Below are 72089 nucleotides of genomic sequence, written 5' to 3' on the forward strand. Positions count from 1 at the left end.
ACTCCGAATGTCCACCTCACCAAAAATGAACATTATTTATTTCACCAAGGAACAATTCTCAAAGCAGTATCTGGGGGATGATATTTGCCCTTTGACACCTGCCGTTTGCAGCACTCAGTGTCCTAATTACAATGCAGGCACTGGTGATGATATTCATTAGTTTAGAAATTAGATAATAAGCATGGAACATCATTATAAGTTCCATGGCTTCTCTTTTTAGCCGCTATCAGCTATAGCATCCCAACTGCAGTCAATTAATGTGCCGTTTGCAAGTTACACGGTGACCTTATCCAAACTGACAAATGGCCAATTTCTTCACACCCCTCTGCATCCCAGCATGTTTTGCCTTTTCTTATTTACTGCCTATTTTCCAAATGCCACATTTGTTCCTGTTTACTCCCAGGGCGGCTTCTTTTTTTGTAGGTTGCCAGCTGGAAAGTATTGTTCATATGGATTTCACTCCTGATTACACCCCCACTAAAGGGAATGAATGGGCCTATACATCCATCTGGCTCCAGTTCAAGTGTGACTGTGATACCTACAGTGTGCCCATCTGAAGAAGCCACTAAATCTAATACTCAGACTTTGTCTTAAAACAAGTAAAAAGATCTATCTATCTATCTATCTATCTATCTATCTATCTATCTATCTATCTATCTATCTATTAACATTATCTTGATACTAGTGGAGTGAAAGAGAATCATTTAAGACACTGTCACTTGATTCAAGAACATTTGTGGAAACAATTTAATCTCTAATATCGGGAATCAAGTGAAATGATCTCATGTTGCCATATTTTGTTCATTTCCTTTTTTTTATGGAACCACACACACACACAAATTTAAGCCTCAACACTAGATCTAACGAGCTCTTAAAATTGACATTTTTTGAAGTGTGTGTCACTATACTTCCGCGCTAAAGGGAAAGTCCCACTGTGCTGGAAAACTGTACTCATCTGATCTGTATTGGCTTCACTACAGGGCAGGGACATGTGATTGAGCCCAGAAAGCAAGATGGATGAAGTCTGTCTCGGGGGACCACGCACTGTCAAAATCCCTTGCAATGGAATTCACTTTACATGTGATTGATTGTGTGCCATTGTCCCATAGCCCAGTGGTTCTCAAACTGGGGGTCGGGACCCCCCAAGGGGTCACAAGATAATTTTGGGGGGTCACGAGATGAATTATGGGACAGGAAAAAAAACATAATTCTACAATACAAATGTATTATCATGTGTATTTTTTCAGATGTTTCTCCAATTTTTGTTTCCTTGCAAAATATTTAATCGTTCTCAGTAGGCCTCCTCTGATAATCAAATAACAACATGAAAAGGGAAAATACTGTTTTTGGGTGAACTATATAGCATATGCAGGCAGTTATGAGGGTTGCAAGTAGGCATCAGTTCGTTTTAAGGGGTCACAAGCCAAAAAGTTCGAGAACCACTGCTATAGCCTAGATTGTCAAGCCCAATTGTTAACTGTTATTATCATGATAGGGAAAGCGCATTTACTTTGTAAATTATGTGGAACTACAGCTGGCTGTTCATTGCAACACCCATACTCTGTACTGACAATATTCTTTCCTGGATATTTGGCCAATCTGTTAACTAAGTGATGACAATTTTTTTTGCGGCCTCATAAGCTTGGTTCACGTCTGAAGATTTCTTTAATTGTGACTTATGTTAATTTTTTGTTGAAACTGTGTTGCTGCTATTCTTGGCCAGGTCTCCCTTGTAAAAGAGATCCTTGATCTCAGTGGGACAAACCTGGTTAAATAAAGGCTAAATAAATAAAAAAATAAAAAAAATAAATAAATAAGCCGTTCATACTTTAAGTCACAGGGGCTCTGTTAAAAATTCCATTATATGACACAAAATGGGGCCGTATCCCTTGCCTCAGCCCCAACAAAACCTATAGAGGAGATGGAAAATAACGTTTGTCTCAAGGCGACGAGACTTTAGTTATTGTTTATTTTGGAGCGCTCACTAGCTTGAATATCTTTGACTGACGTTACTGATAAAAACGCTCCCTCTGGCTTTCTTGGTCCTGCTGCATACTTCTTCATTTACTTTGGAGAGGAGATATAAACCACAATATAGGCTCCTTACTGCCCAGGGTTCCAATTTCAAGTGTAACCAGTAAGTCACTACCTTTGACATTCATCAAGATGGTCTGCCTCTATGATCTGAGTCAGAAAGCAGAAGGTGTATTATTTCTTTTTTCTCTTATTTTAGCTTTTATTTACCCAAGTTTGTCCCTTGGAATACAAAGTTATTTGGAAGACAGACCTGCAGGTATTCAAGGGGATAGAGGGGATTTTGTGGGCTTTTGTGTGCTAACAGTCACTGTTCATCCATTATCACATTCATTCAACACAATAGGGCTTCAAGACAAAGGCAAACAAACAGAGACGAAGGTGTTCAGCAGTATTTTGGCAGCTGGGTCAAACAGTTTTTACGCATAGCCTGACAATAGTGGATGTCCATTTATATACCTGGGAAACTGATGCGGCTGCTGCTCTCCATTTCTGCTGACAACAAGACAAAATACATTGTCTGTCTCTAAAGAACAAGGGACCACATGCATAAGATGTTTGAGATTTGCTCTCAAGTGGCCAAATTCTAAGAAAATCTCAGTATAGTGGATGTTTCACTGAAAATTCAGCCTACGGAGTGAAAACATTTCGATTGTGGTATATTTAGGAGAAGCAAGGATAACGATTTGGACATTTTGAGGAAACTGTCATTAAAAATGCACAGACTTTCCTTTTAAAATGAAGTTGTTGTTAATGTAAACAGATATTGCCGTACAGTTGCGCTGCAATTTTGCAAGAGATGAACGTCAAAAGATTTCCTCCATGAGTTCAAGATGAGTTCATTACCCACCAAAACATTCCAATTAGGGTTTAGATTATACATCTGATTAAATATACATGGGAAATGTCTCTTCAACATAAACATAATATCTGTAAATACAGACTAACTAAATGTAGTTCAGGATGAGTGCACTATATGATTTTTATGGTAGAGTAAACCATAATCACCTGTACCAACAACTGATAATAGCCTCGGCCTGGCAGTGTTCGTATTCCATCTCCTAAGGGTAATGACCCCCTCAGAGCTGCTGAACTTGCTGTGTGTGCTTATGCTACACCGCTTGTAGTTTTACCGCCCGTCCGGCCCACACGGCGGGTCAGGTTCACCTTCAGTCAGGCGTTAAAATGAAGTCCACTCCCTCACCGAGCCCCATCACTCTCGGCCATTCCGACTCCCAATTGAACACATAAAATGTAGGCTTATGAGCTACCTGCGTCGTATATTTCCCTGTAAGTGGCCGAGGACTAACTGCCGTCTCAACAAAAAGAGGATCCACAATGCAAAATAGGGTGCTTGAAGAGAGAGGTTACATATTATACACCTCCTTTGGTAAGGATGCAATAGTACAACGTACCACTATTGTCTCGGTTTACCCAGGGTAGGTTTTTTTTTGGACAGAAGGGTAGCTTAGTGGTTAGAGAGATCGCTCTTTAGCTGGAAGGTCACACGTTTGATCCCTGCAATTGCCAATTTGTCCATCTTTATCAGAGTGTCCTTGAGCACAGTGCTGAACCCCTGATCCAGAGGTACTACTTCTCTCTGACCTTGTGCTCTGGTGAAAAGCGAACATGTCTCTGAATGTCAGAGGGATATGCAAAGACACCAATTCCTGATGTGTATAATATAGTGACTGAGTGCTCAAAAATCCTAAAAAAAGAAAAAAAACAATGAAAAATTAAATACACGTCCCTTTTCAGCAAGACACGCACAGTGACACACATTCTCACCTAGGAGCTGTCCAGTACAACCACTGTCTTCTTGTTGGCTACTGAGCAGCTCCACTGGAGCAAAGGCCCTTAAAGTCGAGATGAAATGAAAAATGCATTTTTAACCCTTTTAGATCACATCCCCGGTCATATTGTGCACCTATTTAACAATATATGCCAAAAAAAATACAAAAAATCAATTTCTTTGTATTCTTATATCAAAATCCAATCATGTTTTCTTCCTGTAAAACAAAATATGCCGTGTGCTGACGTAAGCATGCCCATAACCAATTTCAACCAATAATATCATGACACAACAGGTGAGGGAGGTGTGTGTGGAGCCAACAGTACTCTGTAGCTCCATTTCTCTCTGTAGCTCCGTATCGCGCTAAACTCTAAGCCCCGCCCACTGTTTAGCGGTCCAATCAAATGCGAAGGATTTGATTTAAATCCCTCTTGTAACTGTACACCGCTCAAATATTCCGTTTCACTGGGAAATACGTCACAGTACAGAAACTGAAGACGCTCTAACTTCCGTTTCAGTGGGACTTTAAGTGCCTTCTCCCACCTTGTTTTGTGTGTGTGTGTGTGTGTGTGTGTGTGATTTTTGGACAGAGCCCACCAAATATGGAAGCCTGAATGTTGATGGTCCAGTACTCCTGGTGAGGAAACTGCCTTCCTCTCAATCACCTTGTTCCAAGTGCTGTAAGCTTGTTAGGTACAGTATTGCTCCTATCACTCTAATTTCCTCCATCACACAGGCTTGTTTGTTTCATTTCCTAAGGTTGCCCCATTGGCCAGTTGCCTATCAGTATTTTCAGCCAGCCAATGTTTTATTCACCAACACTGGGCCTCATTACACAACAGTTGGAGCATGAATCTCTCTCCTGCAGGTGGAACTCTAAAAGGCAGCTGAAGCCACCGTCATGTCTGATATAATTCTTATAGACTCCCATTCAGAGCTACAATGTCAATGTTTTTCAAGGTGTTGTCATTGTAGAAGATTACTTATTGTGCTGTCAGCAATATAATGCCTAACTGTATATGCAGACCAAGCATGGCTACCTCACTTTGCGTTGCTTCACTCTATCAAAAGCTCTATCGTTGCTTGTGTCGATTGATGGGTGTAAGGTATTAGAACAAATTCTCGGTTTGTTTAACATTATTGGTTTATGTCAACATATTTTGTGTTTCATAATTTTCCTCATTTCATTTTGCCCAAATATATATGTCTGGAAAAGGTAATCTTGAAATGATGCTAGCGAGCTAGCTAGCTAAATGGCTACATCTACTTGGATGTGATGGGATAGGTAGGCTAACTAGCTAAGCTACATGTTGTAATCCAACAAATAACAACATTGAATAGGATATTGTCTATTAAATGACAAAGTGGACCTACGAACAAATAATAATGCATAATATTACACAATGTAAGGAAATGTCTAACAAGCCAGCTGTCCTACCTTACTCCACTATTCATAGTATTCTGTTCCATCACCGCACGGCCATCTTGGTAGGAAAATAACAGGTGATTGTAATAAATTAACAGGTAATTACAATCAAATGACACACACAGCCAATGAGTGGTTTGTATTGTAAAGCACCACATTGGAAGGAAATGCATGTGACATCATGGGAATACTATTAACACAGAGCCCATAGCTTGCACTACCCTTACTGTTGTGTATTCTCTCCTCCTTTTGACCATAAAAATATATAGCCAGTACCTTTTCAATTTGACATTGTGTTCCCTTCTAGCCCTAACCCTACCGGCATGGTATACTAGTGAATATAAAGTAATCCAGTTTCTGACATCGCCGATAGCCAGTACCCTTGCCATTTAAACATGTATTCCCTCCTCTTCTTGGACTTCCCAGTATATAGCCAGTACCCTTGCCATTTAAGCCAACACCCTTGCCATTTAAACATGTATTCCCTCCTCACCTTATCCACATCAGTAGCAAGTACCCTTGCCATTTGAACTTGTATCACCTTCTCTCCGTAACCCTATCTGTACATAGCCAGAACCCTTACTATTGATCTGTATCCCCACTCCTTTTCAACTGTGTTGTGCTAAGATATTCCATGAAATATTTATTTACCCTGCATTTCTCCCTCTTCAAATCCGAGCTATCCTTCCCAGTCACACCTGCTGATCCAAGCCATTTTTTGAGGTGTGGATTTAGCCTCCAGTTGGCTGCGCCTAGTGCATAATATTCAGCGGGTTAGAGCCGCATCGCTGCACATTAAAGGTTGAAGTGAAGGGAACATAAACACGGTCGTCTCTGCCATGGTCGACAGTGGTGTCATGGGTATTATTACCCCTATCCACCTTCTCAGCCCTCATCATCATCTGCTGTTGCTGATATAGTGCACTGGGATACGGTCTTGGTGGTTGTACTATATGCAGCGTGAGTGTTTGTGAAGAGAAACAGTGAGAGGGAAATGGAGAGTGAGTAACTGGTTGTGTGAGAAAAACGGAGAGAGACCGTGTGCGTGTGTGTCTGTGTGTGTGTGTATCTATGTATGTACGTATGTCTATGTGAATAAGTGCGTGTGTATTTCTGTGAGAGATAGCCGGCGTCTGCACAGTATGTGTGTGAGTGTGTGAGTGAGTGAGTGAGTACAATGAAGATAGAAAAGGAAACAGAGAGCGAGATAGCTGGCATACAGACCACATAGATTGACCCTATTACGTTTCAGCTGGCTCTGCACTCAATACTCTGCTTCTCACTTTATCTCTCTCCTTTCTTTCTCCGTCCCGAACACACAAACACTGCGCAGACCCGAAGTATGCATAGAGCTCCATATACACACAGATCACGGCATCCATAAATAATAGAGCGCATATAAATTAAACATCGAAGTCGAGTTTGTGATAGCCACTCACAGTTGGCCGGCTAAGATGCCTCATTCCCCCCCCCTCCAAGACTTAATTAGAAGCCTTGCATTTCCTGTACTGAAAACAACAAACAAACACAAGGGGAAGAAAGCCACAGGGAGTGTATCCTTTGATTTCCCACAATGCACTCTGTTATTACAGTCTGCAATAATTGTATGCTATGTGAGAGGACAAAGCTTTGAACAGGAACATCTAATAAACACCTGGTTTCTGCCCTTTTTTCCTCACCTCTGTTATCTTCAAAGGTTAGTACTCCTTACCAAATCCTTATCAACCTCCCTTCCCTTCATGTATATCAGTTTACTCTTATAGAGGCTTTGCAGTTGGATCAAAAATCTCCTAGCAACCTCGGCCATCGCCATCATGAAGGTCCAGTGGAGAATTAATGTGCACAAATAATGTCTAAATATATAAATAACAAGGCAAGAGAAAGGAGGATCCAAGAAAATGATGCTGTGGCGTGGATGGAAGTCAATTCAGTGATGTTATAAGTAAAAATGAATAGTCTGATTTGTTTTCAAATTTAGGTTACTACACAGTCAACTTTCTTGTCATTAGCCCTAGCTCATATGGTCCTAAGCCTCATTCGTAAACACTGCACACGCACAAATGTGGCTTGAAAGATGTGTACACACACAATTTATAAAAAACAAGCTTGACATGAGAATGTGCGTACCTCTACGGAAACTTTGACCCATGCGTATGAACATTTTGGACACACTGAGCAAGGGAGACTGCGATGGCAAGGCAGTCAAGTCAAGTCAAGTCAAGTTTATTTATATAGCACTTTATCACAAGCATGTCTCAGAGGACTTTACAGAGAATGTGTCTAGCTAGGTCTAACTAAACACAATCAGTGGTAAACAAAATTTTGTAGGACAATCATAATGAAAAACACAAGGTAGGTAGGAGCAGATTTAGCGAGACAAACAATCTGCCTGTTCTACATAGCCTAACCTACCCGGCACCCCAGCCTTAGACCCTAAATCCACACAAGGAAAAACTCCCAGGAAAAACCTTAGTGGGAAAACTTGGAAGAAACCTTGGGCGGGCTGAGGCAGTGAAATAAAGTAACATGATTTAATGACGCTTTCAGTCAATTCTTTATTCTCCATATCAAATTACACAGACGTCTAATAATCATATCCCAAAGGAACATCCCGGCCTTAATCATTTATTTGTTGCTTTAGTCTAAAAGTCATCTAGTTTGCCAGAAAAGGTTCTCCCAATTTGCAATGAACTTTCATTATGGGCTCGTAAGTTGTGTGTCCCAATTAATTGCTACAAATTCAAGGTGTTAAGCAATTGGACTGAATCTCACAAGGTTATAAAAGGGCTTGTAATGATGGTGCGTATAATGATGTGTTGTGGCTGCTTTCGTGGCACACGGGTCACACTGGAGACGCCGGCGCCGGGCGCACAGCCATCCTCTTCACCACCAGTCGCACCGACTGTCTGATACACCGAGTCAGAAAAGAGTCACACCAAATGTGTGAAATGTTGATTGCGTGGTTACGTTGGCTCTCTCCAAAAACACAAACGGCACATTTAGGATAGGCCACCTGCGTCACCATCTTCCTCTGATGCCGTGCCGGCGTCACCCTCTTTTCCTGGCACAATGCCACTGATTAGGTTTCCACAATTTTCGAGGTGAGGAGTCCGTTAAGGGGAGAGAGCTCCGGTGTCCCTGCACTGACACTCTGTCGATGTGCAGCAATGCGCTTCTTGCCGTTAACCTTTATATCAGACCATTTCTTTTTTCATATTTTTAAAGGGTCTGGTTCTCAGAGCTGGGAGCATTAACTATTGCTGCGACATGTTGCTACTCAACAAACTTTTTTAGGTTGGTGAAACCTGAACTAAGGCCACCAAACAATACCTCTGGCCTCACCTCAACCACTCAACAAGCACTTGAATTTCGCATGAATACGAATTTCGACATTCGCTTCAACTATGCCATTTTCTCACATAAAGAGAACGGAATGACAAGCACATTTATACGGTAGACATATCAATTTGCATTTCAAGACATCGTGCTCATTTCAAGAAATTTCATGAGACCAGGCTGTATGATAATACTTGCCATGCAGTTGCCCCAGAGAAATTACAAATGTATCTCTTTGCATATTCTTCTGAGTCTGACACATAGGCTACACTACAGATAGACATGTTGGACGTTGTGGGGATTTAACCTGTGATCTTCTTGATACGGGACGGTCTCTCCAATCAGCAGCCATTAGTAAATGTCATTCTGTTAGCTCATTCTTAATTATGGAATTAGTGATATTGAGGCTGACATTTAAGATCCCCTCACACATGTGCTTTTGTGACAAACCTGAACGAGGCCCATCTGGTCTAAGTAGGGCACCGGGGATGACAGCACGCCGGCACGTTAATACGTCCTCTTGGAGACGAGGGGGTTGCTGTGTTACAGAGACGATGATGACGATGGCGCTCCCAGTCACGTTCACTCACTTAGCAAACCTTGTCTCCTCTTGATCATTCTTGACAGTAACAAAAGGGGTGAATATTCTCTAATCACGGCCAAAAATTCTGATCACTGCTGGCGTTTCCCTAATCAGCCCATAATAGCGTTTTGAGGACAGTGTCAGTGGATAATGGAAGGTCAGGCATACCAAACAATAAGAAATGAAGAGTTTTACATGAAAATGACATATTCAGCATTTGAAAGAAGTGACCCTTGCTCTGACAAAACAATTGGTAGCAGAAATTTTAAAAACATTGGAGTACTTTCTTGAGGATAGTTTTGTTTTAATTTTGGTTGACGAAAAGACACATTTAAAGACTGGATTCTCTATGTTTCAGAGATATTTATTGATGAGACTCAGGGAATGGTATCTATTTATTTATTTATTTTACAAATTGAATGTATTTGCATATATACCTGCATTCACTATTCTGCTGTCAATATTTTGACTAGTACCTGCTTTTAGAATTGGTAAATAATACAATGCATTAAAAAACTGTTAACTTCATAAATTATATATTATGCAACGTTGCTTGAATGCACATAGTTATTGACGTTTGAATCTAGAATGCATATGTGTGAAGTGATATGTATAGTCTACATCTAACATATGTCATGCTGTCCCTTTGCACTGTTTGTGAGGTCCTGTTGTCCTTGTAGCATGATGTATCAATATGTATTGTTAAATGAATCTAATTTGTCAATATGGCTCGGCACCAATGTTATTATACATTTCTGCACACTATTTTACTAAGCGACGTTATTCTGATACGGTATACCTCAAAAAGTATTTTCTGCACTTGCAGCAGTTGTCTTTGCAGTAATATTGCAATACAGAACCACATATTACAAGTAGGTAAGCTTTTAATGTCAGACAGGACATTTTAACAGTAGTATACCGGTCACTCATTGAATCAGTCCCCACATTCAACATTGCATCCTGGTACAACTTCCTCACAGAGAAAAGCAAGACAAAACTCACAAGAATCATTAAGCATGCAACCAAAATCACCGGCACCACTCAAACCCATCTCTCAGACCTTTACAGTCGTGCAGTAAAAAGAAAGGCAGACTCCATTACTAAGGACCCTTCACACCCCCTTCACCACTCCTTTCAGCTACTCCCATCAGGCAGACGCTTCAGAGCACCTCTGGCCAAAAGGAGAACTCACAAAAACTCTTTCATTCCCACTGCAACATCCTTTTTAAACAAGGCCAAATAGACTGTCACTACTTTTTAATGCAGCTTTGCACACCTGCTCCTATTTATTTATGGAATTGTTTGTGTTTTGAATGTAATTGTATGTGAGTCTTTCATGGGTGTATGTTTTTATGTTGTTTGTGAGCCCCTAACCTAAGACAATTTTCTATCACTATGCGATAGACAATAAAGTTTTTTGAATCTTGTATCTTGATAAGCACACAGGACAGCAGACAAATACTAACTAGTGCATGGGCAAATGCCACTGAAAAATCTATCTTCATTCAGAATAGATGAACAGATTTGTAGAAACGCTCTGGAGGTGTGGGCGTTTTCTATTATACTTGTTTGAATATTGTATTATTATCCTCTGTATGCAATTTGTTTCTTTTCAAATATAAGTGGGTTTTTTTACTGCTGAGGGGAAATCTTACACACATCTTACATTTTATCAAAGCACCGCCTACCAAAATAGCATTTGAAATCCATCAATAGACCATCATCGAATGGTTACCAACAACTACGCTATTATCAATCGCCTGAATTGTTTGTGGTGTCATTTGCAAGGCAATTGCTAGACTTCAGATGATATGTTAGGAGAGGAAGGGTCGAGAGAATAATGATGATGAATCAATAAACTTGGAGATGTGAGTCTATTACAAGAATAATGAGTCATATGGGTAGAGCAGAAACAATAATGGACAATGTAGATGCTATGTGACAGATGTGAGTGTTTTCTAGTCCCATAAACAGTGTTGTATTGACACTGGAAAAATAAAAAAGTGCACTTGAGTCGTCTATTATATTGTCCACCTCAGGATGAAATACTTTTTCATCCATAATCGGTTAAATATCTCCTCAGAGAGCAACAAACATAATTTCTGACATTTCCACAGCGATCGCTATGAAATCAAAGAACTCTGGCAAATTCCTGGACAGAACACATGTTTATTTCCTCCTCTTTCTACTTCATACTGTGCAACCCCACATTATCTCCCCAGCATCCTTCACTGAATTACAGTCGTCCTAGCACTCAGAGGGAGCCTTTACCTTCAAGCTGCAGGAAAGGGGCTGCATTAAAAAAAAAAGGGAACAGAAACCTCATATTTCATGTCCATAATAAATCATAACTTCAGCTACAATGAATTGGGCACCCGTACTGGTTTATCCCTGTCTTCTATCTGCACTGAGCAGGCCTCGCTCTCCAGTCTGTGACCGTACTGCGTTTTCCCTTTGAAACAGCAGCCAGGCAGGCCACTAAGGCTCCCTCTACTGTCAGAGCCTTTTAGAGAGATTATTTTTCCCTTTATACCTGAAAGTGTGCAGCCAGATCTAGTAATATCATATCCTATAAAGGTTTAGGGAACCGTAGCCCTATTTTCATTTTGAAAAAAACCTTACTATATAAGGCGAGAACAAAGCGTTGTCCCCTATCCGCAAGTGTCAGCACCTGGAAGTCTAATCTCCCTCGATAAATCCATGTATCCATGCCTTTACTGTAATTAAAAGCTCTGTCACATTTTTTGCCTCTTTATGTGGAATGGAGTGTGACAGGTGAGAATTTTGAGGGGCACACCCCCGGGGTATTTCGAAATGCAACGTGCCTTGCCTGCTACTCAGGTACCCGACCGAGAGGAGAGGTGATGGGGAAGCGGTGCAGAAGTATAGGCCATTCCCTGCTGAGAGAGAGGAGGGAGAGGCAGCACACCTAATTGCAACAAAGCCCAGGTGGTTTCTCCACTCCGACCCTGATCTCTCTCTTTGCTGAGAAAATACAGAACATTTGGTGCAAATGACAAATACAGACATTAATGCTAGAGGTGCCTTAGGGAATGATGCAAGGATGTGGAACATTGGGAATGCTCAAGTGAAAACAACATTTAGCTAATAGCATGCAAGCATGCTGAGAAACCACCTCAGCTGATGTATAGTGCTAATTAATCCCAATCACAATCACTATTTATGTCACTGTGCCATACGGTTCTATATAAGCGTCTTTTCCTGTCTGTGGATTGTTAGTCTGGTGATTTTTTTTTCTAAATTAATACACAGCAGATTGGTATTATGATCGTCTTTGACCGTGTGACCTTGGATGCCTTGCAATTCCAACAGAAAAAAAAAAAGTTCATAACCATGTCCACCAGCTGCAAACATTTAACAGCAAATATACCGTTCAAACCCTTATTAAACCAGGCAAGTTGTCTAAAAACACATTCTTATTTATAGCAACTGCCTGAGGTGGTAGTCACAGAGGGGTGAGAGGGTTACAGACAGACCTGGGAGCTGGCCAGTACAACCTTAGTCATGGGCACCATGACTCCCCGCCTTCAAGATAATAAAAATACTACTTTTATACATTCATAGTACATTATAGTATCAGACTGATGCAAGTTACATTGAAATAGAGTTAACAACTATACAACTGTTTGTTTGTATTGGTGTTTGTTCTCCTTATAGTGATCACTGAGTGGCATTCATAGTATTTTAGCACTATGCCCCTGACTATACACAGAAAAATACAGGTGCGAACTGGAACCGAAAATCTTTGGAGTGATGCCATAGAAGAAACATTTCTGGTTCCATAAAGAAACAAAAAGAACCAAGGTTCTTTAAAGAACCTTTTATGCACTCCTTTGCTTAGACACCTGCATTGTGTTTTTGTTTATCTGCCTTTGTATAGCCTCATTTGCAATAGCACAATATATACTATGGAGAGGTTTAGTTATTTTCCACATTTATGCCATCACCCACCATCCAATAAAGAACCATATACAGTATGGTTAAAGGTTCTTTGTGGAACCAGAAATGGTTCTTCTATGGCATCACTCCAAAAACCATTTCCGATTCCAGTTCGCACATTTATTTTTCTGTGTGTACCTCAGAGCCCTAATAACCATTATCTGTTTCACACTGAACAAATTCATTTTGCTCCACGTTTTTTGTTTTCCCAATCAATCAATGATGTGTACTCTTTTCAACATGGATGAGAGAGAACCAAGAAAATGGCAATCTTGTTTTCAGGGTGATGTGAGGACAAAGCGCTATCCCACTGACAGTTCCCTAACAGCAAAAGTAGAGTCTCAATCCTCCAATAATACACAACAACACTTTATTTTCTACCATCCTCACCAATATCACATTGTTATAGGCTTTAGGCTGCCAAATACCCCGCAGAATTCCCTCTTGCCAAATAACAGCTACTGGTCATGAAAGTGTTATGCTGTGACACATATTGATTTAATGGAGGGCTTTATTACCACACATTTTGAATACATGAAGAAGAGAAGTATCGAGTAAGAAATGATTGCCCTATTTCAATGTTAGTCCAGCGATCAATATCAACTTCATTTACAGTAGCGTGCACAGTAGTCACTCAACAACAAGTACGTCATTTTGTCAGTGATTGAGTATAAGAAAGCTAAAACAAACTCCTTTGTTTTAGCTGGTGGCTTTGACTGCCACACAAATTCACCCCTCATGACGCAACCCACTGAAACCTCCACACAGTGTTTGATAAGTTAACTGCACTCCCTTGGGAAAGAGTTTTTTTTAATTGATTAGAGATGTTACAGTTTATGGGGCAATTGAATTTAACATGACTTGTATAAACAACAGCAGCAGGATGATGAGCCTGCGCATCCAGTAGTATGTGGAGTTTTGAATAGACACATCAAACTTTGTCTCAATAAAGTCTTCTCTGGAGAAACACGACGTCTTGATTTAGATGCAAAACACAATCCCATGCTCGGCTGGCTCCTCCCATGAGGGGCCAGGAGATTAAGATTTAACGGTGATACTGAGGGAACGACACTATCTGTCTGCAGCCTCCCATCTCTTCACACAACATCACCTCTGTTGCTTTTCTCTCTCTTTCTCTCTCGCGCACACAGATGCAGACACACGCGCACAAACACAGCCATGCATGCACTCAAGTTTGTGCACAGGCATGCACACACACATGCACACAGACGCAAACACACACACACACACACACACACAGACACTTGGGAGCTCAGAGAGACACATATACGTAATCTACAATCTCACGAAAGGTTGATTACTGGCAGGTGAAGTCAACTGGAGTTTGACTTGTAAATTAAAACTCTTGTCAGGATGATCTTTTGTTGCATGAATACTTGAATAGGCTTAGGAAATGATGGATCTGCGCTGAACGTGCCTAGCTGAACAAGCACGCCTGAAGGGGCTGAATTGTTCTGTGTTGTTTAACAGCATGATGCACAGTACAGACGTCATCAGTCCAGTTATAATCAGATTACATGTGACATATTAGAGTGGCGGACATTGTCCTTCATGCATTTATGCAGCATCTGTCCTCCATTAGTACTCCAAACTTATGTCTTGAATGTTGTACTGTTGAATCTAATTAGTATATTATGACGCAAAACTCTAGTTTCTCTCAACCTGCTAGTTATCAGAACATGCCTAGTGCCTTCTGATGTGGGGAAGTGTAATTTGCTGGCCTGTAGGAAAGAGTGGGTCTTCTACGATGGCTAGATCTGTAATATAGTGCTGTCATCATCCCACTGACACACTGAGTACATCACATACACACTGAGCATACGAAATATTACGACCACCCTCATAATAATAAGCTGCACTTTGCACAATCTATGTGTCAATGATATCAAGGTTTCAAAATCCATCTTTAATGTCTCCTTTTCGTCTACAGTACCGTTCCCCTTCATGTTTGAAGAGGAGTTAAGAGTTGAAAGGGATCGTAGCTTTCACCCAGATTCACCTGGTCAGGCTGTTTCATGGAAAGAGTGGGTGGGTTTCATGTTTAATGCAGTCCCAAACCCATCAGTGTACTGATATAACAGTGGCATAAGTCAGCTCTCTTGGTCTCAATATTCATACCTGATGAGTCACCGGGTCCAATGGTAAACAAAGGGGCTTGATAAATATTAAATAAAAAGCAGAAATCAAAAATGTGCGGTAAATATCATTGGGAAGTGATATAACTTACTTAGGGCACAAAAAAGTAAAATGTAAAACTCAACTATATGGTATGTTAAATAATAATCCTGTGACTGACAACTCCCAATTCTAGTCTAAAGGTCTCTCTCTGCAACTGAAAGCAATGAAAAGAAATACACAGTACTTGCTGCACTTTGCAATGCATATTCTTAAATGATTTATGAACCATATGTGCTTTGTGTAGAGGTTGTGAAGGCTTCATGGGGGCATCGTAAATTTTAGTCGATGCTCTTTGTGCTACAGACAATACAGGATAACAATGTGAACCCTTTTCTTCAGATTACACATCCTGCCATTTTGGCCTGCTATTCTTGGGCTGCATTGATATGAGGAGAGGGCGAGGCATCATTCACCAACAATGATTTGTGTGTCAGTGGTCAGAGGTTCTGCAACAAGGGAATAATGCTGAGCACAGCCAATAGCTGGTCAAATCTTCATGCTGAACTCATCCGGTGTCATACAGAGCCTAAACGCAGATCTCTAGGTAATACAGATAAAATGGGAGTAAAATGGGAGTCTTACAAAACCCTTTAAAGCAAATTCCATTAGCTTGTAAAGTGATAACATAACTATTATCAGTTTAATAAGTGTCTTTGATTAGGGAGACTCCGGCCAATTAAGTGAACGTATAATTAGGCTTTTTTTTTTTACTATGTTTTTCACTATCTGCAGTGACCACAAACGGAAAAAAACAGACGCTGCAGGAATAAAAAGCTAAAAAGGCTCACATGGTTGTGTGTGAGCCACACACACTTCGCATTAAAGTTCAAGATCGTCACAGGTAGTGAATAACAGAGTCGTGTCAGCCTGACCCAACAGAGACCACAGAGAAGGCTTTTCTCTGGTCATGTTAGCTGTCCATTTCTCCCTGCCATAAATAAACCCTCAAGGCACCAGGAGTGACGCAAAGGGAATGAAATCATCCAAAATGAACACAGCAGTGTTGAGAACAAAACAGATAAGAGACAGTAAATGTCTGCTGCTTACCACTTTGAGAAGCAATCATCCCCTCAGCCATGGCCTGTTCTTTTTTTCTCTTCTTCGTCTGTGGTTGTCCCTCTTTCTTAGCCTTTTATCTGGTTTGAGAGAAGGAGAGGAAGAGAGGAGAAATAGAGGGAGAAATCGTGGGTAAGCTTATAACCCACAATGGGAATCAATACACAAAGACCACAATTTCAAACACATCTTGAAAACACAATGCTCAGAAATTCAGACTCTTAGATGGAGAGAGGAGAGACAAGGAATCGATAAAAGCAACGGTGACAGCACATCACCAAAAAACTCAACTATATACTCAGTTTTCAAACCATATGAAACAACGGATATGGTATCCACCGCTTCTATTTTTTTACCTACAGTAAGCAAAGCCTGCAGTCTCAGTATAGTCCTGAGTCCATGGTAAAAATGGATTTCTTTATCAAAAGTTTCTGATCCTTTTCCTGTCCCTAGCAAACAGTGTGACCTCAGTAATGCACACTGGCCCCTGTCTGCTACTCTCTCTGCTATAATGAGTCCCCTCATCCAGACTGCAGGGGGAAACACAGAGGATGGTGATTATGCGAAAGGCGTGCCTGAGTTGTTAATGCGATGATGAGAGAGAGAGAGAGAGAGAGCAAGAGGGAGTGAGAGAGAGAGAGAGAGAGAGAGAGAGAGAGAGAGAGCAAGAGGGAGAGAGAGAGAGAGAGAGCGGGCAAGAGGGAGAGAGACAGAGAGAGCAAGAGGGAGAGAGAGAGTTATCTCCTCCAAGTCCAAAGGCAGAGACATTTAAAAAAAAAAAAAGTTTGATTCAGGACACTCTTGTTAAAATCACTCTTGACACCCTGCGCTATTAGTACGCCATTAAGAGTTCAAGGACAATAGCTGTCCTGTTTTTTGATCATTTATCCATTGGATCCCCTCGTTAAGCCCGAACCCAGGTTTTCCACAATGGCCTCGGAATATTGATGGGCTGTGAAAGGGTGATTTTGCTGAATTCATAATAATCCCCTTTTTTGTCTGCCCTTGCTATTACAGATGAGCCAAACGCCTGGGTCATTCCAGATTAAATAAATGAATACCTTGATGTAGTTTCCCTAATATTCCTAATATGGAAACATCAGACACCAAAGGTACACAGCAAAATGTGCTCCTTCTTTGATAATAGAGACATTATAGTCTTATGGACGTATTGCATTGTTGCACTGTATTCCCCTTGCACTGTGTGTGAGGTCTCGTTGCCCTCGTAGGTGTGCCAGTATGTTACAGTATGTAAGTGTTTCCTATGTCTCTGCTCTAATGCCACCAAGACGAATGCACATTTATTGTACAAATAAAATGATTCTGATTCTGACTGCAATACAGTACATTCTTGCATATAATGACATTCTATACCCTTTTACTGAAAATCTGTTATTTTCTGAAATCCTCAGAAAAGTGGCTCCCGACTCGCTTGTCTGCAGCTAGCTTGGCCTTGATTCGTGTGGATGCATTAGCGCACTATTTGCCACCTGGAATCAAGACGCACACCAATCAAGACAATAGTGTCTGTCCTTAATTATGTGACCATAAAGTGTCTTAATACGCAAGAGCATCTGGATGCTGTTATAGACATCAGAGCTTCATCAGCATTTGTTCCTAACTGCCACGGCCCAAACACAGATAATTGGTACTTTATTGTGTAGTGTGGAGAATGGTGGGGATGGATGGGGAAAGGAGAGGGGTGGTGGTGGGTGGGGGAATGGGGGGTGGGGGATGGGGGGGTGGGATGGTGGGTGGGATGTTTCATTCCACTGATCAAACATCAGCTAAAGCTAGAACAGATGAAAAGGTTCCTTCAGCAGCAGGATTCATCCTTGGAGAGCGAAAAATGAGCTCTTGGTTGGAAGGCTGGAAGTACAAATGAGGACAGATGATGATCTCAAAGGGTCAAGAGCGTCCTTTAAGGACCACAGTGAGACATTAATTTGAGTTTTGATACAATTATTAGCGCCTTTGTAATCTGTACTTTTCTTGGTCAATAGTACAGCTTTTTACACACACAAACCCCATTAAATTTGAAATGTGATAATGTCCCTTGATGGTAATATTCAAGAGTGAAGTCATTATCAGAATGATACTCCGTTTTTGATATTAAGAGACTGAAATCTGATTTAATCTACACAGTGAGCCACTTCCAGTAAGGTCCAAAACCCATATCTCTTAATGAACTTGACACTGTGAACGAATTGGCTTATATTATTTTTCAGACAGTTTGATATAACTATGTTTTATTGAAATATATCTATTTGGAAAGCACATAAGAATCTGAGATTTCCTGACGCTGTGTCCCCACTTCAGTGTCATACATTAAAAATTTCACCAGAGACAGGAGAAAAACTGGAAATTAGCTTCCATAGAATGAAACCATAACAACAGAAAAAAATACAGAAAACAATGATGTTTATTATTATTGCATGCTGTAAAATGGTTTGATTTCATTGTTCACCGTTTAGCCAAAAATTAGTTTAATAAAAAAAAATAAACTACATGCTAAAATAACTCTCCCCTCTAAACTGCATGCCTTTCCTTTCAACTAATGATACCCAGCTAATAAAGTAGAACCAATTACTTTGCACAGCTGGGAATCTTTTATATGTTCCTTTCGATCTTTAGCATTTGATTGCTTGTAAATACACGCCTGATTTATACTTCTTTACAGTGTAAAACTCAGCGAGCCCAATGACAAGTAACCAATTAATCACATTATTATGCCAATTAAGAAGTTGGTTTGCTCCAGTGAAGGTAGAAAAAAGCGAGGGGAATTGAGGGTGTGAAACAGAGACCCTCCAGGAAGTTAATATGAGTCATTAAATTACATCCATCACTCCCTCTCCTCCACAAAGAAAAGGTTTCACATGCTGCCACTGAAGTGCCATTTATATATGAAGATCCATAGATCTAAATCCATTGGTCTGTCTTTTCATAACCTTTCATTTGCTAATATGCAATTAAGGTGGGGCTTGGACCATACTTACTGTAATAACAGCCAGTGCCAACAGAATATTTGATAGTTATTATAATGACTTTTTGTATTAATCTCGGTTTAAATGAATAATTAGCTTGAGAGAGTACTTTTCTTCGTGGACAATAAAGAAAAGGATAGGCTATGTTGTATAGGCTCCTGTGTAAAATGTGTTAAGGAATACTTGTGAAAGAATATAATACACTTATGATGTTAAGAAACAGTTAAACATCAAACACATTATCTGTCTTAGCTGATCTGTCATCTTAATGTCATTTTTATGACAAATTCATCAGCACATCAAAGAATGCAATTATCAGAATGTTGCTGTTCATTTTCCTCCACAGAAATACAATTGCTGGTAATCACGATATTGTGCCGTGTGTGTGTGTGTGTGTGTGTGTGTGTGATTGTACGCTCCCTTTCTCTGGTATGCATGTATGTATGAGTGTTCATGTATGCACAGTTATTGGCAATTTCATTATTCATTATAGAAATGTGCCTACTTCATTTTTCTTCATAGGATTACAATTTGCTGTAATAAAAATGTTGAATGCGTGCGCACTTGTACAGGTGTGTGCGTGTCTGTGTGATATGCGATATGCACGTACACACACACGCATGCTGTATTTGCGTCTACGTGCGCTCGTTTTTGACAGTCGGCTCCTTAAGGGCCTTCTCATCAAGCGGAGCCATTTTGACTGGCCATGGCTCCGAGGGCCTCGGCGCAACTCCTGAGAGGAAGAGAGCGAGGCGAGCGGCTGCGTTTGCGGCGAAGGAAACTGCACCACCACATGCTCCCTATCTGCTCCCCTTAGCCGGCTCAGTGGCCCATACCTCGCCTTAATGAGAAGCGGCAACACACACAGACACATGTACCATGTCTACCCTAATTATATGAGAAAGCACTGCCATCTCCTGCTACCCCCTGGTGGCATCATGTAATTTACTCCAAAGCGTTTTCAAAAAGGTAAAAAAAAAAAATATAAAAAAAAAAAAATCTTAATGGGTAGGGTGAGACTGCCATGTACAATTCCAGTTATAAAAGAGAAGGTGCTATCAGCAAAAAAGCAGAGCAGAAACAGCGGTGAAGGCTCTTTTTGTGCTATAGGTTATAGTTATTAACATATATTTCAATTTCTGCTGCATAACTCTGTCTCTGTCTGTCTATTACATTTACATTTTATGCAAGTGCCTCTCATCATGAGAGACTAGCTTCAATTCCTACATCATCAACATTACAAGCGACTGAGTCGTAAGGACAAATACGTTCAAAGCCATAGTGCTCAGATATTAGATGCAACAAATATTCCAGTGTTTCTAGAATGATAATGTAAGATAGAGAAATGTTACGTAACGGAATAAGAGTCAAGGAGGAATGCTACAACTTGTCTCTTTCTCTCTGTCTCTCTGTTTGTCAAACATGGAATGAGGCACTTTCCTCCACATGCAGTTCTGAAGAGCAAGTTGCCAACATGCCATGGGGGCATGGCACTAGTCCAGAGCATGTAAAATCTAGAGAGAGACAGTATGTGTTGCACAGATAATTATGAAACATAATGCATTTGTTAGGATAATGTTTCCCCCGAGGCTTGGAATTACTGCACAATATGCATTTGCTATAATCTGAATGTACATGATATTATGATTCACTTGTTTTCCCTCCTTTGAGCTGAATAGTCGTTGTGATGCATATGCTGGGGGAAGCTCTGGCTGAGTGAAATTTTGTCAATAGTCTGTTTTTGATTGATTTTGTGCAAATTTAACATGCAACATATAGCTTCTCCTTAAAAAACAAAAGTATCTTGAAGTGGGACTGGATGGAAATAACAACAAAAAAATGCTACTTGAAATTCATCATTCATTCAAAAGTACATCCATCCTAAACAGCTTAAATATTTAGAGTTAGCATCAATTTCCTCAAATGGTGGACATTTTATATCAGAATTAAAATCTTCAAATGTTCCCCAATATATGGTGCAAAATCACTCTTAAGAGTTAGTGCTGCGCCTGTGCTGTACCATTTCACATATTAGTATTGCTGTGAAACAACACCTGTCTCTAATTCATAGCAAGCTTTATAACATCACTGCAGGTCATCACTGCAAGCTAGTCAAGTTTCTAGCACATACTGCATGTAAATGCTCAATTAGTCATCATTTTGAAAGGCAGAAATTCTCCTTAACATTCCACAGGAGCGCTCCCTTACAAAACAATGGCATCTACTGTCATTTTATAAGTACTTCAAACCTAGCTATAAATAGACTTCCAGGTACACAGCAGTCACGGCACCTCCACCCCCCTTTGGGAAGCTCTCTACATTTGTTCCACCCTCAAGCTACACTATTTCTACAGTCTTCCACTGCTGAGCAATTGTCATTATATGAGCTTCTTATTCTCTAAAGATCGCTATAGCTGTGATATGAAGCATGTCTTTTCAATGTCGATTCCTTTCCCCCACTGACTAATGCACATTTTGGCTAGAAAATGATGTAGGGCAGGAGTTGGGTGTGGGATAAATACAGGCTTTTATGAAGTACAGATCATCATCCGACACCAGCCAACTGACAGTTTGGCAGGTGTAGCCATAGTGCTCTCACTGCCTCCCCTTGAGCTATCCATAGTGGTGGCTATGAAATATGGACAGCGGCAAATTGAGATTCATCAGGCACGCCTGCCTTGCTCACTGAAATCTATATTCAATTTTGGAGCATCTGTCATGGCAGTGGCAGGCTGAGGCATGCTGGGATTGAGAATCGCTTAAGTGTTCTGAAATTGTGCGTGGTGGAAAAAAAGCTCTCTGTCTCTCTTTCTCTCTCTCTATCTCGCTGCCCAGCATCAAAGACTAGAGAGAATACTCCTCAAACGGTTTCTGGGGAAACAACAATAAACTCATCGTAAACAAATAGATAAACTCACGAAAGGCGGAAGCCATTTTGAGCTGATTTCACTGTAGGTGAAATCACCCAAAATATCTTTTTCTGCAATGTTTGTTTTTTCCTCTAAGTCTAATTGATGTCTTCTGTTCGATAATGCAAGTCAACCCGCAATTTCCCAGCTAATAGCAAAGGAATCTTTACACTTATAATTTAGTCAAATAATCCACTACAGTGCAGTCTCATGTTTTTCTCATCCGTTTTAAAGAGGTGTGCTACACTGGGAGAATTTTGACACTATCTCCAAACCTGCTAATACAGGAGCTACCCAGACCATGCTGACGGAGGCAGAAAACTGAAGAGCAAATCTGAGGAAACAATGTTATCTCTAGGCAGCCTATAGTGCTGCTAGCCAAGGGATAGTTTCAGGCTGAATGGTCTGTGAAAGCGGCGTATGTAGGGAAATGTGTTGTCTAACATTTACTCATGCTTTACTCATGTTTTACTCACTGCAATTATGTAATGTAACGTCTCTTGTGTATTTGGTGACAAGAAACTGCTTGAACAACCACTGGCAACAAAAGAGAAAGGTAAAGTGGTGGGCCTCCTCTCCTATATGGCTCGAAATTGCTCTAAAACAATCCTCTAATTAATCCTTAATCCTCAACCTAACAATCCAAACCCGCTGTTGAGGATCACTTGGTAAAGTGAGGATATATGGACATGGCAATGAAGAAGTAGAGGGCATGAAATCCTTGATTCTGTGGCAACGGTCAAGCTCAATTTTTCTTTCGTTCACGCTAATAAGAATTTATGATTGAGAGGAAGCAAAGGGGTAATTATCTACAGAGGGAAGGAGCAGAGAGGTCAAGGTTTTATCTGCAGGGTCAGTTTCTGCTCTCAGAAACAACCAGAAGTGAGCTACAAATTCACATTTCAGACCATTAACTTATTCTGAGAGTCTTGCAGTGGGTGAGCAGGGTTCAGTGTCTTCCTCAAGGACACTTTGGCGTGACACATTGGCTGTGGTGGAGAACCTGTGGCTTTTCGGCGACAGGACTGCCACTCTCAGCGCCTGACACTCTTAATTCCGCAAGCTCCTTCATTTCATGGCAATGTGCAAGCCTATCATTTGTCCAGGCGAGACTTTATGATTGAGAGGAAGCAAAGGGGTAATTATCTACAGAGGGAAGGAACAGAAAGGTCAAGGGTTTACCTGTAGGGTCAGTTTCTGCTCTGGGAGAGAACCAGAGAGGTGCAGAGTGAACTGCGAGGCCTTGAGAGGAAGAGTAAACCAGGAAGGACACGGCAGCTGCTTAGCTCAACACATCAAACCTCCGCTTTGTTCCCCCTCCGAGATCGCCGCTGTGCTCTGTTTTGACCCCGAGTTCAGATGGAGATCATAAGAGCTGGCAGCGAACACACTGAAGTCCAAAAGAAGTCCAGTTCAGAGGGGATAGACAGGGCTGACAAACAAGTCAAAAGAGACTATCCTTTAAGAAGCCGTAATAAATATATAGACTCATACACATACACATTTACAACTTGAAAGTTGGTTTGAATGTTATGTTATAATTTAAGATGCCATTTTGTTTTAAACCCATTTTTTTCTTCAAAAGCGTCAAAAATATTTTTCTTCAAAAGCGTTTTTATACAGAATGTGCTAAATAAAGTACACTAAACATACAAAGAATTACTAGCACAGTGCTCTTCAGCCTCAATAAGTATATGCTCTGTATCAAGAAAGAAATATGCATCAGTGGCAGGTCCTGTTAGTAGCATTATTGAATCCAATCCAATGGCATCCTAGCAATTTGAAATAATATCACATACAGGTTTATGTCTTGCTGAGGCAATTCAGCGAGTGAGTGTCCTTCATCCGTTATTGTTTGCATGGGAAATGGCCTCCATCTTTAAGGCTTGTCGTCGGTCTGTCACTAGCTGCAGAGAATGCATAATGGCGCCAGTAAAGCTCTTTATTAGCTCATGGTGAACAATGAGCCGTGTCAGCTGATAGAGGAAGAACCCCCTCCTCGTTCCCATATAGCTGAATCCAAGGAAGTGACAATCAATAGAAATGCTCCATTTGCTTTATGTTTACCTCCGAACACTCCCAGTGGAAATAGATTATTTTCTCCCCCCCTTTATTTTAGCACGTTTCCACCCACAAAAGTGCCACTCATTGTCTCTTCAGGCTTGTTATTGAAGCTCGGTGGAAACTGTTACAAAGCAGCCATCAATCAGATGTGACTGGCATATGTATGGATTTGCATATTTTATATTGCATGATAAATTCAACAATTCCTCACATCACATTCTTATAACCTAACAATTAGAAGCATTAGCAGTCAGGTTTAAAAGTCAAATTTAAAACATGGTCATATATTTCATATTTGTAGCCCCAAGCACTCCAGTCTTACTGTCATTTAATTGCAGTGTGTCATGGAGAACACATCATTAGCGTCGCATGAACTCCAGTCAAAAGACAAACATGGCAATAACAGCTGTTATGCCGCCATGTGTTTTTGCACCAGCAAGCTTATTTTTTTAAGAAATGACACAACCGCAAAGTACAGTTCTTGTCAATGCCAGGCAATGTCATGCCACATCCAATCTCAAAAAACACCTTGCACCGACTGTCACTCATCTATCCATCATCGCGCCTGCATGGCCGGAATATCTGACCACATAGAAACAAACACACACTCGCTGTTCTTCCTCATTAATTGACAGAAACAGGGGAGGAGGGCAAGAGACTGAGTAAGCAATTAATTTTCCAAATGTAAAGACAGAGGGATTTTTGTTTAATGATGATACTCTTGATTAAATCTGTCCTGTAACACCAATTGCCATTAGCATTCTATCGAGAGCTCATTTGCAGAGACATCTGTCCCTGCACAGAACATTCAGAAAGGTACAGCCATGTCTAATATTAATCACCAAAAGAATAGAGACTTTTTTGGTGTGTCTGTGTGTGTGTGTGTGTGTGTGAGAGAGTGCGCATGTGTGTGTGTGTGTGACAGAGAGCGCGTGTGTGTGTCTGTGTGTGTGCACAACCCACGCTGCCCCTTGGTCGTTGACAAGTGGGAAGTTGATGGTGGCAGGTTTCTGAAATCAGCGCAGTGCGTACGGTATCCGCCTTAAATATGGAGATTATTTCAGCATCAGTGTGTGAGAAGTAATCAAACCACACATTACAGTCCTTGCAGAGATCAATCTCTTGACTGTTACGCTTGTTAAGGCATGGGATAGGTCGTAGAATATGTCTCCACCAATAATCCCCTGCGAGGGGGGGGGGGCTGACCCGCTCTGTGCTTTTCAAGTAGTAGCTTTCCTGTTCTCATCAATGCAATCAGCACCGCAGTCCCTCATTTTGTAGGCATGTAATGCATCTACTTAGGGCCGGCTAACGCATCTAAATCGAAATTTGAGTTCTGATACAAAAAAACTAAAGCTCAAGGTATTTCTGTTATAAGTTATTTATCTCCTTACTGATTCTGTAAGCATGCAATATTTATTAGCTACTAGGTTACATGATGCATTGATCTGTCAAATGACTTGCTACAATGATTGATGCATTGCTTAAATGTGGCTAAATCTGCTTGAACACAAGTAATTTCATCGAGGCCAGAATTTTAGATTGTTTCATGTTAAAAGAACCATTAAATACAGCAGAAAAGATGCATGCAATTTTTTCGGAAGGCAAGACTAAGCACTCGGTGACAAGCACTGACCTTTAAAGTAAGCTGATTTGGTCTGTCTGCCTAGATGCTCCCAGTCATTTAAGGATTATTATCTTGCTTGAAGAAAAAAAAAATTGTGTTCACTGAAATATTCACTGCTAACCTCTTTAAACAGCATTTCTTTGTGCTGCTATATTTTGAAATAACATAAAGTTGACACCACAAAGACCCGACTGTGTCAGTTTGCCTACTGTACTGTGGTATAAACTACTGAGTGCTACCGTCTACAGCCTCCTCCAACGCTATGCAGTGACCGTAAATGGCAGCAAAACATTACACCACTATCTCTTTACTGTATTCCTCTTGCTCAAATGACTGCTCTGGGATCAGTGCAGTCCCTAAGCGGAAGGGAACTAAAAAGGTCACAACAGGGGAACGAGAGAATGGCGAGATCCAAAGAAGCTACACTTCTCTATTCAACGCGCTCTGTTTAGATATTGAATTACTGTCTCCCAGAGCGACCCTGGCCCCTGGGTTTATGTCCCCACATCTGGCTGAGAACGGCTTTTTGTTATAAAGCAAGCAAGGAAGCAGTAGTTTTGTCTGCGAGACCACAGCACACAGCATCACACATAAACATAGGAGAAGAATACGGTACAAATATACGACTGTTGGGATTTTACGGCTAGTTGTGTGTCATGGAAAAACACTCGCAGAGGCAGGCATAAGCAGACTGCACTCATCTCATCTCATGCTTGTAGAGTCCCATCCAAAGCAAAAACTAAATCTACTTGAGGTTTTATAAGCCCGCATGATGTCAGCCACTTTTACATACTTGCCTGTCTCCGCTGTCAACAGACTTGCTGAGAATGGGGAAAAAATCAATAACTTTGTAATGCGAACTAACATAAAAAGAGGCCGGCTGCAACACTAGCCAGTTAGCCGTGCACTGCAAGGCAAGTACGTGGGTGACCCATGTGTGTCTATAGAGATGCATGGTCCGACCCTGTATAGCTGGAAGAGTTACAAGTTCATAAACCAAAAAACTAAAATCCACTTGTGCACACGGATTTGCTCTAATTGCTCCTCAATGCTTTATCAACCTAAAAGCAAATAGATTAGCTTTAGATGACCCTTTTACCAAAGTACAGGCTTTTCAGGCAAAAAAAAAAAAAAAAAACCTTTCTACAGCACACACTTCTAGCCAAGGCAATTTCATTACTTAGTGCGGGCGTGTAACTATCAACAGCCCAGGACATCAAGGGCTCCTTCTGCATTCAAAGAAATGCTCCAGTAACACTGTCTGCTTCATCAAGTGTCAAACTTATTCACAAAACTTCAATGGCTGTAAACTATACTGTATATTATCCAAAATCTCTATGTGGACAGTATAACACCTACAGTACAGTTTGATTTAAAGGTCACATGTCAAGCATCCACCATTATTACTTTATTTTTATTGACTATTATTTAAGTGCATGTTGAAGGCTCGGGGAGCCAGATGGGCGTAAGTAGGTTTTGGCAAAACAACAAAAACAATGGTGCTAACTTTGATCAACTGCTGTAAATATATTTTGATAATGATAATGATATCACATAAATACACAAATGAAGAGATACTTACACGACTAAATAAATCTCCTCAAGAGCTTTAATTTGATATATAGATCTCATTTTCACCCAAAATGCCAGTTACGCCTTTCCGACTCCAAGCCCTCAATATCTCATATGCTAATGTCAAAAATAATTAATCTCTACCCCAACACATTTTATGGGAAATATATGCTAATGTGTATTGGGCATAGAGCAATAGGCCAATCATCCCTGCCCCTGTGTCAGGCACAAAAACATAACCTAAGTAACTCACTTCAGTTTTTTGTGGTTGAGTTGGAGTAATAAAAGTTAGAGGCTTCATCATTACTCAACAAACAAAAACAAACAAAAATGGTGCACAGAAGAGGAGGGACAAAAGAGAGCGGAACAGACAGCTAAACCTTCAAAACTGGATATGTTTTTCCCTGCTGCTAGCTAGTGTTAGCTGCCATAAAGACAGGAGTTTGGGTGTGCAACTATAGCAACAGCAGAGCCATAGCAACCAGCGTGAACATCAACAACACACATGACACCAACAATGGACTCACTGAAGTCTTTATTCGTGTTTTTCCTGGAATTATATCTTCCTTTTGAAACAACATTGCGTCAAAACACAGCAGCCCACAGCACAAGCTACAGCAGCAACAGTAACATTAATAGGTCTTTTCAGAGGAACTGGAGGAGACTAGGGGAGCTGAGAAGGAAATAGGTACGCCACTATTTACATTAACCAAGGTTAACGGCATTGTTCCTGTTTAACATTAGCTACATACTGTATTTTATGACAGCTTCATTGAAAACAACACTAGTGAGAAATTCCACTTCTGTTCCATTTGTTTACGCCAGCTGGGTATTTAAAAATGGGGGTTGTAACCGTTGACCCTGTGCATTGCTCGTGCATCACATTGGTATCAGATACATAAGGGTGTTGCATCAGCACGTTTTCACCATACTGGACCATTAACAACATATAATGGAAATACATACTGTATTGTGATAGCATGGATGCAGTATGTCGCACTAGTGCAGTGGAAAAAGCATATGTGTGAACAGCTGCGGTGAGTAAGGGAATATTGTATATTATCCACGAAAGGGTGAATCAAGACCCTTATGTGAAGCTGAGGCTGCTTACCAGAGACATTGATATTTTGACACGGAATATTGATTTAAAATGATTTTATTGGAAGCTAAAGTTATTTACAAGCTTCTGCCAAAAAAAAAAAATAGTCCAGCAGCACTGCAAACATCTGTAGCTAGCATCCATGGGCTATAAAACTGTAACCACTGCAATGTTAACAAATCCGGTAAGATTACCACTTAGCCTCTAACCAGGAATCAAAAGTTTTGTGCTCTCCAAATAAAAGTAAATAAAAAGTAATATTGGAAAAGTAGTATTGGGTTTCTAACCTCAGTTAGCGGAGTGTTTTTCTGCAGTAACCAAGGAGTAATGTCTTTCTGGCATTTCATTTGATTAGAAATCACCTGGGTCTCTTGACTGCGGTGTGATATGATTAGATGTGAAACAACAGACTGTTATTCAGAAATAACAGACCTCAGGGGCTTCACTGGCCAATCAGAATTGAGTATTCGATGAAGTCTTATAGTAATATTTCATAGCCTACTGGAGTCTGTTGCATCTGTAGGCCTATAGGTCTTATGAGATGTGTTCTTTGGGATTTCCATAGAATAGTGGGCAGCAGGCGATGTGTGTAAGGAAGCTTGATTTGTATTACTGTTTGTGTTGCATTATCTTATCGGACATGTCAACACGGTACACAAGGGAAGTTGGATTTCGAGATCAGGCTGTCTGAAGCCGCTGCTGTCCATGGTGCTGACCAGGGATTACTGTTTATGTTAAGTGGTAACTGTAGTGGTAACTGTAATTTACAGTTTTACTCTTATCCAGAGCGACCTACAATTAGTGCAAGCGTAAAATAAGAGAACATTCCTCAAGCATCAACAGGGTAAGAAGCCAGATAATTCAGATTGCTGTGAAAACAAAATGTGCCACAGCATTAGAGGAGTTGGCACAGTGTCCTTCTCTCTGTCATTTTTGCAAATGTCTGCTCTGTGATAGATACACCTGCTAATTTTTACATTATGAAGCATGTGGTAGTCTGCAAGTGTTTATGAGGAGGGAGGCCAATAAAAATGTTTGCACCAGCACTTATCACTGTTCTGTCAGTGACTTAGTGTGGGTAAGTTTGTCATGTAGCAGAGTAATATCAATATGTGCAATGATCTTTGCCATCAGTTCTTTCAGTTGTTGGTGCCATATTTACTTACAAGACACTCATTAGATCATTACCCTTTTTTATTAACCCTAATTATTTATGCCAAAGCCCCATGCTGTCTGACCATTGTGACCTCCTCTTCAACTCACTGAGCAATATGGAAATTGTACAGATATTCAATTAGTGCAACGGAATCAGCAGAGGGACATAAATAAGCACACACTACATATTTTGTGAGCTTGGAGTTATAATGTTTCTTCTTCACTGAGAAAAGTTTTGAGGTACGTTTGTACATCTCATTTAGCAAAACTAATGTAACCTTTTTAATTTGCATTTCAATCCACCAACATTTTCACAGTTACATTTCAAACATTTGTAAAGACGTGTTCATGGAATTACACTGTTTGAATAGCTCATATCAGATATCTACTGTATGATTTCAAGGCCGCAATTTCAATGTATAAACTGGAGTTGACAAGTGATAGATACTCCGATTAGACAATCCCCTGAACGTGAAATTTATTGATACATTTCTGTCACTTCCAGGTCATAATCACCAGTGACAATATGTATCCAGGCTGATAAGCGGATTGCCACATGTTGGCCAAGGGGATTAGCCACAGATTAATGGATCACCAATAGGCATTTCTGCTAATTGGATACACATCATCGCCATGCAATGATGGTCAATTACATCAAAGCCACAAAAGTTTGGATATTCTTGATGCTTAGGGAATTTTTGCTTGTTTTCTGTCACCATGAAATTCTATTCTCAACACTGGAAAATCAAAAGGGGTCATTCCTAGAATTAAGACAAAAATGTCCAATCCATGCACAGTCCTAACAGTAAGTACTATCCATACTACCCATACAAACTGTACTGTATACTGTTATGTATATTTATATCAGTGATTACTCTACATACTGTATACTGTGCTATGTCACAACGCTACATGGGAATTTCCACATACTTTGAACAGTACTGAGGCCTAAACACTGATGTGTCTGTAGCATTTCATGTTTTTCCTGTTATTGGTCGATTTTAACCATTTAACCATTTTCACATGTTATACAGCATTATGTACCTTTTTTATTTTCATCTTTCGAGAGTCCACTAAGTTGATCCCAGAAGACAATAATGTAATGTTCTACACAGCACAGAAAGATGCCCCTTGTTGCCTCAATCTCACAACCCGATCGGTTTATTACTGTAGCCTACACCAAGAAACACATCTCTTTTTTTGTAATAACTTCACTTTCTATCCAACATAAGAAGTGAAAAGAGGTTGCAACGAATATTACAGATAACAAACCGAGACCACTAACCACAAGGGCACCCTTGCCCAAACATACAGGGTGCGCCTGTAATTGGCAGCCTGACAAAAACTGAGGCTTAACCACCTCTTGACTTGACTGTAACTTGACTGAGTACAAACTGACATATTTGTGAACCACACAAATAGCAATAAGTAGCTGTAACATTACAGATACCTCAACTCGCTGTGATGCTAATCCAATCTGTGTACTGAAAACACAGTAACTTCTGTATGTGGAACATTTTAACTGATCAGCAGGCATTACACTAAGTGAATAACACACACAATCAAATCAATGTGGGCTATAGTAATATACACTGCAAAAACACCAAGGCACTCTCAAAACCAAGTTTGCAGGCTTTGCACCCAGTTGCAGCGTTAACAATAAGGACAAAATGCAGAGAGTAGAGGGATAAATATATGCTTCCATTTAATTTCCCTTCTCCGCCACTGTGGTATTATTCGACAGTAAATGGTGTCATAAGGTTAATGTTGATTTAATAAGCAATTAATTTTAAGCTGCAGTCTTAGAATAGCAGAGTGAAACATAATACAAGATTAAAATCATATTCCGTTGCACTTAACTGAGATAGGATACCAAAATAATCTAGGTAAAGTGTATAGAGGAGTTTATTTGTTCACCACATTGCCAGAAGTCACGCAGCTGGTTAATTGGCTCAGCATTCTCCTGAGTGTGCACTAAATGATGTCAGTCTGGATCTCTATAGAGGTACATGTGAGCACTGGCAAATCAGATTCACTTAACAAGCTCAATAAATGTGTCTAGAGTGTGTCTTAGTAGCAGTGGTGCAGAGACATATTTACAACTCACAAAGTAGGGGATCGGGGCAAGTTGTCACATGGGTAAGTTGTCTCAGTGGCTTTATTTCTGAAATTAAATATTTTAGAGCCAAAAGTCCCATTACACAAATGTTTACTTTCTTAATAAGAGGTTACCCTTTGTTGATTACAACAGTCTGAGTCAAAACACAATAACACACCTGAAATGAAATAATGAAAATCTTAGTGTCACAAGTTGTCAAAAGGCATTTCATTAACTTTTGTTTCCAGTAAATTATTCAAAATGTCAAAATGCCATTTTTTAGAGAAGACTAGCCTGGTTCCAGACTCGTGAATCGTGTCCCACACACTCTTCAGGATTTATCGAGCAATTCAGAGAGTCTAGTGTTTCCCTCGTTTCCCTCGTCTAGTGTTTCCCTCGTCAACGGCTTGTTCTCGCGCTGAGAAACAATCGAGCCAATCAGCGCCTTTGTGGGGGGGACTAAAGTTTGAACCGCTCATACAGCGGTTTTTCATTCGCATTTCGACAGAATAATATTTGTTGAAATCACCCCCTTAACCAACATATTGTCTTTGCAAAGACGACATTTTCGTCAAAAACGACCGACATAAAGCTAGTAAAACACCCAGCATCAGTGTCACTGAAAATAACGTCAGAGCGGCTGAATATGTCAGTCACTAGTGATTGGTTCAGGGAAAATCAACCCCCCACACGGAAAACTGCTAACTAGGAGGCAATCTCAGGCTGAATAATAGAGTGGTAACGAAATGGCAATTCAGTCTGAATATCAGGCTAAGAGAAAACCTTAATCTAGCTAGAAAAATATATATTGTATCTCAGTAGCAAGGCATTGCTGAGAAATGCACCAATGAGTAAAAAGTGTGACAACATTCCCTGGTCTCCCCTAACTGTACACTAACACACATGGTATAACAAGGACAACCAGACCTCACATGCAGTGCAAAGGGGCAATGCAAGACATACTGTGGAAACATACACGTCACTCTAGCTACAGCTGAACTACAGATGTGTGGCTGGCTGTCACATGGTGTTAGGGCCAACTATTTTGGACATATGGATTCCCACAAACTTCATGACATGCTCATGGATTATACATTGTTTTGCCGTTTGTTAATGCTGCAAACCAACCAGTTTTTACTGAACAGCGCACTGACAGCTGAAGTCTCATTCATTATCTAGGTTATAGTCGAGAGCAGATTCTAACAGTGCATGTCATAAACAGCTCACCCACCCATCGCCGATTCCCCACGACCGACTCCAAGTAAGGTACCAACTGCTTCAGTCGGCTCGCCCACATCACTATACTGATACCTGTCATAAGACGGAGGGGGTCACACTGAATCCATTACCACACAGCATTTGGTATGGTATACTGTATGTCTCCCACTGTGCCTCCTTGGCATTTTGTACCGTGGCCATTTGTGATTTCAATTAATTTCATTTCATTTCATGTCATTTAATTGTTATTTTATTTTATTCTATATATATATTATATTTGACCAGGTAAAAAAATGAAAATCCCATAATAAGGTTCAATGTCAAAATCTTTTACACACACATTTAAAACCGCTAAAAAGGCAGTAACCCAATAGCAACCCAGCAGAGCAGACAAGCTTATATAGATCTTGGCTAAACAAAGCATAGGCTTTGGTTACACTTGTCATTTTGATGTGATTTTTGCGATCTGATTCTGAATATCAAATTATTTGAGATCATATCACTGCATGTCCACGTTTGGCCTGAAAATGACTGTTATGAATCTTGTGTGGCTCTATTTGTTCAAAGTTGTGCCTGTATTACCTTTTCCGGCTCTCCTATTCTATCTCTTTACTTTGCTTGTATGCCCATTGTGGCTGCATTGCATCCAGACTATGAAGAACTCAGATGACAATGTGAGTCTGACCGCTTCCATATCTTGTTTTAAGATCTGATTGCAATGTGAGCAAAATCCAATTTTTGTGCATCTAGACTTGTCAGTTAATGGATCCTGGCTTGATCGAATGCTGCAAGTCGCATTCAAACGATTTTTACTCTTGACTTGACTTTCTGGGCAACTTAGTGTGACGCCATCTCTATATTTGTTCACTTAAGTTATTTAAGTTGACATGGGGTGATGAACATTTTAAGCCAAGATTTTAACACTTTCATTATGAAGCTACAGACCTGACAGTGGCAATCTAATGAGTCTTGATATTCCAAACAAGACCAGACAAACTGATTGGCCTGTACATGCTAACAAAGCTTACAAAACATTAAGGATAATACTGGTATACATAGAACAAAACGTGACCCAATAAGTCAATTCACAGTGAAAAATATCAGAACTGGTTGCAGCCTAGTTTTATCTCCTCATGCATATACTGTATCATTCATGCAGTGATACTCTCTATAGATTAAAAGCATCTAATATGCACATACGCTGCGACAAGTAAAACCTAAGAGCATATTGGAAGTGTAGAGTACCTGGCATTCCAGGTCACTAAGTCCAGAGAGTTTAGCTCTCCTGGTCAACATGAGAGAGTTGCTACTCAATTAGGCACTCTCGAAAACCACAGACTCTACAAAGCAAGAGTCTAAGGTCCCGACATACGGCTCTCCTTTCAATGCAAGACCAAACACACACAAACACACAGCAGATAAATCACACAAGATCAGATGACCTACCTGTCTCCCCCGTTAGTTTGACCTTCCTGCTAACAGCTACTGTTGTTCAACGGCTGTGCACGACGCTAACTATGCTACCACTCTCCAGTGTAGCAGCTGCCACATTACATCTTCTTACTCTTTAACCCTAACCTTTCCCTAAACTGCTGAACAGACGTCCCAAGGAACGGAGAGAGCGTCACAACTTACACCAAAACAGGAACAAATTTGTACAAACCCGTGAGCTAATCCAACATGTCATGTATCTTATTACGCCGCTCCCGAGGATTGAGGAGATTTTTTTTTCCATACGGCACATTAAGAGAGAATCAATTTGTCAGCCAGCAGCAGAGAGGGGAGGGGGTGTCATGGAGCATGGCATGGGGGTGGGGTGGGGTGGGGGGGGTGGAGTGTTGCACTCTGAGTATCAGGTGTCTCCTGCACTTTTGCAGGGAGATGGCGATGCCAGCGTGTGGGGCCCGCGTGCAAATTAAATGGAGAGACAGAAAAATGCATTATTGATCAGGGTGATGCCGAAGTGTCTCGCTCACAGCACGGGATCAGGTTTAGGTACGGGGTAATTAATCCACAGGCCTGAATAAAGCAGAGGAACTGATCTGCACCCCCTCCTTCCCCGTCTCCCTCTGCCTCTCTCTCTCTTTGTTCAAATGTCTACTTCGTTCAACACAGAGGAAAATAGGTCGCTAGCTTGTAGGCAAAACCGGTGCAAGGCACCACTGGGACAGCTATAGCACACAGACATGCACACGCACGCTGTTTCTCTCTCTCTCTCTCTCTCTCTCTCTCACACACACACACACACACACACACACACACACAGAAAAAGGGGGGTGAGAGAGAGTGCGAGAGATAGAGAGAGAGAGAGCACCTGGGCATTTGTTCTGCCAAGCTGAGCAGAGCAGGTGTCTGTTTGATACTGTCTGTATCATGTACTGTAATTACATACTGTACCATGTTAATTCTTGCATCAAATCCATGTTATGCATGTGAATCATACAACAAACATGCTTTAAGATAAAACCACTGCCCTGTATCCACCCACATCCTATGTTTTTTGTTGCTAACACGCTGAGTTGAGACACTACACAATTTGTCTAGCGATGCGGACCTTTTGGCTCCTTCAGAAATTCACACCTGGGCATATTTCAAACCATAGCTGTGATGGGTGGATTATTACAGAGTTTCTGCCACAGGGGTCAGTTTGTGCTTAGATGTGTCTGGTCCCTTGTCTGCTCCTTTCACCTCTGGGGTCACGTTCACATCTATCATGCCACGGGCTAAGTGGAGGTCGCTGGGAAAGCCAGTGATGTCAAGCAACCAAGAAGTTGATTTTATTGAATCAAGCGACATTATCTTGAAACATGGAGTGACCTTCTGTCAGGATTTTTGAAATACAACAAGTGAAATGTACTGGAACTACATCAATCCATTTGCAATTGTCTCACCTGGTTTAAGAATAATTTTAAAACTGAATACAGGATCAAATTACTTGATATTTATTATTTATTTGCATTATTGTCTTTGCAGTGCTGCCAGACTCATCTCTCATTAGGGACCGTTTCCCTGACTGCTTTCTATTTGTGCCAACCTCATCAGCTAGATTTTGAAATGAAATTAACCTGAAATGAACAGATGTGTAAATCTGCAGCACTTTTACGATTTTGTTGTTGTTGCCCTATATGTTGGTGTTATTTAAGCATGAATAACTTGAAATTCAATATGTATTCAGTTAGCATTCTGTTAATGCACACGTGCCCCTTTATTTTATTTATTTTGATTTGTTTGTTTTGTCTTAACGTTTACTTATCCAGTGAGGTAAGCATACAGGCACACACACACTGACACTGGGCATTACCCAGTACAACCACATTCTTCTTTTGAGAAGCAGAGTGGATACCAGACAGAGTCATTTCTTTACACTCCAGGAACTAATTTGCTTACATAACAGATGCCACTGGAGTCAAGGGTCTGTTTTAAAGGAGAAGAAAGCAAAGGTGCTTTTATCTACAAAGGTTAAAAAGTGTTTATTGCCATGGCTGCCCTACATGTTTTGACTCTAGGTGTTCTACTGCTGGCCACTGAGCAACACTGACCTCAAAATGTAAACCTGACCCGCTTTGTACTCTAGGAATGGGACAAACACTCATAGTAGACATAGTCGTGCATAGTAGTCTAATAGTAGTCTTATAATTAATGTAATTTGGCTTGTACCTGTACCTTGTAACTATGGCCATCTACCTTCATTGATAGCATCTGGCAAGCATGACTCAAAGACAGCAGGCAGCTATACAAGCCCCTTTGAATTGCTTGCCATTCAACACTATGTTGTTCAGAAAGAAAGTATTTGGTTGTCAGTAACTATATAGCGGCATAAAAGAAGAGACAAAGTTATGCACCAACCAAACAAATTGTCAGCTTTTTGCAATCCAGACGATATATGATGATTTTTGTTCAGCTTTGTCATTCATGAAATTGTAGAAAGTCCATTTAAGCCAGCTGCCAAAGCTTATTTTCTCTTTGAGCCTTTTAAATTGGGCATTTGACTGCAAATCTTTGTGTGAATAGATAAAAATAGACCAACCTGTGTCACTGGGGGAAGACAGTAAGTCATCATTAAAGTAATAGGTGGTGTGGGGATAGAAGCTTTAACACTTCTCACTTATGAAGTGGCAAAACATAATTATTCCTTCTCTATCACCAAAACAAATGATTAAAGAAGCCATTTTGAATATCATCACGGTGATTTACCATTTCAATTCTGAAACCTAAACGAGCTGAAACAAATAAAAACAAAACAAAAAAGCCTGTTTTCTCTCTGAATTTCCGGAGAGTATTGTCAAACGTGAGCGCTTGTTTTCCACAGACTTAAATAGCAACACAGAGTGACGTCTGTCATATGTTATTTCCACCGCTCTCAGATGAAACATTGTAGTTCGAAGCCTTCTAAATACAGCACTGCCTCCTTATTTTACATTGGAATGAATACAAAGGTGATGTTTTGATAGTGTGACTAAATTAGCAGATGATGATTTCTCTGCTAAATGCTGATATGAGGAACTTTGTGGCAGATGGAGGTCATGATACACTTAGGGCTTATAGTATACACAAGAGAACCACTTACATTAGCTAGCTTGCTGCTCATCCTCCCATCACTGCAGTATGTGTGGGATGCAGCGCTTCACATTAACACTATCTCTCTGGATGCTTAACACCCACATCAACATCTCTGGCAACCACATTCTCTTATTTTCATGTCTCTGGTACCTTTACAAAGGCAGACAGTTGCATGCGTACTACAGCTATAGTCACACTAACATTTCCTTTGTTGCTCTCATGGACCACATTAACATAATCTTTCTCTCTTTCGTTGTCTTTATCCCCCACTCTCTCTCAATTTGACGTGCAAATACCCACCTACGCAAACACACACACACACACACACACACACACAGACACACACACACCATCACACCAAACCCAATCACCACAGATACCACCCCGTCATTTTTTTCAGGGCAACTGAGCCATCCATCTTTCGACGTGTCACTCAATTAAAGCTTTTTGGCCATGATGAACTGAACCAATTAAACAGTGCACTTCTGCTTGGGCAGAGATGCATCTCTTAATGGGCGAGATTCGTTCACAAGAATGCCATGTCCGTATCGCCTCTCCGCCTCATTATTATGCTGCTATTAGCCATCACTCACATCAACCAGCGCTCGCACTTACACCCAGCAAACGGGCGTTGATCCATGGGGTTCGGTGAATCATAATGCACTAACACTTGAGTAACTGGAACACAACAGGGAGCACTCCACTGCTTGTTCTGAATAGTCCCTCTATGAAATTGGTTTGCAGTGGGTAAAATTAGATAGTATGGGTTTAACAGCATAATAGCTCACACTTGACTCTGGTGAGGGAAGAACGAACTGTTCTGGAAGGGCAACATTTAACCTGGTGAAACCGGTGCTTCTATAGTGAGTTGTGTGTGCTGCTAAAGGACTCTGGAAAAGGTACAATTTTCCCATCTTTTAAATTAATTGAGGGAGGAAAAGTGAGGCCCACAAGTCATCCTTGCAGTGCTTTGGAGTGCATTCACCAGTGAGGGACTGGAAATTAGTGGGCAAGGAAAACATTGTCACACATATGGATTGCCAATAAATTCACACCAAGACGTCAGTTCAGTTTCAACTCAATCAGCTTTGTTGAAGTCTCTTCCGTCGCAACCTGGAAACTCATCTCTTCACGTCGCTCTTGCCCCTGCCTCCCTTTCCGCCAGATCCACATCGCCTTCTCTGATTTCTGCCTCTTCTACTGATCGCTCTGGAAACCTTCCTGTCTTGTTTATTAAAATAAAAATCTATCTTTTCTTTGTTGCTTTTATTTCTTTGTCAAGCACTATCATACAAGGTTATTCTAGCAATACAGGAATATTTTTTTACATCTGTTGTCAGGACACTGCTGCTTTTACCCTTACACTTCTTACAGTTGGCTGTTTGTAATGTTGGTGATCTGGGAAGCTTATTCTTCGTTGCACTCATTCAATTCTGGATAAGAGCATCGGCTAAATATCTAAAATGAAAAAAAACAAAAGAAGAGGCAAAATGGCATCTTGTAAGTTTCCCTGACATCTGCATTGAGTCACATGATGTTTACTTTGCATGTTTAATAAATGTGCATTCCAAAACCCATATTGAGACTGTTTGCATTTGTTTACGCACTGCCTTGACCAAAGAAGCACCACATTATCCACAGTATGCACAATATGCGCGATCGCCTTATAAATATTTTATTGGGGAGAGCTGAATCATGGCATTAACATTCAGAACGCATTGCAAACACATCGCCTTTCTAAATGAAAGAGAAAATCTAAAATAAAACAACTCACGGATATTTTCTTGTTTTCACGCAAACTGAACACCCCAGGTGTTACTACTAATGAGCACAAAGTATAGTATGTAATATGCATGGTAGTGGTTCAGTGTAGCATCGTGCAGCATAATAAACAATAGTGAAATATAATATTCTCAAAAGCATCCAAACATCTAAATCAGATTGCTCCTATTGTACTTTGGTTGCGTCACAAGAATGAACTGGTGGTGATATTAGCATTCACGTTGAGTTTCCCCACATCACTTGCTTAACAGTGTTACCTTAGGTTAAGACTCTACGGTACAATTTTGAGAAAAATTCCAGAAAATTCATTCTTACTTGTGAAACCTGTCAACCCAGAAGGCACAGCGATCTATACTGAGGATGGTATAGATTTGCAAGCAAAATCGGCATCAATTATTGGTGCGCTGTATTCATTTTTAAAAACATCCAACCCAGTGTTCCCCCTAACTTTTTCACCTCCCATTGACCACAAGTGAGGCCCCCTATCTCATGCCCTCTGTCTCCTCTCTCCCTTTGTTTTTCCACTGTTTTGCCATCAGCTCTCTCTCTCTCTCTCTGTCTCTCTCTCTCTCTCTGTGTGTCTCTCTCTCTCCCTCTCTGTGTGTGTAATCGAAGCCTGCATGCTTAAGATCAGCAGCCTTTCCAGCTCCACATTTCTTACCCCTGGATGGAGCTCTAGGGGGTTTTAGCTAGCCTCTGACACTGGGAAAAAAAACAGACAAGGAGGGAAGCAAGGGTACCTGAGAAGAGTTTGACTCAAGATGTTGCGCTGCACTCCTCTCTCACTCATCCCTCTCCATGAAAAATGTAATGTCTCAATAAGGACGTTGTCGACTCTTAGAGATCAGTCATCTCCTCGTACTTACGCTCTTCCAACCTCTTTCAAGAGCTGAACGGAATCCTCAAAATAAACCGTGCTCCCCTGAGATAAATCCCGCTCCTCATTTATGATTAAAATGAATTGTTCTCATCTAGTTCACAGCTGACATTTGTTCGCCGGAATGAAAATGCCCTCCCCCGCAGCTCCCCCTGTTTTCTCCCTATGTCTTTCTATCTGACACCCCCCCCCCCCCACCTCTCTCTCTCTACAGGCCACATGCAGTTCTGAGGATTCTTTTGTGAAGCCCTCTTTCCTTTTTTTTTTTTTTTTTTTATCCCCGCAATATAAATGGCCTCACACTTCAAACGCCTTTTGGCTCTCATTTCATTTTCCTGCCAGATGGCAGGTTGGAGGCAGACACTTTTTACATAGGGTACATGCAGACACACTCATCAATCCATCAGGCTCACTCCAATGTTAACGGGCAAAACATTACTTAATTTGTCTCTGATGAGAGCGTACTTAAAATGCTGACATTGTAATGAAGTTTATCAGCCAGCATCTCTAAAAATATACATGATCCAGCCTGTAAAAGTGTTTGGAGCCAAGGACTTAAATCACCAAATATCTTACCAGAGAAGTTGCGGAATTTGCTCTCATTTTTAGCCATCAATCATTTTGAAGACTAGTTGTCATATTTGTTTTTAAATGCGGCATATCTAATTTTGGAACAAAACTTCTATACATACTATGAAACATTTTCTGCTAACACCGCCTTTGCATTTGGCAGGATGAAAACCCAGCTTTCACACATGGGAAGTCACAGATTTCACAGAATGGCGTGAGTTAATCATTACAGAAAATATATATATAAATGGATAAAGGCCTATATTTTCATTGTATAATAATTAATAAATGGATATGAATCAAACCACTGTGCAGAAAAAAGGCTGATGAGGCCATGATGTTTTGTTTTCTGACACATTCTACCCACACTGTACATTTGCTGTCCCAGTAGAGCATCAAAGAGGTTTCAAGTATAATTTTATTTGAACATTATTTAAATCCTCATTTCCACAGCCTCATCTCTGCATAATGTTGCGGGATGTGAGTCACCAACTCGACCTATCTAAGATCACATTGATTCCTTGCTGTCTTAGCGCTAGAGATTTCACAACATAAAGCCGACAAGGAATCTGAGGAGTCGAGGAGGAGAAAAAAAAACGTAAGAGTAAGTGGAATCAACAACGAAAAAGACGGGTTCCCATAATTCCATTCCCCAGCTGTATGTGCGAGGCTGTGTGTGTGTGTTTAAGAAATATTACGCAGTGTGTGGGGGTCATGGCAAACTACAAATTGATTGTTTCTGTTTTCAGAAGAAATGGCTGATATTCAAATGTGAGCACAAAGACAAAGTAATCAAAGAAAACATCAACAAGAAGTACAATGCCATGTCGTCAAATGTCTTATTACTGTGTCAACCAGGAGAGGCATTTGGCAAATAGAAGCCTCCGACTTCAACAGGAAGCGCGGGGAGATGAGAATGGGATATGGTATTGTATTATTGCCATACCCACATTCACAACACATGCAGACATATAGCTGTGAATGCACAGAATACATTGACTATTCATCCAGTGAAAATAGCGTTTGACCTTGAAACAATCGCTGTGCTGCTCGTCCATTTTAAATCCTACACTCCCATTCTCCCATTTCACCTAAACACCTGTGTTTGCTTGTTCATTCATTCATCCATTCTGGAGTCTACAAGAGTGGCCATAAACGTGTGTGTATTGCACATAAAGCGAATTTAAGCCCATTTTGTCCCAAGGCATCTAGCCATTATCCTTTCTCTTATCCTTTCTAGCATCGTATAGCGTGTTTGGGAATGAATAGAAAAGGTGTACCTGTTTTTTTCCTTCATTTCAGAACGCTTCAATCACCACGCTAGACGGAGAGTAATTAAAATGTGTTTCTTCCCTCCAAGACACAAATGTATGCATTTCACCGGAGGAGTCAGAGCGCACGGTCTGACAGCAGCGGCACCCGCGGAGACGGTCGAGGTTCAGTCTCTCGCTCAAGGACATTTCAGCAGGGACGGACACATTGGCTATAGTAGGGATCGAACCTGTAACCTTCCAATTATGGGACCGTTCTGCTAACCCCCGAGGCGTACCTGCTGCCCCAGCGAGATTAATCACAAATATTTGACACCTACAGCTTATTCCATTATCTCTCATGCAGCTCCAGTAAGTGGAGGAAGTTTCCAAGACCCCGAGGGCAGAGAAGTTCTTGCTTCAGGAAACAAAGGCAGCCATGAAGTTAAATAAGGTAGCATAACATAACAGCTGGCTTTTCTCAGCAGAGATTCCAATGCATATTTGATGACTGTATAGTATTTGGGATAACATATACATTCTTTGTAGGGATGGGACGATATGTTTATCTCACAATACGATTCGATACGCGATATGTGGTTCACGATTCAATACAACCACGACACAATGCAATAAATAAAAGTTCAATGACAGAAACAAAGTCTGACTGCAGAATTATGTTTATTTCTGAGCCACAAATGTTTCTAGCAATGGTGCTGGCTTGCTAGAATATAAACAACAATTTGAAAATGTCATTACAAAGTGCAAATAATATAATATGGATGGAGAGTTTATGGAACTGTGATGCGCAAGTCGTCTCATTTGTGATTACTACAGCAGAATAAAATGTAGCTAATATTGCGATTCATTTTTTTGCCCCACGACACGTATTGTCACATTTTTGTATCGCAATATATTGAAATTTGATATATTGTCCAATGCCTAATATTTGGTCAATATTTCATAGTTTTACTATTGTAAGAGCTATTGTGTCAGGCAAGCAAAGATGTATAAACATCAACATCTCCCTTGCTAGAGCTGGTGTGGCTGGTATACACCTTTTGGGGGTGGGGGGGGGGGGTGGGGAGTGCCTGCTGCTAAAAGAATGTGCCAGTGCATCTGGGTGCTAACATCTGGATACAATCCTGCTTAAATTGGATAACTATCGTTAAATGTTTTCACCTGAGTTAACAGAAAGTGATCCATTTAGTGGTTGGAACCTCAATTGCTTGCAACATTGTTAATGCCTGGTACTTAACTGGTCCTTTGCACCTTAATGGGTAGAGCATGACACTAACACTACCAGGGTTAGAGGTTCGATAATAAGGTTCTCACTAGAGGTCAACTATGTTAAAAATGTATGCATTCCTGGTACTATAAGGCACTTATAATATAATAACATACACGGATAATAATATTCACCAAATAACTGACTGCAGGCTGCTGCTGACCTTGACAATATTTTGAATGCAGGATAAGACAGCCATAGAAATTACATTTCTTGTAGAATGTGCACACATCCGTATACACATGTAGGCATTGTAGAAGTTCATTTTGCACCTCCATACATTGCATGCAACAGCGGATGATTGTTGTACCATTGTTCCACTGGCAATAGAAATTGTTTGGAAAATTCAAAATGTGATCTCTTTTCTGCATCTGAGGGAGGAATAATCTTGCAGCCAGTTGATTAAGAGACACTATTGTCTTGTGCTACAATACGAGACTTTTACAATTGATGCCACTGTGCAAGTCATTTGAATCATCTCATTTATATAAACGAGTATTGTCATGTCCCGCACTTGGTGCTCCTTTCAGGCACCCTTTGCTGACAACATTTCAAAGCAATGTGGATCTTCATGAGGTCAAAATTATTTATTTTGTATCCGTTTTTTGAAGCCATTTGACATTTTGGCACAATGAATGATTGATTGATTGAATATCTTATGGGTAAAAAAAGAAAAAAAAGAAATCAAACATGTTAAAGGACTTAGCATGTTACATTTGTCACAGCCCAGTCGAACCCAGAGGATGGCACATGAAAGTGTTACACAAAACACTTATTTATATCGATGCAAGACAAATAACACATAGCAGACTATATCCACACTGGATCAAAATGTCAATAAAAGATGCATGAATGGAGGTCCATGTGTGCATGATTTTACTCTTTTCTATTGTGTCTTGCAGAGCCAAGCAAGCATATTACCTTGATGAGTATAATGATCAGTAAAACTAAACCGGGCCATGTCATGTCATCTTTTGTTAATTGTAGTGCGAGCATCACAAACATTTTAACAAAAAAAAAAAAAAAAAGAGAAAATAACAGCGGCCTTCTCCCATTAATTAATCTCCATACTTGGCTCATCTTTATATCTTGAGGCTTTCTCCAGAGTTCAAATAACATTGCTTATTAAATTTCCCCACAGTGGGTTTCTAAAGAAAACAATGATGCAACATGTACAAAGAGGAAGATTGCAAAGGTGCAACACATAGTAAAACAAATGCCTTGGCAGCCGCAACAGAGCGGTGGTATCTCAGAATGCTGCGTTAATTTATAGAACTGTATTGCTCACTTGTAATTAAAATGATACAGGTTTTATGTTGACTGTGTACTGTTAATGCCCACATAATTGAATAAATTAGATTTGTGATATAAGGGCTAAGGCACTTCTAGTTTCCCAGGCCTGTTTGAGTGTAGCAGGAATTCATGCTCTATTGTAATGATGGATGCAATTGACTGTGAATTGCCTCCATTGCCATTTAATGGTTTGTAATCAGAGATGTCGAGCTGCAACTTTATCATCCGCAACAGTGAGGGAGTGCCTCACCTGTTGTATTTCTCTCTCATTACTCATGCAAATATACATAATGATTACAAATGAATAGTGACACAATGCCTCTCAGCTAATTGGACGTAGAAGTGCCTCTTTTTTTCCTTTTCCTTTTTTAAAGGGGTTCCACAGTGAGGTATGGGCAAACAGTGTGGAAAGCTGAGGTTATTATGTATTCAAGCCACACTTTCCTGATTATTTGAAAAATAGGTGGATGACTGGTAGTTGGGTAATGCTGTTGTTCCACACACTCGAATGTCAAAAGAGTTGTTATGGATGTGCTCACTGCTTGTTTTTCTTTGAGGCGAGGTCACAAGCCCTGATTGTTCCAGACCTCCTGCCAGGCGCCGCATGAGGTCCCTTTTACTGAATGCTAGAAAGAAGGAGAAAAAAAAAGCCCAAGCACAACCTGCCTTCCCTACAACAGTATAGTGTTTTTAGTTCGATTACAATTTTACAGATCCATAATTATCTGTGGACAATGGGAATGGCAGATGAATGATTACAGTTATTTTCCATTTTAACATTTGAAAACCATTTAATCATACATACACATCAAGATCTAACTATCCACCTGGTGCTGGTGTAATAACTGATATAAATACTGTTTTCAAATTGCATTTATAAATAACTAACATCCAATGAATCATCATGAGGGCAGCTCATTTTGGTGAATGTCTTGGATATCAGAAGCTTCTTGACATGCATGTAATTATTGGTTATAGTAAACTGAGCTTGGCCCCATGGTTTCTAAGAGCCTTTGTGGCGTTACATGTGCAGATTTAAAGCATCTCCTACATTAATACAAACAGATCTAAAGCCTGAACTACCTAGAAAATTTCTACATCCACTAACTGAGGCATAGTGACTGATCGGTGAACTATCCTATCACACCTTAATCTAAATGTTTCTGGCTGCTGCTGTGATACTGTTGAACCTCCTCCAATACACATAACAGGAGATGACCTACATGCTTGCCTGGATATCACCCGTGGAGTTATGCGCTCCTTTTAATAAGTGTACAGTAAAACCCTTCGTAGCGGGTTATGGTATATTTAATCTGTGAAATGAGCCTTAGTATTTCCCCTTTCATCTTGCATAGTTGCATTATCATATCAAATGAATTTAAAAGACAAAGAGCTATGTGTGTAATTTGCATTTTCAGATGAGCAGTATTTCTAAAGCTAACCAGCATCCTCTGTCTAGTGGTGAGATTTGTTTGAAAATATACAGTAGGTACATTGGGGAGCAAAGGTTGTGCATATTCATACGGAGCTGTTTGGACTGGCAGTATACCTGCACAACGAAACCTTTCAACTTTTCCCACCACAAATCTGAAAGCACACACACATGGATATCCTCTGTAATCCTTTAATCAACATAACAGCCTGGATTCACTGGCAAGAGGATTTTCCTCAAATGACCATGATGCATTTTGCTGCACTACTTTCACTGAATTTGGATTTCAAATCAGTCCTCAGTTATATGGACACACAGCTGCTAGGAAGAAGGAGAAGAAAAAAAAGAAAATCAAAGGGATCCATCACTGACCCCAATTTTCTGGGGCTACTTCATAATTCAGTTTGATCTGAATGCATTTCCCTGCCTTTCACGGCAAACTCCAATGATTTGCCACAGAATCACAGTCAGTACTAATGAGAAATGGAAGACTGAAACTCCTTCAAAGTCCTTACCACACAATATAAAGGATCGTTTTTTTTCACGCTATTTCTTCATGCTAATTTGTCTTTAAATGAATGATGTACACAGAGCAAAAGTAATCTTGCCTCTAAATTAGATGACAACTTTCAACAAACTTCAGAATCTGATGTTTAATGAAGGTCTGTTCAGGATGCTTCATAAATCCTTTATGAGCAGACATGCCTTGTAAAGGTTAGCAAAAGGGGTTGTGCAATATTTGGTTAAGCCGATGCATGACGCACTGTTTCACTTCTTTTTACTGTGTGAAGTAACTCATGAATCATTCACAAAGCATCTATGAAGGAGCAGGACCAACACAATAAATAAATAATCTCAATAAGCCACTTTAAGGCGTTTGGGTATAGGATCTAGCAAATTGTGATTTTTTTTTTGTGGGTCTTCTCTTTTTGCTTTTTTCACAAAGGCCAGAAAATGCTGGGCTCCATCAATCTTTGAGACAGACAGACACACAAATTGGTGCGTGCTGTTTCACTCTCTCTGCCTCGATGTATTTTGCCAGGAGAGAGCTGGATGCTAAAGGTGTGCAGCAATGATCATCACTATCTAGTGAGTTCTGCCTGCAATACCATGGCAACGGAAGGCAAATGTGACCATGAGACGTGTTCCAGTAGCTGGCAAACTCAAAGGCACAGCCCTTCAAGGACTTGGAGTAAACAGACACATTTGCCCAATGGAGTGGAGCTGATAGGTGTTCCATGTTCAGGGTTTATAACTCATTTTCAAAGCACTTTAACATTTTTTTTTCTCTTTTTGGCAACTCAATGTCATTCCACCCTCCCTAAGTTTGGTGAAGCGCTATTCAGGAAAGTTATCTGAGATAACATTCACAGTTGAGATAAATTAGGAAGAAAGAAGTAGAAAAATGATACTGTACATAACATCGCCATTTAGTGGACATTTTTCTCCAAAGTGTATCATGAGCGCATACAGTTTGAGTTTTTCTTTTTGGTGACAAAATAGAGTAGGGGTAGAGAACATGAGTTTTGAAAGCCAGAATCTGCAGATATATTATGGTCATTTTGTGCTATGGGGCAGTAAAAATACTTTTAATAAGGCATGAATACATTTATTCTTGTTTACTAAACTGCTAACTAGTGCAGTTCTATTTTCTGTAATTACTTGTTCATGGCAAAGTTCTCCCTTTGCCTTCCTCTTTTGTTACTAAACCACTTGCTAACATATTGATAAAGCATGCCCAAAACTGTACTCATATTGGTAAATAAATTGGTAAATTGGTAAATAAATACATATATCACATTTTGCTCAAACAGAAAGGTTGTTTCACTTTTCTTGAAGTTCTGCATGTTTAGAAATCTGACATTAATTAAGACAACCTCATTATAAAGAGTTACCAATTTTAGTATGAGTGGGAAAAGCATCCACAAACATTGGCAGCATTAGTAAAGCAGAGCAAAGCAGAATCACATCATTAATGTAAATAAATAAAATGAATAAAAGCCAACTCAACCTACATATGACTGGGAAATGGTACACTGTTTATTGTACCTAGTGATTAAAGTCCTTGAACTAATGACTATGTATTTCAAACCAGTTAGATGGCTGAATTTTTCCCCCATCGAAATTTAAAGGGATTTTGCCCAAACAACATAATTTCTCTTCCATGGAATGATTGTATAATTGTGTGATGAGCTGTTTTGACATGTTCCAACATGCTGCATGACAGAAATGTCAAGACAGGAGCTCAATGGGCACATACTGACATGACTGTCAGGGTACATTGATTTGGTGTTATCCATGTCAGAGAGAGAGGCGACTGGATACTCATATCACACCAGTAAAAATGAACTGGGAATACAATAGCTTTACATATTCATTATAATATTAATTAATTTAAATATCACTTTCAGCAATTATTGTAATTGTTAATCTGTCTATCTGAGCAACCTTTGAAAATTGTTTAGCATTTTAATCACGTTGATAAGAATTGTTTTATATTTCCAATTCCCATCTCGAAATTTGATTAATTCCACTTGATGACTTTTCAAAGAGGTGAGGTGAACTTGTACGTCCTCCCACAGGCGGAGGCCCCTGCTGACTCCCCAGTTGCCTCCTAAATCATTTTTTGCTGAAGGGCAGCAAGGTTAAGCAGGTTCAACAGAGCAAATAAATAATGAATCCAATAAGGGTAATTAAGAAAGCACATCAGACGAGCAGCATACGACCTCCCGGCCCCGCACAAGGCCCCAGACTTAAAATCCTCGTGCCTGCCCTTTTTTTTTTTTATTAATGCAGCCTCCCAACTCCTCCTAGACTACCATTTTTAAGCCGTTTCTGTAAGATAAGAGAATCTCCTATCATCTAATTATTTAACATCAGAGTGGAACAATTTGCTCTGCTAATGCAAAGTCATCTATCATCACTGTTAGACCTGTCTGTCAACTGAACGTTGCAATTTGTTGTTGTTGACACTGGAGGTGAACACTTGTCATTGCTGTACAACCATGTCAAGAAAAGGCTTAATAGGCCTCCCATGGGTCTCTTCCTATTGATCCAGTTGATGAAGTGAGCTATAAGCTACATATTATCGTGCACCAAAAAGAGAGATAATCCCAAAATAACAATGCCAAAAGCATAATGTAATGACTGTTGCAAATGACTAATCCTTTTCCATCAAGGCTGTGGCAACTTTATTTGGCTAATTGATCCCCGAGCTTCAGCTAGGCTTTATGTATTCTCTTTCTAAAAGAACTGGTGTTATCTACTGTAGGCTACCTACAGTAAGTGCAGGGGCGCTCATATGAAACAGACTGAGCAGATGAATTCACCTTAAAGCTGTGATCCCTTATTCTTTTCACCTATTAAATCCATTTCAGTCACGAGTATTCTCTCTTTAGAAGATCAGTTTTGTCTAGATAATTAGATGAACACTGGAGTGAATTACATTTTGGCAGGAACTCTATCTCTGTTACACCAAGTGTTGATAAACTTTAACAGCAGCTTCTGTCAAGGCAAATTTTCACAAGACTATAATGCCATTTTAGTAGAATGACAAAACTGCTCATGATTGGAATCAGTAATCACAAAGGATTCTAAAAAAAAAAAAATGTATAATTTACTTTTGATCAATCAGTAACATTGCATTTTACATAGCAGTTGTAATAGCTTTTATGTAGTAAGTGAAAAATTGCAAAAAATAAATAAATAAAAAACAATTCATATTCAGTGAACCCAATTACATTGCAAATGAAAACTTAAGTGTTATCCCAAATTGTCTCATCTCTATCAAGCATCAAGGACAGCACCCTCATGGGTCATGTTGAAAAGTATGCAAGTATCTTTTTTCTTTTTTTTTTCTTTTCTCAAGAATGCTCATTTTGTTATTGACGCGCATGAATTTTTAAGATCATACAATAGGTTTTAATAGGTTTGATGGGCCCATGGGAGCAATGTAAACTTTCAATTCAAGTAAGAAAATGAAAAACACCAAAACTGCAGTTAAGTGGTTTTTCCACCACAGCAGCCAAATGCTTTTCATGTGGTGGGCAGACTGCAGTACATTAACACATTTGATGTTGTTCTACATCCTTATATATTTAGATGTTTCAAGTCACACTCTGCATTGCCACTGTACCCTGCCATACACTTCAAGACAACCGAGTCATGGCTCAGCTGATGGAGGGTGCTTTCAGCAGCATTAAAGCCCTTTGTTGCTGATTCTAATTGTAATTAACTAAATGCCAATTAGAGCTGGTTAATTGCACTGGCTGCCATTAATCTCCAGCAGCCAACAGATTAAATCTGTCTATTTGCAACTGCTGTATACATGCTGCATGTAATGTATTTAAAACCACTGAGACCTGGCATGATCACACTGCATGTTTGAAGTTTGTGTACATATGTATGAGAAACAGAGAGGGGGAGGGAGAGGGGGAGGGACAGAGAGAGAGAGAGAGAGAGAGAGAGAGATAATATCTATATATAGATCAACAGACAGATAGGTAGATAGATAGATAGATAGATAGATAGATAGATAGATAGATAGATAGATAGATAGATACTTTACCAATTCCCTGAGGGACTCATGCATGTGACAGACATTTCAATATGTCTGCAGTAGGAGACATATCAGTCCTGACAGCCAGCCCATGGGTCTCTCTGATTATGCTTGTGTTCTGGACATGGTGAATGTCAACGGAGAAGAAAAAAAAAAAAAGGACAACAAAATATAGTTTTTTCTTCTTGACTCTTGTTTCTTTGAACTTCCTAAAACTTCTCTGTCATGCATGCATGACCATTCTAGGTAGAATTGAATATTTGTTATGTCTGTGACCTGGGCAAATGATTTTGATCCTTGCAGTCTTTATTACTGGTTGCTTGAAAAGGATATCAATGGGGTAAGAGAGGCAAAAGATCTAATGTTGGTGAGTCCAGCTTTCTTTGGACGGAGCGCTCGCTCTTTGTTGTTTTGTATTTCACCCTTTAGCTTTGATTTGTCACTTCCTGTGGGCAGAGAAGATTTCCCACCAGTGTACATACCACCAGAATTTCATTTGAGCAAGTAAGGCAAATCTACAGGGTTTCAATTAGGGGGGAAGTGCTTTGTAGTCCCACTTTGTGATTTAGGCTGATAAGACGGACGTTTTTTTACATGAAAATCTTGCCCACTGCAGTTTAAGTCACTGTGGATACGAATGCAATGTGAAATGTAACCGAGGCCTGTGGCAGGTGGGCTAACAGCGCCGGTGATGCAGCAGGACTCTGGCATTGGTGGATCTCTTTGTATTAGGATGCACATAAACGACCGTGGCACTGATATTACCCAGCCAGGCCAACTTTGGATTTCTTCACCTTTCTGTGCATGAAATTGCATCTAAGTGGTCTCTAGTCATTACTGGTTCTTACCATGGAGTGGCAAGCGGTTCCTCTCAGCAGAGAGTTGGGCTGGTGTGTGAGTTCCTCTGCACAAGCCTACTGTCTAGAACAAGCCTCCCAAGGGAAGCCATGCAAACATGAATGAAGCAGGTTCCTGTGAAAGTGAGCCCTGTCTGGTGTACAGCTCAAAGCCTCTTGGGGTCCCAGACAAAGGCACAGACACTGGAAAGTAAGATAGGACCAAGTCAAAAAACAAGTGCATATTCTGTTCAGTTCCACACCGCTTTTGTCACGGTGATGTGTAGTTTCCCCCCCCCCCTGAATATGAGAAGAGGGTTATGGGGGCTGTGTGTGAAAACCCACAGCTACGGTGTAAAGACTCATTAAAGTTAATTTTTCACAATAATACAGCTTTTACTTTCTTTAAGAGATATGTTTTACAGGAAAAAAGATATTCTCAAGTGCCCTGACAAAGTTTGATGGCACACAGGTATAAAGGAGTGAAGCCTCTCACCCCTCACTGATTGACCTGAACTTGACTCTTGATGGAGGAAAAAAAAAGGAAGATTTCTGAGCATGAATAATATGCATGACCTATTCTGACTCTGTGCCTGCCGTATAGCTCATTATTGCTTCCACTTGTTTTATAATCTCACAAGTCTTCCTTATCAGTGGAATCCAAATGATCCATGTATGATTATATCTTAACTAAAGGCAGACAGATGCTAGGGAAAACATCATTACAGAACCGACTGGTCATGGTGAGATAAATAGGGAGGGGATAAATACTGTAGGAAAGTGTAAATTGCATGTTTTGTTTTGACTGGCTAAGTGTTGACTGGCTAAGTATGGCTGTATAGCTACCATAAGGTGACTTGCAGTGAGATAATTGCAAAAATAAGGTGTTAAGTGAAATGCTCCTCTTTTGCACTGTATTTATGCAAATTAGATAGTGAAACATGTCAAGGCATTTGTTGGGGAGAGCTCAAGATCCTCGTATTGCATCATCACACTGGCTCAATTCATTTCCCTCTTTGCTAGAATGTGACAGTGCCTCCGTTTGCATAGGCCTGATAAAGACATCACAAGCAGACTTAGCTAGCTCACAGAGCTCTCCCACTCCTTGCAGTACATTTCCACACTCGTGTGTTGACTCTGCTTGGCAACAGTGATCAAATCCTTTTGCACTGAAGATGGGAGTGTGTGGGCGATGCCACTTAAGCAGAGGGGATGGCCAGATGAAAGTGCACAAACATGCTTTTGTTGCTGGAAGCAAGTCCCTTGCATGAAGAGAAACACCACTAATTTTGAGAGTGAATCACTGCAATCAGAATTCATTGTGATGGTATTCATGGGAAAAAAGGACCATTGGCTTCAGCTTCAACCTTATAATGAATGCTTGTGTAACCTGAGCACATTCATTTGAATTGATTTGAAGACACCGAGGCTCATAGGCAGAGCACTCCACTGTGTTCTGACCCTAATAACCACAACCTAACACTTTGCAATTCAAAAGCATTCCTTCAAGGTTTGTTATTCAAACTGAGCAACACAACAGGTATGGGAAAGAGAAGATAGTCAAGAAAAGAAGCAGCAGCTTTATGATATTTCTACGTTTAAATAAATTGCACCCTTCCCCTCTGCTGATCTTCGTTTTGTTTTTTGTTTTTTACTTTTATTCAGCTTTAACTCTTCAGCAATGCCCTGTTACACTCACATTCACATCAGGACAACCAAACTGTGGTGGTTAAGTGCCTTGTTCAAGAGCACCTCGGCAGTAGTTGAGATAGGGGAGACCATTTCATTTTCGCTTACCTTTCCCAGATTGTCCCAGTCAGTTCAGGATTCAAACTGGTGATCTTCTGGTCACAAGCACGCTTCTCTAACCTCTTGGCTCCCTACCATTACACTTGCCAGTCAGTCAAAAATTAGCCTCAGAAAATCTCAGACGGTAAGGTTGGCATTGATAAGGTTCTTCGGTGTGAATAAGTGAATCTGATAGCCTCATTTCCATTTTTCATAAATTAAGCTTTGTTGCGTATTCTATAATAATGTATGATTGAATGATTTCACCAAATATGATGATACACAGTAGATGTGTTAAGGAATTAGCAAAAGGATTGGGAAGATTACTTTAAAAATGTAATTCATTAAAATGTATGATTACATGCTTCCAACTGCATCAGAAACACAATCGACTGGATTACTCCAACTCAGCAATACAATCTGATTGCTTTACTTTTGGATTACTTACTGTAGCCTATAAAACAATACAATATGCAGATAAATAGGCACTTCACTCCAATATACAGACTGTAATGTGAATAGTATTCCTCTCATCATTGACAACTATGATTAAAGTGATTTCAGTTGTTTAAAATGCCAATTGTTTCTATAGAAGAAAATGTATGTATCCCCCCTTCAAACATGTTTCTGACATTTACCTTGTTTTATTCAATCATTTAGTCCCTGAACATGAATACAAACATACTGCAACTAACCATATGATGTTCACAGTAATAAACCATAAACTGCCATGGCTATTTAATTTCAGATTGTACCAATGGGGAAGTAATCATCATAAAAACTGGCATGACAAGTTGTACTAGAAGCTTTGACTCAGCAAAATACTGGCACTATGATGAATGAGGACTTTTAAATATCCATCGTCATGCTCACAAAGGAGTTGTCAAGATTAGGTAATTAATATAAAATACATCCTATCATAAATCCAGACTCGAGATGTTGTTCCTGTGGAGCAGGATATTGCCACATTATTTGATTTTATTTTTTTCAGGGCACATTTTGTCATAGAATGATGGAATCACATTATTATTGATGCCACGTTTTGACATTGGAGATATAAAGCATCTTCTTACACCCTGCTTAACCAGGCAGAGTTGACTCAGAAATATGCATTTTGTAGAATTGGCCTGCAGGAGAAAGTTGTGGAAGAGAAGTTTGCATGCGTGCCACACATACACACACACGCACACACACACTCACACACACATTCATACCATAGACGTCTTGTACTGTCAGCCACACTGGAGCAGCAGGAGGGAGGAGGGTCTTGCTCAAGGGCACTTTAACGGTACTTATAAGAAGAGCAAAGTTAGAAACTCTCCGCACACCAATTTCGCCCCTAATGCAAATATCCATATAGTCTGTGGAGTAAACGCACCAACCTTCCGATCATGAGCCTGCTTCTCTCGCCTCGGGGCTGCTGCTGCCCCAAATATGGAATAATTGAATGTAGTTTTGGTTTAACTTTTTTTTTTACGAAGGGAACAGAACATTTCATGTCCATGAGGGCTTTGTCACAAGATAACCGAGTGCAAAAACACCTATGGAGTTTTGTCAGTGCATTTTGCCAAAAACAACAAAGGAGAAATTAAATTTAAGCCCAAACATAGTTAACTTCTTTTAATCATCAGCAGTCATTATTCCAACTGCTTTGTGCTTCAACAAATTATTGACAAACCACTGTGTTGTCCTCTGTGGGAACAACTGTTGCTTTCTTTTGTACTATATTACCATGTAGACTAAGAAAAAAAGGGAAAACAAAATTGCCGCTTATCTCAAATTATACAATTAATTGTGCTGAAGAACAAATGATTGTAAGAACAAAAGGATGGTTCTATATTTCTTAAACATTACTCCTTTGCTGGTCAATGTAAACATCTCTCTCATGCATACACACATAAACACACAAACAATAATTACCAATTACAGACAATCACAGAAACATGTTTTAACTCATACAGTAGGCCTATAGAAAAGCCATTTATGGAACTGTTGTCATTAGGCCAATGTGTTTTATCTATCAAACCAAAAGACTCTACAGCGAGAGAGACAGGAAGTATTAAACAAAATTGGATAAAATTTGGCTTAACGAACACAAATCTAAATCTCATCATCGAAGTCATGCTCATCAGCTGAATGTATTTGAAATGAGCATATTGCCAAGGCACTCACTTAACAAGCCACTCATAGTGTAATTAACAGATGGAAGAGCAGCCTGTGGTGTATTTTCGACAAGAAGTTCTGATGTACATTTTAATTACTGACAATTTTCCTCCTATTAGTAGTGTTTCGGTTTGGACAGATTTTGATTGAAATATGTAGGTCTGCTGTGTTCTCCGGAGACAACCGCAATGTTGGCTCAATCCGCAAAGCCTTGTTCTCAATCATGTTGCAATGACTGTACTTTCCATCTTGAAGGTTTTTCAGAACTTCCCAGTCCAATCCAAAGCAAGTTCAGGTGTTTTGCGGGCAGCCTCTGTTCCATCAAATGTGAATTCTTTCTGAAAAGCTTAAAAAATATATATTTCTGTGAAATTTGGCGGCTTCGTACTCGCTACTTCGCTTCCTCTGAATGCAGAGGCCAGTAAACAAGAACCTGTTCCATCTTGTGGCACCACAGAGACGGCTGAATCATGACTGACAGCTTTTTAATGCTATTTATTTAGAAAATAAATATGAAACCTGGAGCAAGCTGAATTGTGTTCTGTTATGTTTTTTTCTATTTGATATACATTTGGTGTTTGTGCATCATTAAAATCATCTGCTGGTTGGACAGTGAGAATATCAACGACTAACAATATGCACATTTCTGTAAGTACATATTGTTGACTTACAAACATTCGATTTATATATTTGTTTCTCTGGCGTTTCGGTTCCAATTTGTGGATTTTCAAAGGTTTTGTCGTGTTGACAGTTGCAGGGAGCCTCTGGCTGTGTTGAGAACAGCCAGCTAGAATCCTAAATATACCTCCACCTTCACTGCCTATCTGCTATATCTTGAACAGATGATAGGAGACATGTTGGATGGCAGAGAAGGCCAAATGCAACTTGGATCAATAGCTACAGGCTACTAGGTAGACTGAGGGATTGCAGAATCCTTGACCACACACAATCCAGCCACAATCTCTTAGATCGTTTGTACCACTTCTTATACAGCTAGCTAAAACTTACCTGGACAGTTAGCCCAGACATGTTGTTGCTTTCTGTGAATCTGAAAGATAGTTAGGCTAAGGCAATGGCTGGATAGTGCTGTATCAAATTTCCTTTTGTGCCATGCAGTCTAACAGGTCTATGTGACCTTGATGATTTTTTCCTTTAATTACAGAGGAAAGATTTGCTGAGCACGCATGCACTTTTCCAGCGTGGCCTTGCTTCAAACGCACTCAGTTAGACACAGTCACACCTGGGAGCTGCACAGTACAACCACAGTCTTTTACAGTTGACCACTGAGCAGCTCCACTGGAACAACTGGGGGCTAAGTGCCTCGCCCAACTACACCTCAGCAGTATGTTGAGGGAGCGCAGAGCCGGTCTACTTCCCTTCCCGCACCCACATTTTCCCAGATGGTATTTGAACCAGCAACCCTCCAGTCACAAGCTTGCTTCTGCCACCATTAGGTTACCGCTTGCCAGCATTGCTCATCCTTATGCTAGATTGTACTTGGCCCCTTACCTTCCCTCCCCTTCTCCCCTTCTCCCCTTAACCGACCAGAGGAGGGTGAGAGGCGATGGCAGGGATCATTACATCACAAAACGCCCGGCAGCCATTGTCCTCGGCAACTGCCACACAACATTACCACAACGCTCTCCACAAACAAGTGGACAGGTCCTGTGTGCCACAGCACGGACACACAGAGAGAGAGAGATTCATGAGAAAGACAGAGAAGAATGAGAGAAAGGAGGAGAGAAAGGGAAAAAAGGAGAGATGAGAATGTGAAAGAAAGCAAGGGAGAAAGGTAAACAGAGAGACTCTTGTCCCAGGGGTCCAAATCACAACTATTCTCATGCAGAAATACTTGACATTTGTATTTCCACGACCCAGATAATGTTTGCTTGGACATTGAGGAGTTGTATAAAGTCAAAGGTCAGTGAAGTGCGGTGTATGTTGGGCTGGCCATTGCCACCTCAGTGCTTGCTGTTATTACCAAAGAGGCCTGGCATTTCTGCCTTCATGTGATGGCAATGAATTCCTTCTCTCCCATGAGGAGGTTATGTATACAAACACGACCCCTTGGTTGGTTCACAAGAGGACAGGGCCTCTCTGTTTTTACTGCCAAGGCCAAGTCGCCAACCTTTATGGGTCCTCAGGGTGCCGAACGACCCACTGTGAGCACAAGTTATTTTCTACATACAAATCATTGTGTTCTCTCATATGGTTAGTGACAACATAACTGTATTCCCAGTTGTGGGGAGAATATTTCAGCTGGTGAAATGACTTAAATGCATATATTTAGACTGTTTCACATGTAATGATTTATATCTTGGATAGAACCATGAAGATAACAAGAAAAGAAGATAATCGCTTTAGAGCTGCAATACTTTACTCCTAAGAGTGTAGCTAGGAACAGTCCAAATCTCAAGTTCAAATCATCCAAAAGATAAAGAAGAAATTCCCCTAAGTCAAATCTACAGAACCAAGTTTTGTTTGAATCTAAATAAATACAAAAGCCACAATAATTAATCACCTACATGGCCAGAAAGAATCTAAAATCTTAAATTGACTATAAAAGTACATGAGCTATGAGTCCGTATATTCCTTCAGGAAATATCTGCCTTTCATTGGAGTTCTATAGAAACCACTACCAGATGAACATGTGAGGGATGCACAGCTCCTGTTTCTGGTTTGGTCTTTTCAAGAACAGCAGCACTAGCTCCTCACACTATAGACCAAAAGCAAACAAGAGAGAACAAATACATCTTTGGTCTGTGTAAACATGAAGACAAATACAAAGGCAGACAAACACAGAGTCGAACAAACTGGGTATGACAACAAACAAGTTGGCCAAATAATGTCAAATAGGGAGCAAAAGAAATAAAGGGCAGTGAACAAACAAACAACGGTGAGCCAGACCAGCCAGAAAATGGAGTTAAATTTTTATTCCGCGCAGCCACTAATGCAAATAATGCGTCTCATACAAATTCCAGACATATAAATACAAAGCAAATGAGGAAATAAATAAATATATGGGGGGAATAAATTGAGAAGAGGACAAGGCAGAGAAAAACTTCAAATGAAAAAAGAACTGAGGAAAATCGGAGCACAAATATCTGGTGTCGGCATGGATTAGTGTAAACAAGTTCTTTTTTTCCCATGAAAACCTAATCAGGAGGAGTCCCGTCGCTGAGGTGCTGCTTTGTTTCCTCATATGAGGAGGATTCTCTTGATTTGAAATGATTAAAGTATGCAAGACGTTTCTTTCTGAAAAAAATATGATAGAATTTTTATATGATGAAAAAGTTTTTTGTTATTCTAAAAATGCCGCCTCCATGTAATAAGCTCCTAATATGGCAAGTCAATATTGGACTATCACAGAATTAATTACTTAATTGTTGTTGTTTTGGCTTTACGTTTTACACCAAAAATGAAAAACAAAAAACAAAAAAAAACTAACACTTGTAATATTTCAGAAGCAGTATGTGATATTTGGTGGATCTAACAATAATCTGGGCTGACCAGGTGGAACTAAGTCATTTGAGTGATCTTTTTTAAGTTGATTCTAGTCTTTTTTCATATTTGTTTATGAACATTTTCCCCAAATATTTTGTTAATTTCTCAAAACTATGGAACTTATAGAGGCAAAGCATGTAAATGGGCATCAGGGTGGCCGAGTGGTTAGAGAGACCGGCCTTCAACATGAGGAGCCACATTCAACACGAGTGTCTGCCATGTTTGAGCGCGACACTGAACCTGCTCCAGCTGCAGGTGCCGTTCTGCAGCTGACCCTGACCTCTGACCCGCCTGGAGGGGGGCAAGCGAAAAGAGAATTTCCTCACGGTGATGAATAAAGTGCCTCATAATTATTAGGCGCTTGGGAGGAACACCTCTATAAGAGCCGGGCTGTGTGTTAGTTCATGCATATGTAACGTTTTTTGCAGTGAACAACACAGGGAATTACAGTCTGCACTGTTTAGGCAGCACAGTGTCCCAATCAAGTGTGCGCTCATACACCAGGCAGTACGGTAGAGGTCACACAAGCATCAACCAATATGGAGGCTGGTGCACTGTACATCCACATATACCAGAAAGTAGCTCTGTGACTTTCTATTCTGTCCTATCCTATCTGTCCTGGCTAAGTTACTGTAACGCATGAATTTAATATTTTGTCTTAGTTACAACAACACTGTGCTACCACAGCACTTTGGTGTTTTTAATCAACATAGTTTCACTCACTCCAATCATGCACACCCTCCCAAACCATCCACCTGAGCATCTATAAAGTGCTAGCACACTGAAATTGACATGCAAGACCAGAATCGTTTCATTTTTCATTTTTGCCTGGGTCATTTCGTCTCACTTAGCCAGCAACTTGCCCTTTTTCAATTCATTGAACATACTATACAGTAGAGCGATGACTGGTAACAACAATAGTCACCATTTGTGGGTTAGTGCATCATTCTTTTGACGTCTGAATTGGGCTACTTGTAGCTACTTGTGTCCTCAAAGTAAGCTACAAGCAAGCAGCATTTTGATTTTATTATAGGATAGCATTGACTGTCCAAAGAGCTACAGCAGCGATGTATAGTCCCATACCTACTTCCCTTTATTCCTGTAATTGGTGAAACTAGGGCAGGCTTGTATTTATGGCAAAAGTATAAAAAATCAATGCAGCAAATAGACCCATCTCTTCCATTTATAAGCTCTCCATGTAGTCCTATCTGTGCAACAATTTGTCACCACCATCTTGTGTTTCCAATGCCTCTGCAGCACCCATCAATAAACCATCCATTGTCGCATGCTGTGCCATGTTATTAACACCCGTCTCTATTGTAATCTCTCAAAGAAATCATTGATAGGGGTCCTCCATATTTCTTTACAGTCTGGCCTGTGGGATATATCTCACGGCGAACGGGAGAAAGCTACTCTCCCACCTCACTCTAAATCTCTTCCTTGTGGCCGAGATAAGAGTAGAATTGAGTTATTGAGCGGACGGTTTAAGATATAAGCTCTCGCTAAAGGGACGCTCAGAAGAGCCACAATACGAAGAGATTGAATGGTGTTTCTTTATGAGAGGGGCTGTCTCGTCCTCGCCATTTGTCTACCGCAGTGCTCCCATTAACCCGTGGTGAAAAGGTCACAGCAGGGGATGGAGGCTCTACATGCACTACACTGCTAAAGCTGGCACTTGATCACAGCGTTCAAGGAGGTAAATGCAGTGGCTGCTGATTATCATATATGTTGATGTCAAGCCCTGAGTTCATTTCCAAATCACTACATATTCCATTTTGAAAAACGATCTGTTTACCACTCAATATCTCTAAAATATAGAGGATCCAGTCTGTAAGAGTTATCAGTACTTAGGTTCCCTACTATTCTTTAAAAAGCACCATAGGTTTTTTGAGCTATCAATTATTTTTTTAAGAGCAGGTGTCACTCTTTAAATAATTAAAATTGCTTTTCTTTTCAACCTTATTGTGGCTGACTTAAGGGATAGGATTACAGCCGGGAAACATTCACATCATAATGCTGTTTGCCATATATTGTTTTACACTACAAGCATGCCAATTTCTAGAGCGGTATGATTTTCATTTGGCTCGCACCTGGTACATGCTGTAGTCCTGGCAGCCACAGTGCATTTGTGCAGATACACATATGTAGTTTGTATAGTCTACTGTCCATAGTATGTCTTACACTGTCCCTTTGCACTGAATGTGAGGTCCTTTTGAGCTTGTACTATGTGTGTTGCTATGTACTATGTACTATGTACTATGTACCCCTGCCAATGTGTCTCTCCACCAATGTCAGAAAGAGAAATTCCTGTACATTTATTGAACTTGGCAGTGGAATGAATTCTGATTTGTCTGCCGATCCATAAAACTATGCCATACTATATTATAGTATTATATATTAGCTATGGAGAAAGAACTGGCACTCACCCATAACGTGGGATTCATAAATCTACACAATAGAATTATATTTTAAGTCTGCAGACTTTTTTTTTTTCTTGCTATATTCCCATACTTGAATTAGTGAAGATTTAATTAGTTAGTCTAGAGAAGTGGCATACAATAGCCTTAGAAATACCAGATATTATGGCTTGGACAGACCCTCTGCTGCCCTAACATGAACTTCCCTGAGCTATTACGGCCGCTTTCCACATAAAAGTGCTGGGTGATCATTAGCACTCGTTTTAAGTGCAATCTCCAGCTGCAATGTCATTTTCACACAGGAAATCATGGTAGAATACTTCAAACAAGGAACTCATGCCCAGTAAGTATTTGAGAAGAGGCAACATGTATTTTTAAATTAACAGGCAGGTCACAAAAGGTCTCTTGTACATGGTACACTAGTCAGTCTGAGCACAAGGTAATAGCAGCCATAATGCACTGTGTTCCCAGTAATAGAAATAAGGGCAGGTGAAGAGCACAGGGAAACCACAGATACACATGGGCAGAAATGAGAGAGGGAAAAAAATATTGCGTGTATGAATCACATTTATCAAAATCCTTGGCAGGTGTGAGAACAACCTTCTGTCGTGAAAATGAAGAGGATGGGATGGGATGGGGTGGTGCTGGTGCGAGGGCTATGCCTTGAGGTGTTAAGAGTCAAAGCGTGATGGAAACTCACATCAACCATTTTCTGCATCCATAAACATGAATGCGCAGAGAGGAACTGACATGATATATTTCTGTTTGACATGGTTGTAACCTCCCACTTCAGTGTTTGGCTTTTCGTGTGTGCTGATAATTTGTTAACATCATTATAGGTGCGAAATAGTTTATTCACTAAATGGTCTCAACATGAATAAACAAAAGCCTGCGGAAGAGGATTAGGGCCACATGTGAACTGTGAACTCCACAGAACTCAAATGAATGTTTCACATGAGGCCCTAATACTCTTCCGTAGCAGCCAAAATAAGTTACTAAACCACAGTTTTTCAGGCTAAGTAATGTTAGACTGAAGTCCAATGAAAAAGGCAAGAGGTAAGAGAGGAGAAAGATGATATTTTGAAGCCTAGCACATGCAACTAACTGAAAAAATGCAATCTATAGCCTTACTAAGTTATCTAGGTTAGCTAGTTAGCCTAGCTGACCATACAAGTTCAAACTAGCCATACTAGCCTATAGCTATCTAGGTAAGCTAGTTAGCTAGCTGCTGACTTCGCAAGATCACAAATGCCATGGTCATGAATGAATGAAGAAATAAGTCATTGCCTATTATATTTTTATATATGTATATTGACCTAAGATCTTTCTTTACCATTCAAGTTTGGCAGTTAGCTAACTGGCACTCCAAAAACTGTTTCTTTGGCTCCGCCCATTGGGGTTTAACTCAACCAATACGATTACTTTAACTCTGTTTGCATAACTAAAACTTCAAACTGCGATCATGAGGCAGCTTCAAAAAGAAGCTAGACCTAGCTTGGCCTCAGATCCTGCTGGTCTGCTAACAAACTACTGTGTTCTGATCGATTATGTAGCAAGTTTTGACTTTGCATTAACCTTTTATGTGATTTTGATTGTGGTTTTGTATATCTGCATTGTTGTGGATTATTTGTCTACAACGTTCTTTTTTGGGATTGTTAATATCTATGGATGTTAAAGTGATATTAGCAAAATATACTTAATCTATTAAAGATACAAATGATGTCATGCAGCTTGCAAACATGAGATTTATGTGTGAGTTTGGGTTCTAAATGTTATAAAGGTTAAAAAGTTCTGTTTGTGGTATGACAAAAATTGTACTTGGAATGATAAATTTGTAGGCTTTTCCTCTGCAAGTCTCCTACTCCGATTCCTTGAAAGACAAGAGATTTACAAGCTGTATTTCAGGAATGTGTTGTGACCTGTTAAGAAGAAGATTTTTATGTGAGGATGGTACTGGACCACGCGGATACTGTGTGTGCAAGAAAATGTTCAGTGCAACTAAGTGTATTCCATTTAAATACTTTAAACAACATTCTTTACCCCCAAAAATATCCTGGAACCCAGACCCAAAGCTTTTTGAATTGTTGTCTAAGAGCATTTTGACAAGAGCATGTCATGTAACGCATGGAATCTCCATTAAATCCTCTACACTGTACACAGCATCACTCAGTAAATCTATCATGAGGTTCTGGCTAAATGAAAAGGGATGATCGTGTTGACTTGCAGACAGCTGAGGCACAGCGGTAAAAAATACATGTAAACCTGTTGGAGCAAAGAGTTACAGTAACTTCATTCCTTAAGCTGTCACTCATAAAAATGTCTGTTCACATTAGATGACCTGTGGATGGCCTGACTGCCTGTGAATGTAAATCACACTCCCTGAACCTTAGTTTAATACAACAATAGAGTCTAGGGATAGGTCAAAACAGATTGTGTAGCGAAATATACAGTAAGTAAAGTATTGATAAACATTCATGATTGGTTAGAAAATAGGTCAGATCTTTAACCTGCCTTAGCTATATATTAAGATAATATTTATTATGTGTTATTCTGAAAGAAATTGTATGAATCAAAAGTCCAAGGCACTCTTCTTTGAAAAATGTAAAAAGCCTTTATTTCATGGGCTCATCTAGGGACAAACCCTTTGTCTCTAGATGAGCCCATGAAATAAAGGCTTTTTAATTTTTTCAAAGAAGAGTGCCTTGGACTTTTGTTTCATTCAGTTGCATACCCCAAACCAATGAGCACCTTTTTTTGAAAGTTTTTTGACATTGTGTACCATTTTTGTAGCACTATCTGTTTTTCTTCTTTGTTCTAATTAGAAATTGTATGTTGCTGTTTCAGTGGGTATAGTGAATAGAATTGACAATTGAGAGTTTTGCTCAGAAGAAGAAGAAGAAGAAGAAGAAGGAGCAGAAGAAGAAGAAGAAGAATTTAGCATTTGCTTGCACGGGGAAGGGATGAAGAACAAGAGGAAGAACAACAACAACAAGAATACATGTCAGGAGAAGAAGAAGAAGAAGAAGAAAAAGGAGGAGGAGGAGGAGGAGAATAAATTCCAAATACAGCATATTCTCTTTAAAAACATTAAGCACCCTCAGAGGAAATTCAAAATGCATTTATTTTTAAAACCTTAAAACTTCTCCCCCCCCCCCCCCCCCCGCCAAGAACACCCTGAAAATAGACATCATGCTTCTTGAACTTTTGTCCAAGAGCATTGTGGCAAGAAAATTCCATGTAATGCAAGGAATCTCCATTACAACCCCGTCTACACTGTACACAGCATTACAGTAAATCCATGGTAAGATTCTGGCTGTGTGAAAAAGGATGACCATGTTGATTTGCAGACAACTGAAGCAAAAACATGTGAAGCTGTTGTGGAGGAAACTTACAGTAACGTGATTCCTTAAGCTGCCACTCAGAAGTCTGTTATTCTAAAAATAACCTCAAGCCAAAATGAGGAAATGGACATTTCTGTTTCTAATGTACAGTATATGCCTAGTGAAAAGTAAATAGAATTTAGCATTTGCTTGCACAGGGAAGGGAGGAAGAACAAGAGGAAGAACAACAACAAGAATACGTCACTTGGAATTCTGTTAATCTGACATAGCTACATGCAAGAAGAAGAAGAAGAAGAAGAAGAAGAAGAAGAAGAAGAAGAAGAAGAAGAAGAAGAAGAAGAAGAAAAAGATATAGGTCTTTCCAACATGCAAATATTGATAATATTTCCATGGGGTCACTTGCATTTCCTACCAATATGGTGCTTTACCATGCACACAGCTCATTGGCTGTCATTTGATTATAATCACCTGTTAATTTGTTAAAATTTGCACATAATACTTCTTGGCTTTTACCAGAATCTCCCCAGAATTTCCCACATTGTAACCTAGCATGTTTTTTTTAGTTATAAATTATTTTTGTGTTTTGCATGTCTTCTTATGTTTCTATGTATTTATGTTTTTACAGTTGTCTTGTTTGTAAATCCATGTTGACTGTGGTGAAGCCAAAGACAATTTTCCCACATTGTGGACAATAAAGTTTCTAATTAAGTATTACAATCACCTGTTATTTTCCTACCAAGATGGCCGTGAGGAGATGTAACAGAATACTATGAATACTGTACATGAGATCAAGGTCAGTTTCCTGGGGAGCTGTCCATGGTCCTGAGGAGAACTCGGCACAACGCGGAGCTGTCCACAGCCCTGACTGCTGCTCTCTGCTTTGGCTTTGCAACATTAGACAGAGCAGACAGCTCCGCTGGCACATCACCGCTTTTCAAACAGTCCTCACCCTCTTTTGTTTGTCTGCCACGTCCCACTCGCTATACCATTCAAGCTGTGCTTTGACAAGGATGTGTGCAGAATGCCTTGCAAAATCCTAAGAATCTCCCAGCAGATTGTAATTGCATGCTACCAATGCTCAACCCTTTGACTTGTTGAATCGTGTGAGATGTTCCCATCATTCAAGTTCCAGAAAACAGACAATTTTATCAGACAAATTGACAGGATTTTGTTGAATGTCACTGGCAAAATGGTGACTTATCCTGACAATCATATGCTAAGGCAATACTGGGGGTACAAGCTGTGCAAAGGGTACACTGTCAAGCGAAGCAGTTGCTCTGCTGCACATACATATTTATGAACACTATTGTATGGAAAAAGCAAATACTTCAACTTCAAACAGTAAATAGTATAGCTGTATATCTGGCCCATAATCTTTACGACTTTAAAATAAGAGTGCTGAAACCAGTCTGCCTACTATAGATGTTTTTCAAACATTATTTATGTAGAGAAGGATTTATGCATGGAGGTATGCTTGCTCTTTTTCAGCAACGCCCTGCTTTACATTCATTCAGTCACACACATTCATGTACTGGGGAGCTGCGCAGTACAGCCACACTCTTCTTCTGTTCATCATTAAACGGCTCCACTGCAGACACTGGAGGCTCAGCGGGACCTTGACAGAAGAGGTTGAAGGAAGGGAGAGTGGTATTCATTCACTTTGCCTGCACACATTTTACTAGCAATCTTGGCGATTCAAACCAGCAACTGTCCAGTGAAGACTAATGTGGTCAATTTTCCTATTTATGTTTTGAGCTGTGACTAAGAGCTCATACATATGAAGGGTTTTAACCCAAAATACATCATCTAATATTGTAAAAGCTCAGGTTACTCTATCCTTAAAAATATAACTCTTTGGTAAGTAAAAGGTCTTAAAAGGACTTCAGATGAACAATTTATTTAATAGTAACTCTTGATGAGCTTTACGTTGTCTCTACGTCCAAAAAATGGCTCTGAGATGTAACCAAGAATATAGTTATCGTTTTGGATGCTTTTATAGTTATAGTGGGAACACAGACATTTACTGAGAACGATTTAAATCTTTTCATAGTTATAGTTAGCTTAATAGTTATCGTTCTAGGTGTGAATGGACTCTCATGCTGGCAATCATTTACTGAAATTTTTTTAGAACAGTGGCTACCTCATTTTGGCATGAAACTCTTTATGTGCGGTATGTTAATATTCATGATGTTTCCCTTTAATCTTAACTTGAAAAGGAAAACAATTACATGCTGATATTCCAATGTCCAAGTCATTCCACACAATTCAACAGACTGAATCTCTCCTACTGCCTTTGATGGAAAATAAACCGTACAGATGTTCAGTTGAATTCATCATAGATTTAGTTCCTCTCTTGTCGCCCCTGTATCCGTCATCCCTGTACATAAGGATACGCTCTGTCATCGCAATGTATAAGATAAGCTCAGGAAATATCCATGCAAGCCAGAAATCATTCAGCTCAGTACTAAAGCGTACATATTTACCATTACCATTCATAGTTTCTGTCTGTGCTCCTGTGTTTCAAGTTGGCATTCTGTGTCTCAAATTAATCTGAGAGTCACTGAGTTCTATTTCCAGTCCCAGTGTTTATGCCAAAGGCAGCATTAAAAAAAGAAAATCTCAAGAGGGATTTACCGTAGAAAAAACACTTTTAAATAGATTTAAATACATTGATGTAATAAGCTCAGCTGTAAAGTCAAAGTCAAAGTATTCCATAAAAGAATATAAGGTTTTACAGGTGTGAAAACACTATATTCAACTTGGACAGAGGCAAATTAATTTCACTAGTCACTTCCTCTTTCCATGTGCAAGGTGTGACACAGATTATAATAAGGATATGAGAGAGGTCAGTGTGATTTCTGGGGTGTGCCGATTTGGCACTGGTAGCCAGTGCGGACCTCTGGTTGCTATTCTCCATCATGATATGAGCAGTGGCCCTCTGCAACCTCATGGTAATCATTTTTACAGCCCTTGCTTAATTAAAATGTCACATCCACTGTAACAATATACAGCAGAGTTCTTGGCAAATTAAAAAGGAATTAGGCTGGCAGATGTGGCCTTAATGGCTTAATCATGCCTTTACGTTGGTTCCAATAAAGTGCGGCCACAGCTGAATATTGTTCAAATCTCACATCCATGAGTAATGCCTAAAAAACAATTTGATATGCAAATTTACAGACAGCTGCTCTGGGTTTGTTGAAACCAGCCCATGAAACATCAGCATCTAACCACAACAGGTCAGAAAATGGAACGTATCCTAAAGTAGAAGCCAGACTGGAGGTAAACATAACCCTCAAATTCATCATGGTCCAGTAATAGACACTTACAATACCTTCTCTACAGCTGCAACCATATGCCATGCTGCTTGAATGCATGCAGTAACAGAATGCTGCATGTATACTGTAGTGTCATGTAGAGTCTCCTGTCCATAGTATGTCTTGCACTGTCCCCTTGTGCTGTATGTGAGGTGCTGTTGTCACTGTGCAATGTGTGTCAGTATGTACTGTATTACTATCTAAGTTGTCCAAGTCTCTGCACCAATGTCACCAAGACTTCTTGTACATTTATTGAGTTTGGCAATAAAGTAATTCTGATTCTGATTCAAATCCAGTTGTATTGTGGATCCACGTGGCAGAGCGGTGTGTCTTCCCATTGGTCCCAAGTCTTCCTATTCGCCTTTACAACACAGTTTCAAAAAAAGGTGTGAAATTCTCAGAATTTGTGTTGTGGACACGAATAATGTAAATAAAATATTACGATCCTCCACCATCAAAGGCTTAAATGACAAAAGCAGAATTTGACATGCCATTTTCAAGCGTCCGTCACATGAAAAAGTTAAGTTTAGGCAACTAAAGCAACTTTGGTTAAGGTTTGGATTAGGTTTTGGATTTTGTGGTGGGGAAACGTATTTCTCTCACTTTTCATGCATGGAGCACATTAGTTACATTTTCATACACTGTGATGATTTCACAAAATTTCATCAGTCCAGACTGGCCTGTGCTGTCTTGCAACTCTCCACAGCTGTACAGTATAACAGCATGATCATCAAAGGTGTGTAAAGACATGTCTGCCTACCTTAATAAAATGGCAGAATAGTTTTGTATATTTTCTTTTTGCTTTTGAGGCTAGACACAGCTCAATATGTACAAGTGTTAATGGAGCAGAACTAATTATGGGTTGCATTTTTTCCTGCGGTTTAACTTTTTACCATACCTAATGTCCACTTGCCCTCTATTTATCAGTCTACCAAATACCAAGGCTCTCGCTGCCACCTTCAACATTCAGGAACTGCAAACACTTTCTTCCCTCACAGCAAAAATTCTGCATTAGATTTCCATGTCCTTACATATTCTAGATTGTTCTACCTAGAGTATGTTTATCTTTCCTTTCCACCACCACAGCCTTTTCCCCTGAAAGTGTAATCCTGAGAATGAATGTAGTGAGACTAAATTAAGGGACCCAATTTGAAGCGGCACCACTTCACTGATAAGCTGTACCAGTGATCGGTGAGAGCACTCAGGGTCTGCTACATTATGACAATACAGAGGAATAAAGCAGATGAAAGAGAATAGCCTGGCAAGAGCAGAAATCAGATGGGCAGAGGGAGAGGAAAAAACAATCTAAAGTCTAATTGTGTTATGCCTCACGGCAGCAAGGGGGTTCGGAGAGACACATTTTCTTTCCACATGTCGTTCAGCGCAGTCCCTTCCCCGACGTGATCACATTAATTTCCAACCGGTCCCAGTCTTTCCCGCCACATCCTCCCCGGGTGCATATATTGAAAACGTGACAAGAAAGGCAAATAGTGGAAAACTTAACCCGGCCCATTAGGTTTGGTCAGGAACATGCAACATGCAGCACTGGCATTTGAGACTGGGCATTTAAGCATGTTGGCTGGACGTGTCTGACACCCTCCGAGTCATTCTGTGTCATCTCTGCCCTTTGGGAGGAAAATGCCACTTCAATGCCTCAAAGCAGTGGGGAGGGATGTTGAGGTCAGAAAATCAAGTAAAGTAAACTAAATTGTTTTCTCTTCACAAAATATGATTACCAAGATAAACCCTCCCTGCAGACAAGACAGGCCTGCCCATGAAGCAGACTATATCTCAAAATTTCAGATGTGCTTATTCTTTCTTGTTTTGATCTGTTGTCTTTATCTGTATTTATGTTCTTTGTAAAGCACTTTATGACAAACCTGTTTGTTGAAAGCAATTGTTCAAAGCTACTTGACTAAGCATATCTAGGCAACCACCAAGGGCAGCACAAAGTCTTGCTGTAAACAAATGCTATTCATAAGGTTGAATTCCCAAGTTCACCGGCTTCACCATTTGTTTGTGCCAACCCTTCACTCATTATGCCAATCAAATGAATCCAGTTAATTCCAACTCTTGCCTTAAATCATACAAATCTACATAATTGTCATAAAACACCCTGTTATGACTTATAGCTTATAGCTAGTTATGTTCCATACTTGCAGCAGATGTCTACATTGGTTCATAAATATTTATCACTGAATAATGTCTTTATATAATGTGGCTTTTCTTTAAATTACAGTTCAGTAAGTTTCCACACTGTGACTAGTAAGGCTGTTTGACGTAAATGTCTGAAAAGGCTGAAGCCCTATATGATGTTTGTGATTTCCAGGAAGAGAAAACTCCCAAAGAGCAGCATCACCAAAGGCTTTTCTTCCTTTCCCACTTCCTGTGGTAGTCCACCTATTCGGTAAAGATGGCATGGTGATGCGGTCTGACAGGTGAGAGGAATCTGACATGTATCATCTATTATTTCACACTGTATTCTACACTTACTGCAGTGTATTAGTCCAGTCCTTGGTCTATAGAAGCATGCACCGTGTCTAAATAGTGATGTCATGCTGCATTCCATTTGGAAGAGGGAAATTCCCAGTTGGCAGGTTGTAATTACAATCTCCGTGCCTTCCGGAGGTCCAGCTTGGAGAAACCATGGAAGAAACATGGCCGCCTGTGAGGTTTTCTTTGCCAGACGTAAAATACTGTTCCCCATGCAACAGCTAATGTTGTCTCAGTGATACTGTATTTGCCAATGTTAGCATAAACATGAGCATAAACATTAAACTTAAAATTTCTATATTTAACCATTTACCACACAGGTGTTTTGATCAATTTAAGGTTATACAATGCTGAAAATCAAACTTTAGTGTATTTTGAGGATTGCGAACATGTTAAAAGTAAGTGTGTAATGTAGCTGTGTAATGTTGAGAGTGTATGTCGTCATGTTGATGTCAGATAACTGCATCTTGGAAACCTCAAAGTTGAGAAATCTTTCCTAATTTTAACTTGGGCTGTTTCATTGCATTTTTCATCCTAAGAAATCAGAATTTCCTGGAATGGAGCATTAATCCTGGAAACATTCTATAATTATTGTTATTGATAAATAATAGATGCACCTCATACTCCCCACCCCCTGTGAGCGTGTGTGTGTGTGTATGTGAATGTGTGTGTTGGGTTCATGATGTATGTATCTGTTATGTATCATGACTTTAATAATGGCTGGCCATATTTATTTGCATTTCTTTTTACCCGAGAGTGACTTTAAAAAACAGAAAAATAAAATAACATGCAGCACCAACAATAGCAAGCAGATATGAATGAGTCTTGACATACCTGCTGGGCTTCCCAATATCAGACGTCCATACACTGTTATTGAAGCAAGGAAGTCCTTTACAAAATCCCCAGTATGACTCTATTCACAGGTCACTTACTCCAGGGTCTGAAAGAAAACAAAAGAAACACAAATGTGAGCAGACATGTAGAGTGAGCTCACGACTTTAACCGACTCAGAGCCACGGCAAATGCCCAGCGATCCAAGATAAACATCCTTGAAGAAATGTCAGTCCAAGGAAGAACATTAGCTAAACCACACCAAGAAAAAGACCCCCTCTGACATATGCACAGTATCTTCCTTCACTGCCTGGCCAACTTGATCATTTTTCTGCCTAAACGGTTGCCAGAGAATGGCTCATTAACCCATCATTTCACTCCACAGTAGTGGAAGAGAACAGACTAGCAATTGAAGAGCTTACACCGTTCAACTTTTTCTTTTTTTACTTATTGTGTTTTATTTACACAACATCTGTGTTTACAAACTGCTAGAGAAGCAGGCATATGTAATATGTAAATATTTCATCAGAATGCAAGTTGCTTCTGATGTGTGCTTAGTTTTGTTGTTGTTTCTCATTTATGCACCTGTATCTTCAGATACTGAGCACAACGGCACGGTAAACAATAGGCTGTGAAAAAGTACTTAACAAGAGCTAAGCCATTCAGCTTGAACCATGCTT

Source organism: Centroberyx gerrardi, chromosome 16, assembly GCF_048128805.1.
Source record: "Centroberyx gerrardi isolate f3 chromosome 16, fCenGer3.hap1.cur.20231027, whole genome shotgun sequence".
Lineage (NCBI taxonomy): Eukaryota > Metazoa > Chordata > Actinopteri > Beryciformes > Berycidae > Centroberyx > Centroberyx gerrardi.